General features: G+C 37.0%; 2 protein-coding genes across 2 annotated transcripts; one reads left to right on the top strand and one right to left on the bottom strand.

The window, feature by feature from the left end:
* Window positions 1-1,976: 1,976 nt before the first annotated feature.
* LOC143595867 (uncharacterized) lies at window positions 1,977-3,873 on the bottom strand. The gene is made up of 4 exons (XM_077074785.1): window positions 3,573-3,873; window positions 3,274-3,452; window positions 2,611-3,193; window positions 1,977-2,497 (listed from the first exon to the last, which is right to left on the bottom strand). Exons 1-4 carry the CDS (start codon window positions 3,871-3,873, stop codon window positions 1,977-1,979), a joined length of 1,584 nt encoding a protein of 527 aa, XP_076930900.1.
* Window positions 3,874-46,418: 42,545 nt separating this feature from the next.
* On the top strand, window positions 46,419-49,837 carry LOC143595868 (GDSL esterase/lipase At1g29670-like). Its single transcript, XM_077074786.1, has 4 exons — window positions 46,419-46,817; window positions 47,240-47,485; window positions 47,728-47,962; window positions 49,608-49,837. Exons 1-4 carry the CDS (start codon window positions 46,419-46,421, stop codon window positions 49,835-49,837), a joined length of 1,110 nt encoding a protein of 369 aa, XP_076930901.1.
* Window positions 49,838-72,089: the final 22,252 nt, after the last annotated feature.

Below are 72,089 nucleotides of genomic sequence, written 5' to 3' on the forward strand. Positions count from 1 at the left end.
AAACTAAACAATGAATAAAAATAAATTGGACGGTTAATGAGCATAACATGGCATTTTAACTGTACCAACTAAATAACGAACTAACGAGATAAAAACGAGGCTAGTTGAAGTATCCCGTGAACCACCACGTATGAATCTCCAACAAAAACACAAAACAAATGGAGAAATGGATAGTAGGAGTGCCTATGGGTTCCATGGATTTTTCACCCATAACCATTTAAAATAGGACTATTAGTTTTATTGGTCCCAAGTATTTCATTTTTGCCGACGCTGGTCCCAACTATCACTTTAACTGCCAACGGTCCCAACTTTCACACATGTGTCTGCCACCAGTCCACGACTAACCGAGTACTAACTCCGCTATGTTTTAGATGACGTGTCCATCCTACGTGTTAAAAAACCTTGACGTGGCTGCCTGCGTGTATATTAATAACAAAAAACCCTTCTCCTCCTTGAATATATAATAATATCAGCAGATGACAATTTAATACATATCCCCAAATCGATATCTCCAATCGATCGAGAACCCAATCGATCAAGAACAACCCCAAATTAAAACCCTAATTCAATCATTGAATCGATTTCACTCCTAAGCCCTAATCCTAATCACACTCTACTCGCAATGAGTTCATCATCGTCTTGTACATCTGCTAGTAAGAGAAACCCTAAAATTGTTAAAATTGATTTACAGGGCAATGTCTACTGCCACCACGATTTAATTGCAGTTTCTAGGATTGCTAGTCATAGAAGTTCTCGAAATGGGGATGAATTCTACGGCTGCCGTTTATGGCCTGTAAGTACATTGTCTAGTTTACTGTTTTCAAGTTAAATTTATTACATGAATTCCTTCTTCTTTTGTGGCTAGAATCAAGACTGCAAAATGTTCATGTGGAGAAAAGATTTTGATGTCTTCTTAAAGGAATACAGTTCAAAAAGAGATCAAGAGATAAAAGAGATGCAAATAGAAAATTTAAAGCTAAAGAACATGGTGTTGGAAGAAGAGAACAAGAATTTGAAGCTTCAACTCTCATTGAAAAGGTCCAATTGGAAGAGTAATGTTGTTTTAGGTTTAGCAATTGTTGTCATAGCACTATGGTGGAATGTAAGATGTTTTCTTGGGACCCTTTGGCTATCAATTTCATGTAATTTGTATTAATGTTAATGGATGTTGTTGTTCTCCATATATAGACTTGATTTGTAATGAATGTTGTTGCTATCAAGTACATATAATCTGTAACAATGTGTTGGTAACCAAAATCAAGAAAATGTAACACTTTATGCAACCAAATCAAGAACTGATTGTTAGCATGTTATGTAACATACTGCACAAAATGGTCAAAATTAACTTCACAATATGACCAAAATGACCAAAATTGCATATAAGACTAAACTTGACTTCAAAATTACCATAATGCCCATAACATTTAGCACCTAGAAACTAAAAAGAAAATCTACCATTTAATAAATAGAAACGAAAAAGAAAATCTACCAAAGCAAGCAAACACTGGTTTGTGTGTTTTGTGAGCATATAAAACCCACCATGAGTGCTCATGTCTGCATAACAGATTGTGCATAAAGTCAACTGCATGACCAAAATTGCATATCAGAATATAATATGACCAAAATAACAATATGACCAATACCACAATATGACCAAACTGACCAAAATGACCAAAATATGACCAATACCACAAACTGACCAAAATGACCACAATATGACCAAAATGACCAAAATGCCCAAAATAACAATATCACAATATGACCACAATATGACCAAAATGACCAAAATGCCCATAACAGATTGTGCATAATAACAAATCTGCAACATTAACATTAACATTAACCAGTCTGCAACATTACTTAAACATAAGTTTTTGACATAGCTAACCATTAAAATACTTAAACATTCCAAAATACATTACTTAAACATTAAGAGGTCTGCAACATAATCCTTGTCATATATTAACCATAAACCATCAAGTAGCTTTCCCCTTGCCTTTGGCCTTTGTGTTTCCCTGTGGCCTTTTAGAGCTTGTTGATTGTTGTGTTGGTTGACTTGACTCGTTTGTCATCCTCCGTGGCCTCTTAGAACCTGTTAACTGCTGTGTTGGTTGACTTTCTAGTGTGGCTTGAGTTGACCTTGTTGACCTTCCCCTTGCAACAGTTTCTGATGTGGCTTGATTCTTAGATGTCTTAGGCTTTGTACAAGTTCTAATGTTATGACCACTTTCTTTGCAGTTGCTGCAACTCATTTCTCCTCCATGTTTTGTCAATTTACATGGGTTCTTAGGATCTTCATGGGGATCTTTCTTTCTTTTTGTCTTTGGTCTTCCAGGTTGACTTTTGATGGGAGGAGGGTCCAAAGGATAATCAACTTTTGGCCAATACCATTCACTAGGCAAGGGTGGAATAGTGTATGAATATGATCTTAAATATGTATCCTTAAGATAACAATCACTAACAAACTGTTCAGCATTTCTTCCAAGAAACCCAGCAACTGAACACACATGCTTACATGGTATACCTGTAAATACAATATTTGTTATTCACCTTTGGAAGACCTGTCATAAATAACTTAATTATTGAATTATTGAACGATAGTTAACATACCTGTTAAGTCCCACTTTCTACATGAACATGTCCTGTTATTCAAGTCCACAGCAAGATCATCAGCAAAATCTTTAACTTGGAACACATTATATGCTGATGGGAACACTGCACATTTATGGGCCCACTTTTTTGCTCTATCAAGTTTTTTTTGTATCCTTGGGCACACAACCACATCTTCAGCTAACATTTCAGAATGCTTAGTAATTATCCTAGTCATTGTTGTGAGCCTAATTGATTCTAACATGTCTATAATATGCATAGCTCTTGCCTCAACTATGGTTCCATTAAAAGTCTCAGCCATGTTACTCACTATGACATCACAACATGTATTACCCTTAAGAAAGCACCTTACAAAGCAATTAGGATTCTGTTTCATGAAATCATCCACTGCATCATTTGATATTGCTCTCATCTCTTTGATAGCATCATTGAAGTCAGGCTCATTATAAGCCCTACATGTCTGCCAATAATATGTCTTTAACTCTTTACCCTTAAACTTCTTTTTCCAATTTGCAAAGATGTGCCTTGCACAGTTTCTATGCTCTGCATTTTTCCAAATCAAATACACAGCATTCACTAATCCCTGTCATATAAATATAGAGAAACTTTAGACATCTAGAACTTACAACTTATAACTTAGATATTAACAAAGTAAGGTCATACCTTTTGTTGGTCAGAGATAAGTGTCCAGTCCTTTCCACCATCTTGGACATCTAGGCATTTTCTTAGTTCTTCCATGAACCATTCCCAACTATCAATAGACTCACCTTCAACAACAGCCCATGCCACAGGGTACATTTGATCATTAGCATCTCTCCCAATTGCAACCAACAACATACCACCTAAAAAGGTCTTCAAAAAACAACCATCCAAACACAAAATCTTCATACAACCTTCCAAAAACCCCCTCTTCACCCCATCAAAACACACAAATAATCTAAAAAATGTCTCCAAGTTTGAACCTGGGTCCTGGGTATTAAACCCTGGTGGAGCAGTTACCAAATTAAAGGTTGAAGTTGGATTTATTTGTTTCAAAGCTGCCAAGTAGGACCCAATTTTACTGTAGTGCTCCCTCATTGACCCGTGAAGCATCTTAAATGCACAATGCTTGGCATTGTAAGCCAACCATTTACGTATAAGAACCTTATATTTCTCTTTAACTGCATCCTGGATCTCTTTACCTTTCCATAGAGGTTTAGCTTTGAATAAAGGCAATAAGTCTTTAGCTATAAACTTAGCACTCAATTGTCTATTCTTTACCATGTTTCTCTGACAGTTGTGCTTACTATTAATAATCTTAACCATATAGCAACTCTTGCCCTTGTGAAATGAACAATATAGACTAAATGGACACCCTTCCACACATTTGACACCTACACGTCCCCCTCTACTCTTGTTACTTGTAGCAATGTAAACATTTCTACCATTTGTGACAGCATAATTTGAAACTGCTTCTTTGAAAGCTTCCCTAGTGGGGAACTTTATCCCAACAACCCATTTAACTTAGACCAATTAGTTTCTTCACTTACAACTGGAACATTTTTTTTTTTGTTTCTTCCCTCTTATGTCATCATCTTCACTCTCTCTAGATGTGTCACTATAAGCTTCAGAATCTTCAGCACTACTAGATGCTTCTTTAATTGCATCAGCGGATTGTTTTAGACACTCTTCAGGTAACTTCTTTTTTGTTTTAAGATCTTTCTCATTCACCTCTTGTAACTTAGCAACTGAACCTATCCACTCATCATCATCTTTCTCAGATCCATCATCATCCAAATCATCAAATTTATAAGACTCATCATCAGAATCATCATCTTCTGAACTCTCTAAATCTGACCTACCACTCTCTATTTCATCTTTATTTGTGTCAATTGGTGGTGGTTTAAGTGTGGTGTCTTTAACCTTAACTAGAGATCCAAGTGATAAACTAGTAACCTTAGCTGGTGATTTAAGTGTTGAAGTTAGTGGAACTTGTTTTCTAGCTGTGAGCTTGGAGTACCTCTTAACCTTTGAACTAGGGCTCAAGCAAACTTCTGGTTGGCTAATGGGCTGGGCTTCATATATATTTTGTTGGGCTGGAGAGAAAATGGGCTGGGCTGGAGACTTAATGGGCTGGTCATCAGAGATAATGTGCTGGGCAGGAGAGTTAATTGGCTGGGCTTGAGGGTGACTGATATCGGTTGTCGTTTTCCTTAACTTATCAGCTTGAACATATAAAACCAAACCTTGTGCAGACCTGGAACTAGAACTAATCAAAGACAACATCTCAAATACTTCTTTATCACTAACTAATAGCTTTAAACGACCATCACCAGGAATCTTGGAATACAACCAAAGACCATCTTTCGATTTGTATGAACCAAAATTCTTTGCATAATCCAATAACTCAAAGTATGAAAGTTTGTCAACATCTAACATTAATGAAGTTTTTTTTTTCCACCAACATACCTTAAAATCGGTGGTGCAACTTCAAATGCCCCATTAGTGTGGAAGGAAATACGTACTTGATTATCCATTGTTAAAATTAGGGCTTCTAACCTGTTCGATCGATTGAAGATGATGATTCAAATGCCCCACAACATATTTTGTAACCTGTTCGATCGATTGGGTTCTTGATCGATTGGGTTCTCGATCGATTGGAGATATCGATTTGGGGATTTGTATTAAATTATCATCTGCTGATATTATTATATATTCAAGGAGGAGAAGGGTTTTTTGTTACTAAAATACACGCAGGCAGCCACGTCAAAGTTTTTTAACACGTAGGATGGACACGTCATCTAAAACATAACGGAGTTAGTACTCGGTTAGTCGTGGACTGGTGGCAGACACATGTGTGAAAGTTGGGACCGTTGGCAGTTAAAGTGATAGTTGGGACCAGCGCCGGAAAAAATGAAATACTTGGGACCAATAAAAACCAATAGTCCTTTAAAATAACAAAACACCATAATCGAAAAGGACCGAATTTAGCCACATATCATTGTGAATTCGGTTTAAAAACAACCTAGGGATTTCTTAAGGAATTTCCCAAAATAAAAGACAATCTACTTGATTTAAATTAGTTAAGAAAAGTATTTTGAGGGTAAGGCATAGCCTCGGAGTTGTGTGTGTGTGTGTGTGTGTGTGTGTGAATATAATAATAAAGAAAGATTAAATAATTATCTAAGAAAGATGTAAACAAATAATTTGAACACATAAGGCAAACATATAAGCTAGTATGAGGCTCCTAAGCATGTTACTAAGGCACCCATAACGACCTATCTTAGACCTGGATCTGATACCAATCTGTCACACTCCAACCTAAGGCGGAAATGCCGGGGCGTGAGCTAATTGCTCACAGCTCTCAAGTTACTATCATTGAATAATTTTAATGTGACCATATCTATTTAATTTAATTAAATATTCAAATAAATCAAATACAAAACAAGTAAATAATTCAAAAATAAAGTAATTAACAAGATAATTAATATTTCAAATTAAACTAAGTCTTGATAATATCTCTTCTATCATAGCAATCTTAAACCTTCAATAATTCGTGATAACCAATTCACTCGATGACCTACATATGCGTATAAAATAGAAATAATTTTGTCAACAACACATATTGAGTGAGTAAAACACCAGTAAATTTGAATACAATATAATATATAAAAGAAAACAAATATTGTTCCTGTGAGATAACAACTAAGCTATACAATGTACACAACTCAACAGATAATAAAGAATGGGCTAAATTGTTGCCATGAGAATCGGGCATTGGTTACCAAAAATGAGTTGTCGGTGAAACCATTGTCATGCAATTGGACGCCAGCCACTACAACGGTCGTATGATCATACTATTACAACGATGGATCTCTCCGAATGTAGTAAAATAAATCAAGTAAACATATAGCAAGTTCGGCATTAAACTGATATACACACAAGGATTAAACAGTTGCAATTGAATACTATATAGTAGGTAAATAAATACGTATATTTCCCTAAAAAGGATTAAAAAAATAAGTAAAAAGGGAAGTGAAATACTCACATGATCAAATACGCAAAGTGAGAATGATTCGATATGAAAGCGATAAATCACGTTGTAAGGCCCCGGTCCCGATGCCCTACTTTGGCGTTGGATTACTTATAAACACAGTTCTAAATATCAGAGTTAATTAAAACCTTTCGCGAAATATAAAACTTTCACCATATATTACATAATCATTGAAATCTTTTCATAACAACCAAAATCTTGTCTTTAACATGGTACAAAAAGTCATATTTAAACATCATAACATTCTTCTATAGATGCCAGCTTCTTCAGTCCAATTCCATGTGTCTTCATTCAAGCAAGCTGCCTTAGCCTATTCACCTGCGTGCATACTAAAAGTCAGCTACGCTGAGTGAGTTCTAGTTAATCAGGCAACATACAATACATTCATATATTACATAATTTTCTTGATTTACTTTATTTTGTACATACATAAGTATATACCTTCATTCTTATTTTAATTCTTTCTTTCATTCATACTTTCATATTTTATCTTACTTTACATACAGGCTTATACGTTTAAAGAGCCTTTCGCCCTATAACCTCACAGATATTATTAGGGTCTACCACCCTCCTTCACATATATTCTTAGGGTCTAACACCCCTTCACTGATATTATTCGGGTCTGCCACCCTCCTTCACAAATATTATTAGGGTCTGCCACCCTCATTCACAGATATTATTAGGTTCTACCACCTCCTTCACAGATATTATTAGGGTCTGCCACCCTCATTTCACAGATATTATTAGGGTCTGCCACCCTTTTACCGTCAATTCATACATACCTTCCTTTTCTTTTATATTTATATACTTTCATACGTACTCTTCATCTTTTCCATATCATTCACATATCATACATATATCATACATTCATCATTCATATACATTCATATATCATACATACATCATTCATAAGCATTTACATAACATATACTTACCACTTAAGGTAAGTTTATTAACTAATCACATTGAATATGAACACGGTCCCAAAAACATAACAAGGAAATGGGGCTAGAAACTCACCTATATCCTTTGCTTCTCAGAGTTAACTATGATACCCCTCCTAAGCTGTGCACGGCTAACTGTGTAACAATCATAGTATCAATTATCTACTAATTATATCATACTTCTAAGTTATTGTAACCCCTAGCTACTGGGGTCCGGGGGCAGCGCCCGTGGCAGCAAGGTCTAGGGGAAGCAACCCCTAGCAGGTCCAAGAGTCCCTAGCTGGGGTCGAGCTGCAAGGTCAGCTTGAAAAAATTTTATTTTCATTAACAGTCCTCTCCTAAAAATTCATCAGAAAGTTCTAAGTTTGGACTAATCTAATGAAATTCTTACTTTTCTATTCGAATGACAGATTCCAGTCGAACGGACTTTCTATTCGAATGGCAGATTCTATTCGAATGGACTTTCTATTCGAATGGCAGATTCTATTCAAATGGCAGATTCTATTTGAATGGGAAATTCTATTAGAATGGACTTTCTATTCGAATGTCTGGCTCTATTTGAATGGACTTTCTATTCGAATGGCAGGCTCTATTCGAATGGACTTTTTATTCGAATTGCAGATTCTATTTGAATGGAATTTCTATTCGAATCGAATCACACATTTGATTCGATCACTATTACATTCCTTTGATTCAGGTCTCTTAAGGACCCGATTCGAACATGGTTATATTTTCAACACTTTTCGGCCTTTTCTTTTGACTCGGCTTGCCAGTTTTGCATAAGGAACTAGCCTTGGTCTATAACTACCTTGTTTCCTTGCGTTAACACAGTCCAAATGTCTCCCGTTTGTCCCGTTTCGTTCCAAAACACATCGTTTACATACATCGTAATCCTTTAACGTAGTTTAAATACCGTTTCATCATTTAACCATTACTATTTCATCCCTCAGCCAAGATCTAGCTCGTTTGACACTAAAGTTTAAAACTTTATTGGTTTCCAAACCCGGTTTAGCTAGATCTTCGTTAACGGGTTGAACAAGTCCATATTTAATATCAAGTTTGCATTTGTATTGCATAAAAATGCCCGATTTGCCTTCATATTAAATCCTAGGGCATACCGACCTTAAAACCTAAATCTTTATCTCAAAATCGTACATTTTGGCGTATTGCGGCTACGGGTTAGCTTCAACACGTGACTAGGGACGTTTTTCATGCTTGAATGATGAAGATCTAGAACAAATATTCTTTGTTTGGATTCAAATATGAACCGTAAAGGGGAGGAGTGTTTGTGTGTGTTTATGAGTGTGTTATGGAGGCTAGAAGATAAGAATGAAGGTTTTAGGGAGGTTTAAGAGGTTTATATACCCTTAAGCACATGGACCTAAGGCTCATTACCATCCCCTATTCCATCTTTCTTTATCCAAGCCCACACTTCATTATTTTATTTAACTTAACTAAATATAAACACACCCTTAAGTAAATTAAACTTCTTTTCTTTTATTTATTATTATCAAAAGTAGGGTGTTACACACATTCTTCGGGGAATTAACGAAGAGAAATCCTTATTACAATAATTGCAGAAAATAAATACGAATTGAATAACGAATCTAAAACTAGATAGAGATTTAGAACTTTGATGATCGAGTGTGTTCCCGCGAAAGTTAAGTATTACTTCAATACATCAAGATTATAATACATATATTTCTTATTATAAAATCTTATATTTATAAAATACTTAAATAAATATTTATAATTTTTGAATAAACTATATAGAGAGATTTGTTTTGAATAATTATTTCAAACTAAAAAAATACCTTTAAATTAATATTGTAAATAATGAATAATAGATAATACATAATAATATTTATATAAAATTAAAACCCTTTTATAAATTAAAACCTTTAGCAATTTTTAATAACTAAAATATATATACACACACACATATATATAAGAATATACACATATACACTTTAAATCAAAGTTCGGTGACGTGATCGATTAATATGTCGGTTTTATAAAAATATTAATTATTTAATGATTTTATAATATTTACAATATAAATTTATGATTTAAAAAAGTCTATATAATACAAAAAGAGTTTTAAAAATGAATGCCAAAAATATCGGGCTAGGGGTGGCTGGAACCCGTGCCCCAGCCAAGCCAACCAAAGGCACGCACACACCAGCCACGCGAGCTGGTGTGTTAGTCTGTTGTATCACCGAAACCAAATTATAAAACCACAGACAAAATACCCAGAATTAGTATAAGAACACTAAATCATCAATCGACCAATCCGTTATACGATTGGCCGATTGACCTTTAGTTTAATGACGAGGATGCAACGACGATCCAAGTCATATAATTGATTTACCTTAAACTATGATAACTGTCTCGTTAATTAGAACGATGAACATCCAGCATGAACCCGATGCAAACATCATACTAATATGTAACAAAAACGAGATTAACCATATGGGTATTGTTGGCGAGGCTATAAGGATTGTTTCTGCAGCTTTAAATGTATTATGGTAATCGATATATTGTATTTTGATGAACGTGTTAGGACGGTTTAAACGTATCATTAATCCGTATCATTTATGATTGTTATTGCCTAATTAACTAGTCGGTGAGGCCGATTAAGGTAAGAAGGATAATATTATTGATCTTCCTTGTTTATGATGTAGATTGCGGTCCAAGCTAGTGATTCGGGTATCCGGTGTGCAAAACGGGTCTCGGGTATGGTTAGGGTAAATGGGTTTGATAAGATATTTTAACAGAATTTGCATTTTAGTCCTTGAAGTATGGAGATGGAAACAATAAAGGGTTAACGCTTAGTTAGGGTTGAAATTGTATATGTTTGAAAGTTGATTATATATATATATATATATTAAATAAATAATTAAACAAATAATAATAAAATAATGTTTTGATAAATGTGATATTTTTTCTGTAAAAATTTCCCGAACGTAGAAGCGGGTCGGGTATTGGTTAACAAAATAATAAGTGAAATTTCTGAGTTGTTACATCACTCCATCTATGTCCCTTACTTGGCCATGCGCTATCTATCACTCGCGCAATATGTTCCTTACCTGGCCATGCACTACCCCTCCCGATATATATATATTTCTCTTACCTGGTCATGGCCATGCACCCTGTTTCTTGGCAGAGCCCAACGCATGTGGCTATTATTCAAGGCCTTGTAGTGATAATAATTAAAACACTATTGGTCGTTCGGCCGAGTGTCACTGGCGTCAACGGTGGAGCCAAAGATGATGCAACGAGTAGGGTAAGATTGACACCGTTCACCATGGTTATAATATCGAAAGAAAGTTGGGGTGAGGATAAAGGATTGTTATGACGATGTATTTATAGGTTTTGGAGGGGTGGCGGTTATAGGTGTTTATGGTGGTTATGGGTGAAACGACGCAACAATTAAGCAACTGACAAATCGTTAGGCGCCAAATTGTGTTATATATTTTCTTGAATTATTATTTAACTATTTTTAGAGCCCATGTCACACTGTAAAGCGAATAATTACATAGCGTATATGACAAAATGCATTACGTATATGTTTGTATTTATACTATGTGTACATAAATTGATTTTGTGTATATCACAAAATGATTTTTTTAAATGAACTTAATAAAGAAATGAATGTGCAAAAACGTACTCAAGAATGCTTCTTTCTATTGAAAATTTCATTCTCAATATCATGTATGTATAATAGAAAAATTTTGGCTATGAACCAATTTTGGAAATAAGACTTCTTATACGATACTAGTTCTAACCACTCAGCCTAAATACAGAAGGAGTGTTACCTTTATTGATATATTTATCAATTTACCACCCATCAAAGGAAAGAACATTAATTTATAACGACATATGTTCTTCAAGAACTGTATTTTTCTGAGCTGCACTATGAAAATATATTTGAGAAGTTTTAGGGGTTTCTCGACTTTGTCATACTGGCAAAAATAAAAATAACATTTTAACCCATTTAATTTTGTGAATATTTTGTTTCATTTGAGCATAGTTTTACATGACATGCTTCTCATACAATGTTTGATCACCGTTGAAAGAAAAGTTAATGCTGACATAAATATTTCAAATTTTATAAAAGTTGGAAACATTGATAGGCATGGAGGTGGTATGTCGAAAGTGTTTGTATTTTTTCTTATATTTTAATAGTCGAGGGGAAAACAGTCAAATTGCCAAATCCCGAACATTTTGATTATTTCCAAAAATGCCCTTGAAAATAAATTTGAAACCCGAATCATGTTTATAATTCTAACTTTCACACGTTTGACATTTTCAAGTCAAGACTTTGAACCCATAAAAAATTTGACGATAAATCAATTTGCATTATCAAACTTTTAAAAATACTCAAAATTCTCATTTTTGGCCTGTAACAAATTTTAACCTAAATGTAGTTAACTTGTACCAAACAATCTAGTTACCAACTTTTGACCCATGAAAAACAAATTTAAGTTCCACAAAAAACCGAAACAATCCTTGATTAAAACTAAGAAATTAAGTATAATAAACTTTGTTATGTCTAAAAGTGATTCGTATATACTGTCCTTACATTTTAACTTGGACTGTTCAATGGGTAAGACCCGACATTTACCTAATACCCTACCCGGGCCCTTTACCCTTTTAAGAAGAAACATGGACCTGAGACCCTACCATCTAAACCATCAAAGGGTCGCGTATAAATAAAGGTTTCAAGGGTCCAACCCTTTACCCTTTAAAGCAGTAATCACATCTCCTTTTTCTGGATTTACTACTTGCATCTCTCATATATGACTTTAATATATGGATACTAGAACAATTATACTTTTATTTAATAACATAGTAAAGTCTAACTTCGAAAGTTTATCAACCATTTGAACTGATGCAAATAATATTCACATTAACAAATTACAAGTAGAAAACAATTCAATGATTCCCATATATATGTTTCCAATCAATAGTAAGGCCATTTATTTTTATTTTTCTTAATAGCTGGAAAATTTTTGATGAATCATATATGATATACAAACCACTTAAGGTAAGTGAATTAACTAACCACATTGAGTATGCACATAGCCCCGATGTAACCTCCCGTTTCTCGTTCAGTTAAAAAAAATAAAATATGAGTTATTATGAGTTGGGCTAGTGTTGAGTTAAATAAAAACTGGGTAATGGACTTGGATTAATAAGGAAAAAAGAAAGACCATGGGATTAAGCCCATGACCCACGATATAAATACATTAATTATCCATTAAATCCATTCATTTCACTCATTCTATACACCACCCAAAACACACACTTAAGCTATCTCTCTCTCCCCCTCTCTCTTTCACTCTTTCTCTAACCGAACCCAAGAAGGTAACCGAGCTTTTATCCGAAGTAATGATAGTATGATTTTATATAGATTCAAACCCGCTAGATCTAGTCGCGAAACGAAGAACTAACACCCTAAACCATTAAAGTTACGAGATCCGGGTAAAATCGGGTATAAGCCGATCAAAAGCTAAGCTTAGGGGTCACCCTAGCTCGGATCCGGATCGAACGGGACGAATAAAAGTGAAAAATAGTGGAAAAACGAGTGAGATCTCGCTTTTCCCGCGATGATGGCGCTGGAAAGGCGGCGCCAATGATTAGGGTATGATTGGGGATGTTTGATGTGATGTCTGACAATCTGTCAGAAACCTAACCCATTCGTTACGTAAGACTAACGTATGAACCTTCATTCATTAGGCTCATTCTCTAAGGAAAAGTAATGAATGAGTTGCAATTCGTTATGCCAATTCGTTAAGAAAGAATAACGATTGAGCTTCATTCGTTAAGCAATTCGTTATGATCATTCGTTAAGTCGCTACGGAGAAATAACGAATGAACCCTCATTCGTTAGAAGGTCCATTCGTTATAAAGGTTCAATCGTTATAAAGGTTCATTCGTTATGAGACCCTTTCGTTATGAAATAACGAATGATTACTCCCTTCATTATAGAGCCCCCATTCGTTAAGAAACTGAATCACGAATTAGATATTAAGAACTGGATAAGGAATTACACTTTGAAAGAATGATAGAAAGGTCCCTGGACTTAGAATAAAATGATTTAATTACATAGAAGCCCCTAGACTTTATTAATTAATGAAAGATACTTTAAAGATTAATGAGTAACGATTAACTAACCGGTTAAAAAGATTAATAAAGTAAAATCGACTTCGACGCTTAGGATTAATCAAGCAAACAATTAAGAATAGCTAGAGTGGTATTTAATATTATGTTTATTAAACAGTTAGTTGCGCACAGCTAAAGAAAGGAAGAACCATTACCGGTGAACATAACCGAACTCAGGTGAGCTTCTAGCCCCATTTCCTTGTTATGTTTTCGGGGCTGTGTGCACACTCAATGTGAATGTTAATACACTTAACTTAAGTGGTAAGTGCATGCTATATATGATATATGTGATAGAATGTATGAATGTAATAAATGAATGCTTGTTAGTACGTGAACGATATTCGGATATTGCATGTATCTTCAAGGAGTATGGTTGTTAGATGAAAGATATGAAGAACTCATAGGGTGTTCGTATGTTACGATGTAATTATCGTATATGTGAGGTATGTGTAAGCAGGTACATGAATGGTATGTGAGATCTACGTCCAGCATAGTAAGTTAGGATGGCAAATCCCTCTAAACTTCTATTGGACCTAGACTCGATATGTGATAGCATAAATAAGTACTGTGAACCTTATTAGAGTTCCTTACACGGATATTATATAATTTAGTATGTGTTCCTTCTATGGGGTACCCTCTATGGACAATAAATATGGTTCCTTCTATGGATAAGGTATAGGGCTCCTTTTATGGATAATGTGTAGTGGTCCTTCTATGGAAAATATATAGGGTACCTTTTATGGGTAATGCTTAAGGATCCTTCTATGGACAATATCTAGGGATCCTTTTATGGATAGTTTATATAGATCCTTCTATTGATGATACAAGTTGTTACTTCTATGAACGATAGTAATTGTTCTTCTAATAGATATTATGCGATGGTCATCTTAAGGATAATTATAAAGTGTCAGGAATGAAGTTCGGTTTAAGTATGAATATGTATCTTCGGATACGTATACGTGAATGTTTCAGAATGTATTGTATGTTGCCTGATTAACTAGAACGCACTTAGAGAAGTTGACTTTTAGTATGTACGCATGTAATTATGTTTAATGAGTTGGCATGAGGATGGAACATGGCGTGTATTGAACGGCTGGCATATGAAGATGGAAAAAATGATGTTTTAGATATGATGTTTTATGTTATGTTTTAAAGAAAAGTTTGAATGTTTTGTAACGAATGATCGAAGTTGACGTTTCCACGAAAGTTTCAATTAACTATGATATTTAGAACTGTGTTTATGAGTAAATCCGATGTTCAAAGTAGGGCACCGGGATCGAGGCCTTACAAGTTGGTATCAGAACATAAGTTCGAGAGAATTAAGCATCCTACATGCTTAGACTTGAACAGAGAATGAGACTTAAGTAAGAAAAGAAAGAAGATGCTAGTTCAACAAAGTCATGTGTCGATCAAGCAAGCTCGGCAACGGTTAGTTGCATGATTAAGTTCATGTAAAGATTTTAAAATATATGTATATGCATGTTAAATGAAAGTGGAAGAATGTATGATGTTAGCTTAATTTCTAAAGAAATAATGTTTGTATGCTAAATTAATTGCTAGGGAAAGAATGTGTGTGTGCTAGCTTAATTGCTAGGGATAATAATGTAGGTTATATGTATGTTTACATGATTGTGTGAGAAGTAGGAACTAGCACAAGTGAAATCATAAAGGAAGTACGTAGAACCTGAGGTGTAATGTACATAGTTAATTACACTTGGTCACTTTCATTAACTACTAACCTTATGAATCATGTGCTATATAATTCATATAGTGATAACATTCGTGTTTCCTTATAGATAAGATAGATGACTGATACAAAGGGATAAGCACGAGGAGGTCATACTGGATGCAGTGGCACAACACGTGCCAACCAAACACTTGTTTGAAGAGGGTGTGACAAAACGATATACGAAAGCAGTAGAACTTCGACTTTAGGAAGTAATGAAGAGGGATCACACTTGGAGCTTGTAGTCAACTATTAGTGGAGTTGCTAAATTGTTTCGCACTACAATGCCAACAATATTTGCTGAAACATCAAAGGCAGCCAAACTGATAAATCCAAGTGGAAGAAACTTGAAAGAAACGGAGATAAACCAACAAGAATGAGTCAAGATATGTAGAATGCCTGCAATAGTTAACTCCATAAGGGAACTTGCTGGAATTTTGAGTGATGAAGCGAATGTTGAGAATGTAGAGATGATCAAGAAGTACGGGTGATTGTCAAGGTATCCTAATTGAAAAGGCATGAAGGGGTGAGGGTACATAGTGTAGCGAATATGAAAGGAAGACGCTAAGAATAATGTAGTTGTGGTCCTGATACTTTATGGAAGAGACCACTAGCGATACTTTCGTTACAGTATGGGAATTATTAAGAATTGTAAGGTAGGACTATAGGGACATGAATTCCTTGTTACCCTTATTGTTTGAGCTTAAGAGAGTTCGATGTCGTTTGGGAATAGATTTGTTGTTTATAGCATGTAAGAGTAAGTTGATAAGGTTGAAGTCTTTGGATGTGGTACAGTAACGACATATGATATCAAGGAAAGTTCAAGGCTTAATGTCATATCCATGATAAAATCTTAAGGATTGGTAAGGCGAAGGTGTGGTGCCTACCTGGCGTATGTTGTCAAATCTACGGCCTAGACGAAAGAAGTCAAAGATGTTCCTGTTGTGCGCGACTACCCAGAAGTGTTCCCTGAGGACCTTCCGGGTTTGCCACCAGAGCGGGAGGTAGAATTCCAGATAGGCTTAATACCAGGAGCACAGCCCGTCGTGAAAGCACATTACCGTCTGGCGCCATCCGAGATGAAAGAACAAATGACCCAACTACAAGAAATCCTCGATAAAGATTTTATATGACCGAGTGTTTCCCCGTGCAGCGTACCGGTGTTGTTTGTTAAGAAGAATAATGGGAGTATGAGAATGTGTATAGACTATCGTGAGTTAAACAAACTTACAATGAAGAACGGATATCTGTTGCCACGGATTGATTATTTGTTTGATCAATTACAAGGTTTGAGTTGGTTCTCACAAATAGACATTAGATCAGGCTATCATCAGCTGAAGGTGAAAGAGGCTGACATACCTAAGACAATGTTTCGAACGCGATATGGACACTGCAAGTTCCTCGTGATGTCATTTGGTCTAACAAATTCTCCCGCAACATATATGGCTTTGATGAATAGGGTATGTCGGCCGATGTTAGATAAGTCAGTAATCGTTTTCATTGACGATATATTGATTTATTCTAAGAGTGAATCCGACCATGTTGAACATCTACGAGAGGTATTAGAGAAGCTGAAATAAGAGAAGTTGTATGCTAAGTTTTCGAAGTGCGCATTTTGGTTACGCAAAGTGCACTTTTTAGGTCACGTAATCAATCCTAAAGGGATTATCGTGGACCCAGCTAAGATTAAGGAGATAATTAGATGGAAGACTCCGCAGAACCCGACTGATATACGAAGCTTCTAAGGGTTGGCCGGCTATTATAGGAGATTCATTGAAGGCTTCTCCAAGATAGCCGCACAGTTGACCAGTATGACCCGAAAGTCTGTAGTATTCAGTTGGGGTAAGTTTCAGGAAGAAGCTTTTGAAAAATTGAATAAGAGACTCACGCAGGCTCCAATCCTTTCTTTACTCGATGGTGATGAGGATTTGGTTGTTTGTATCGATGCTTTGCATCGTGGGTTAGGTTGTGTGTCAATGCAATGAGGAAAAGTGATAGCTTATGCTTCCAGACAGTTAAATGTTCATGAGAGTACCTTCCCGACACATGATTTAGAGGTAGCAGCGGTAGTGCATGGTCTCAATATATGGAGACATTATCTTTATGGTACTAAGTGTACCATTTATACGGATCATAAGAGTTTAAAGTACTTCTTCGAGCAGAAAAAGTTGAGCATGAGACAGAGGAGATGGTTAGATCTGATAAAGGACTATGACTGTGATATCAAATACTATCCTGGTAAGGCTAATGTGGTCGCTGACGCACTAAGTCGTAAAAATGAAGAAGTCATTGCGATAGTGAAGTTGTAAAAATTCAGTCTGAAGTGCTTACATATGAAAGGTTAATGAAGAAGGAAAGAATCTTCGGACAACAAGATGAGCTGATGGCTAACACTCATGGTGTGAAGACTAGGTTTGACCGTATGTGGATTCCACGCCATGGAAATCTTAGATGTCGAATCTTAGATGAAGCTCACAAGTCGAGATATTCGATTCATCTGGGGACCACCAAGATGTATCAAGACCTGTAGAGGGATTATTGGAGGCCGGGTATGAAGAATGATGTAGTAGATTATGTCAGTAAGTGCTTACTTGCTTGTAAGTCAAAGCGGAGCACCAGAAGCCCTATGGGAAGGTGAAGCCACTAGAAATACCTGAATGGAAATGGGAACACATCACCATGGATTTCATAACTAAGCTACCCCGTACAGCTAAACATCATGTTACCATTTGTGTGCTTGTGGACAGTTTAACGAAAAAATGCTCTCTTTCCGCCTATACAAGAGGCCATCTCGTCAGAAACGTTAGCAAATGTGTTTATAGAAGAAGTTGTGGCTAAGCATGGAGTGCCATTATCGATAGTTTCTGATAGAGATACTCACTTTACTTCAAGATTCTGGCAGAAGTTCCATGAAGCTATAGGAACCAGACTGAAAATCAGTACGACGTATCATCCTCAAATAGATGGGCAGTCTGAAAGGAAGTTGGGATGATCATCTTCATCTTGCAGGAAGTTGGGATGATCATCTGCATCTTGCATAATTCTCTTACAACAAAAGCTACCATTATAGTATTGGTATGCCGCCATTTGAGATGCTATACGGTAGACGTTGTAGAACCCCTGTATGTTGGGGAGAGATTGGTCAGAAGGAGCTTGGAAGTTTGGAATTTGTGCAAGAAACCTCTTCAAGGTTTGATCAGATCAAGGAAAGAATGAAAGCTGCTCAAGATCGTCAGAAGTTGTATGTTGATAAGCGGCGACAACCAATCGAGTTTAACGTTGGTGACAATGTGATGCTCAAGGTCTCGCCTTGGAAATGAATTATCCGTTTTAGGAAGGTAGGAAAGTTAAGTCCCAGATACATTGGACCGTTTAAGATTGTTGATCGTGTGGGTGAAGTAGCATACAAGCTAGATTTACCCGATGAGTTAGAAGGAATTCATTCTACTTTTCATGTTTCTCATCTGAGAAAATGTCTAGCTGATGACACGTCTCACGTGCCATTAGTAGACATTGAGGTTTATGAAAAGTTAAACTATAACGACCAGCCGGTGGAGATAGTCGACAGCAAGGAAAAGTAGCTTCGACATAAAATTATTCCTTTAGTGAAAGTGATATGGAAGCATAGTAAGGGATCGGATGCCACATGGGAAGTTTAAGAGGAGATGCGCAAGTTTTACCCGGGATTGTTTAAGTATAGTTAGGTTTCGGGGACGAATCCTCTTTAAGGAGGGAAGACTTGTAACATCTCGTTTCCCATTCGGTTAATAAAATAATATATGAGTTATTATGAGTTGAGCTAGTGTTGGGTTAAATAAAAAATGGGTAATGGACTTGGACTAATAAGGAAAGAAAAAAAACCATGGGCTGAAGCCCATGACCCATGATATAAATACATTAATTATTGATTAAATCCATTCATTTCACCCATTCCAAACACCACCCAAAACACACACTTAAGCTCTCTCTCTCTTTCTCTCTTTCTCTAGTCGAACCCAAGAAGGAAACCGAGCTTTTATCTGAAGCAATGATAGTATGATTTTATATAGATTCAAACCCGCTAGATCTAGTCGAGAAAGGACGAACCGACACCTAAACCATTAAAGTTACGAGATCCTGGTAGAGTCGGGTATAAGCCGATCGAAAGACGAGCTTAGGGGTCACCCTAGCTCGGATCCAGATCGAATGGGACAAAAACGGTGAAAACGGTGAAAAACGAGTGAGATATTGCTTTCCGGGCGATGACGGCGCCAGAAAGGTGACGACAATGATTAGGGTATGATTGGGGAATGTTTGATGTGACGCCTAACATTTTGTCAGAACCCTAACCCATTCGTTATGGAAGACTAACGAATCAGCCTTCATTAGTTAGGCTCATTCGCTAAGGAAAAGTAACGAATGAGTTGCAATTCGTTATGCCAATTCGTTAAGAAAAAATAACTAATGAGCTTCATTCGTTAAGGAATTCTTTATGATCATTCGTTAAGTCGCTACGGAGAGATAACGAATGAACCCTCATTCGTTAGAAGGTCCATTCCTTATAAAGGTTTAATCGTTATAGAGGTTCATTCATTATGAGAGCCCATTCGTTACGAGACCCTTTCTTTATGAAATAACGAATGAGTACCCCTTTTTAATAGAGCCCCCAATTCGTTAAGAAACAGAATAACGAATTAGAATTTGAGAACTGGATAATGAATTAGACTTTGAAAGAATGACAGAAAGGTCCCTGGACTTAGAATAAAATGATTTAATTATATAGAAGCCCCTGGACTTTATTAATTAATGAAAGATACTTTAATGATTAATGAGTAACGATTAATTAACCGGTTAAAAAGATTAATGAAGTAAAACCGACTTCGACGCTTAGGATTAATCAAGCAAACAGTTAAGAATAGCTAGAGCGGAATTTAATATTGTTTTTATTAAACAGTTAGTCGCGCACAACTAAAGAAAGGAATAACCATTAACGGTGAACGTAACCGAACTCAGATGAGTTTCTAGCCCCATTTCCTTGTTATGTTTTCGGGGTTGTGTGCATACTCAATGTGAATGTTAATACACTTAACATAAGTGGTAAGTGTATGCTATATATGATATTTGTGATAGAATCTATGAATGTAATAAATGAATTCCTGTTAGTACGTGAACTATATTCGGATATTGTACGTATTGTCAAGGAGTATGGTTATTAGATGAAAGATGTGAAGAAGGCTTAGGGTGTTCGTATGCTACGATGTAATTATCGTATATGTGAGATATGTGTAAGAAGGTACATGAATGGTATGTGAGATCTACATCCAGCATAGTAAGTTTGGATGACAAATCCCTCTAAACTTCTATTGGACCTAGACTCGATATGTGATAGCGTAAATAAGGACTGTGAACCTTATTAGCGTTCCTTATACGGATATTATATAATTGAGTATGTGTTCCTTCTATGGGGTACCTTCTATAGACAATAAATATGGTTCCTTATATGGATCAGGTATAGGGCTCCTTTTATGGATAATGTGTAGTGGTCCTTCTATAGAAAGTATATAGGGTCCATTTTATGTGTAGTGCTTAAGGATCCTTCTATGGACAATATCTAGGGATCCTTTTATGGATAGTTTATATAGATACTTCTATTGATGATACAAGTTGTTACTTCTATGAACGATAGTAATTGTTCTTCTAATAGATATTATGCGATGGTCCTCTTACAGATAATTATAAAGTGTCAGGAATGAATTTCGGTTTAAGTATGAATATGTATCTTCGGATACGTATACGTGAATGTTTGGGAATGTATTGTACGTTTCCTGATTAACTAGAACTCACTCAGCGTAGTTGACTTTTAGTATGCACGCAGATAATTATGTTTAATGAGCTGGCATGAGGATGGCACGTGGCATGGATTGAACGGCTGGCATATGAAGATAGAATAAATGATGTTTTATGTTATGTTTTAAAGAAAAGTTTGAATTTTTTGTAACGAATGATCGAAGTTGAGGTTTCTCGCGAAAGCTTTAATTAACTTTAATATTTACAACTATGTTTATGAGTAAATCCAACGTTAAAAGTAGGGCACCAGGATCGGGGTCTTACACCTGAAAACATAACAAGGAAATGGGGCTATAAACTCACATGTAAGAGATTCCTTTCTAAATTTACGGTTATACTATTCTTGAGCTGTGCGCGGCTAACTGTGTATCATTTAACATGCATCACTTAATTATTCCTAATCATATTATATTTCTAAGTCATTTCCCATTTTAAACGTCACCTTTCATTATTAATTAATTACTATCTTTAGCTCATATACGATGTTTTTCAGAAAATCATTTAAGCTCGTATAATTCCTCCCTGGCGTATAAGTTGCTCCCAACGCATAAGTACATATGGCGAATAAGTTACACATATACGGCATACATACATATACGTGTACATATACATATACGCTGCATATACATATACGTTACATATACATATACGTTGCATATACATACACGCTACATATACATACAAGTTACATATACATATATGTGGTATACATGTATGGCGTACTCATACACGTGCGCTACATACATACATATACGCTGCAACATATACGCCGTATATACTTATACGGATACACACCCTTACACGCTAACATCATATGTGTCCAAAAATATGCACCCATATAATCCGTTTCGTTCCAAACAACTTTTTTATGTTCAAGTTTACATTTTTATCACATAATAAGGTCTGATTTACTATCCCGCCAAGTTTCATGTAAAACCGACTTCGTTTACCCGTCCTTTTCACAAACCAAACAATACTCGTTTTCCCGAAGGGAACCAACTAACTCGTTTGCTATCAAGTTCATCACTTTATCAATAATCATGGCCCGTTCTATCATCCTACCAATTTTTGTGCAAGTCCGTACACGAAAAGTACACCTTTTTAACAAACACGTACATTTGAGGTTTGTGATCGAAATCACTCGAAGAGACCAAAACCATATCAAACGAACTCAGAATTGAGTGATTCAAGCGGCCACGGAACCGTCTCGCCCGATCTACAAACCCATATGCTCTTTGTCGCCAGAAAACGCTGCTACAGTGGCCGGAGGAGCTGAACAGTCGTCGGAATCTTCAATTTTGATCTGCTACGGTTTTGCTGATAAAAACCGGATTTCCCGAAGTCTGATCGAAGATCTGATAAGTGAGAATCTTCATTTATATGCCATGAACACTCAGTTAAAATTTGAGACCGATCCGACGTTATATCTCTGGGAATCGTCATGTCTTTGAGGATATTTTCTCAAAAACGGGAATGGGAGAAGTGTGTATTTTTGAAGGTGTTGACTATGGTGTTGAAATGGATGGAAATGGAATTGATTAGGGTTTAAGGGGTATTTATACTCCCTTAAGCCCATGGACCTTAAGCCCATCTTTCATTTTTGGTCCATATTTAATATCATCTTTGAAGCCTACTTAACCTTCCAACTTTATTATTTTATTATTTCGTCTGTTAACTCGATTAAAGTTTTCCATCATAATTAAATAATATATTAAATATCATTTTATGCCCTTCTTGGGTGCGCGCATATAATGTATATATGTGTGAATCGTCAGGTGGGCTAAAGTGAAATTGCACTAATTTTAACGTTATTTTACTAATCTCGTGAAAATAACGTAAAAGTGGTGGAAGGTTAATCAGGCATCATGTGATAGCGTTGATAGCCGAAAGACAAGAGTACATGCACCAATCGGCCGGTGTCCCAATAGTTGAGTGTTATGTGCCTTATGTCCAAGGCTTGATGCAAAACTACCATCGAGCCTGTGGTCTAACCGGAAGCAGCCTCGCTATTCCTATGGGGTAGAGGTAAGGCTGTCTACATTTTACCCTCCTTAGACCCTACTATTGCTTTGCTATTGGTGAGATATACTGAGTATGATGATGATGATGATGATTAAATAACATTTTTAGAAATTTCGGGATGTTACAAGCTCCGTAAAGTTAATTTGAATGCTTTGCTTGTAAAGACTTTCAATGTTCACGTTCACAGATGATATATATTTTATAGGTTGTTTTTGTTTGTATAAAATTATTAGAAATTTTGATGGATCTGCAATTTTTACATATGAAATGTGTATTTGGTAGGTTTCAAATTGAAAGAGGCTTGAGCTTTGAAGAGGAAGCCTATGATTTGATTTAGAGGCTACACAAAACTGTACGTTTGTTTTATCATTCCCTGATGTTATTCATATGTTTGTTAGCATACTTTAGGTATTTATTACATTGATTTGTGGCATTTACAAATTAATAGTTACACTATATGCATTTATTTGTTAGAAGATTGTGTTATTGAGCTAAAGCAAAATGCTTTTAAATGCATTTATTTAATTATCTAACTATCTGTATAATTGTATATCATAAAATTATAGGTGCCGCTCTTAGGTTGTTCCCCTCAATTTTTTAGAGCCCATTAGATTGCTTGATTTATAAATGGAGGCTCCTCATGCATTTGACCCGAATTCGCGGGTAAGGGTCTCACCAAACCCGGATAGTATTTAAATGGGTTATAACATCTCATTTATTTGTAAAACTATTTCATAATTAAACAATATTTTTCACGGGTCATGGGCCTCACCAAACCCGGATAACCCTTAAACGGGTTATAACATCTAATATATTTGTAAAATAACCTCTTAATCATCAAAGAATAGATTTCACGGGTTATGGGTCTTACCAAACTCTGATAGCCCTCAAATGGGTTATAAGATCTCATCTATTGATAAACACCTTCATCATCAAACCCTAATTTAATTTATCTTCTTCGTTGCTGATCTATCATCTCCATCATCGGTTAACTTCCGATACTACCCACCATCGTCAACTACATCAATGCCGCCTTTTTCATTAGACAAATATTTGTGTTCATGTTTGTACATTTAAAAAAATCAAGATGCTCGTGTTCGTTAATGTTTGTTCGTTAAAAATATAAAAAACCTAAACATCTCAACTAATAAAACCCAAACATTAAAAAATATAATAACAAACTAATATATATGTATAAATTAAAACAAAACTACGTTAAAAAATAAAATATATCATCATAAAATAGCAAAACGATTAAAAACAAGACTTTAAATAAACTCCCGTAACACGGAATGATCAAACTAGTTTTAATGATATATGGGTTGTCCTAAAATCCCTCATACCTATTATTCAACCTACAAGGGCAAGAATAGAAAATTCACAAGGAGTGAGTTAATCATCATCAAGGCTTTAATGAATATGATTGAGTTGCCCCAAAAATAATTTCTCTAATTTTTAACATATTGTCTTGCTTACACACACACACTCTCACACACTCTCTCTCTCTCTATATATATATATATATATATATATATATATATAAAGCCAATAGAAATGACATTGTTTAGGCCAACATAGTGGGCGAAGGTTGGGGACGCTTTGGGGCGAGGAAGGGCGAAAACACCGCCCCCTAGGCGATTTTTGGGTGATATGGGACCGGGGCGAGGTTAACTTGTCGCCGGCGAGAGTTGAATAATAATATTATATAAATATTACCATTACAACGGTCATATTTAAAAACAAAATTTATTTAATTTAAACAATATATATATATAAACATACACCCTTCTTATTCATTTTATATCCATTTATACACAAATCATATCCAAATTCTTACAAAAAAATTAACAAAATGAATCCTAGAAACAACCCAAACCAACCGAACTACCAATTCCCTGGTTTCAGTCAAGCGTATGGTTCGCAATCGAGCCAACCGAACCAACCGAACTACCAATTCCCTGGTTTCGGTCAAACGTATGGTTCGCAATCGAGATAACCGAACCAACCGAACTTACAATAGAACCCGATGAACCCGAACCAACCGAGCTATCTGTAAAAATTTTCCGACCCGAACCTAAACATGTACGCCAACTATTTCAGCCCCCAAAACACAATGCCGTTGTTCGGTTCTACACCACCGAAGTCGGAGCCAGTGACGGTGCCGGAGACGCAAACGTCACGGGGCTCCGGTTCAAGCTAAAAAGCCGACCCGTAAACACAAAAAAAAACAACCAGGGGAGCCGATGGCGCAACATGATCCATACAAGCATTGGAGCTAGGAGGAGGATGTGGCCCTCGCAAGGGCTTGGATAGTCATTTCGGAGGATCCCGACGTCGGTAAGTTTTTTAATATTAAGTATTTATTAAAAATGTATTTACTGTTTATTAAAATGTGTACTAATTGTGACAAATAATTTTAATTTGTAGTGAACTTTCAAGCCACCGGGGTGTTTTGGAATAAAGTCTTTGAAGCTTGGCTCGCAATGACCAATAAACCTGAAGACTACCACGTAAAAGAAGCGGTTCAAGCCCACTGAAAGGGGCTTAACGCTGATTGTCAAAAATTTTCCGGGATAATTAATCGGTTGCAGGGGCCCGGCTGGCGTAGCGGGCATAACGACGACGACATTATAACTCAATCCTTGAGCGACTTTCGAGCTCAGGGCCAAACTTTTGAGCGGCCCGGGAAACCGTTCAAGTATTTGAATTGTTGGAAAAGGCTACGTGGTTACTCGAAATGGAAGGGGGCACCAACCGTTTCGGCCGCCCAACGAGCCGGCTCATCCCGGCCTTTAAAAAGGTCGAAGACATCGTCGTCGACAAATCCGATCACACCAAACACACCCTCCGATGCTCGTAGCTTCTTCCTGGACGACACAGTCAATTTAGCCGACGATGTTGATATACCCGACGAAGAAGAGTTAGAGGAGTTGCCTCGACCACGAAGGAGATCGAGAAAAAATAAGGGGGAAGGTTCGTCGTCAACACGATTCAATACGGATCCCGTTGAAATAAACGAGTTGGTCGGTCGTTTGGAAACAAATGCCACCGTAATAGGAAACGACCTTCGAGCATCCAACAAACAACAAGAAAAGCTGAATCAGACTTTGGAATTACGTCAAATGAAAGACAACTACGAATCGCTCAAAGCGGAGGGGTTTTACGAGGAAGCCGCATTATTTTTCAACGACGACGTGAAAAAATGCGCGAATATTACGGATATTAGTTTCTTTTTTTTTTAGTTATGGTTTTTTTAATTTTTTTCTTTAATAATGTTTTTTTATATTTGTAGTTATTTATTTTTTTTAGTTATGTATTTTTTTGTATTTCTTTTTAATTTTAATGCATTTTTACTTAATTATTTAAATAAATTGGTTTTTTATTTAATTAGTTTAATTATAAAAAGAAAATAATAAAAAAAGACACTGTTGGCCCAACTTGTAGCCCCTACACCATTACACCCCAAAAACAAATTTCCACTCTTTGCTGACTAGGCGCCACGTGTCACAATTCGCCCTCAATTATAGCCCATGGCCGTACAAAGAGTGAACACAAAAGTAGTGAAGAAACGTGGATCGGCTCACTGGTAGACGATCAACTTTCCTCGGGTATGAGTATGCTATTTCACCGATGGTTCTCCGGAGTATGAGTTCTTCCACCTACAAAACGAGCAGCACCGTGAACTTACCCCTCAGAAAGGGACAGAGGGGTCCTCTTTGGGGTAACCCTCCGGTGTGAGAATAAGAGATTGTAGAAGAAGATAATAATAATCTGAGAGTGAGTAAGGAATTGGAATGTATTTTCTTGCTTACCTCCCCTTGTGGAGGTGGTGTGGTATTTATAGTGTTAGGGTTTCCAATGATTGGGCTCAGATCCCATTAGGGCCTTTTTGGCCTCCTCCTATTGCTTTGCGCCATGTGTCCTTAGGACACCTGGTGCTTTTTCATTGATTATTCTCTGACCCAGGCATTTTACCTGACCCATGTGCAATCACGTGGTAGCACATGGGTTTTGCTGAGTTGTCCACCTTTCATTGGCAGCTGTCAACATCAGCATATTCTTATTCCTTAAAGGATACCTTCTGGAAGGTTGTCTGACGAGTACAATCAAGGTTGTCCTTATCCTGATTTGGATAAGGACGAGGTTGATTATGTGCACGTGTGATATGCGCCTATCCTGAGGATGCGCGAAGTCTTCTCTTTATTCTCACGCGCAGATGTTTCATGCGCAGATGTGATATGCGCAAGCATATGTAATATGCGCCACGCGCAGATGTGATATGCGTGAGCATATATGATGCGTGAGCACGCGCAGATGCGCCACGCGCAGATGTGATATGCGTGAGCATATATGGTGCGCGAGCATGTGATACGCGTGAGCATATGTGATGCGTGAGCATATATGATATGCGTGAGCATATGTGATGCGTGAGCATATGTGATATGCGCCGTGCGCATAGGTTTTGGCTTTGTGCCTTCATGATATCTTGATTTCAAGCCTCTTGTCTATATCTTGTGGGTTGACCCGCCCCGCTCGATTTTAAGGCGGGTACATACCTCTTCAAGCCCCCCCAGTCTAATGTGTGTCTTGTCTCGCGCGAGCGAGGTAAGATAGATATTAGACTTAATAGTTCTCTTTTAATAGGGTTTTGTCTTTTCCTTTTTTATTTCTCATCGTTGCGCGAAATTCTATCCTTGTGGTTGAAATGAATCGTCCATGTACGCGGTTGGTTGGTGCTGACATGCGTCAGAGATGGAGACGTGTCAGACTTTTCGTGTGCTAGAGGTGCTACAGTTGCCTTTCATGTCCCCTCACACAGTGTCAGGAACACGTGTCGCGCTCGTGTTGGCCTGCACCTGCGAATGGGGGCGCGTGAACTCTGATCTGTACCTGTTTCGTTCCCTTTCATGTCCCCTCACACAGTCAGGAACACGTGTCGCGCTCGCGTTGGCCTTCACCTGCGAGTGGGGGCGCGTGAACTCTGATCAGTACCTGTTTCTCTCTCTCCTGGGCCTATAAAAGCAAGCCTTTTGAGTTATTATTCTTCATCTTCATTGTTATTTCAGAGCTTTCCTTTCCTTCCATTTTTATTCCGATTTCCGTTCTTGAAGTAACCTCTGTTTGATTTCACAGTTGTATGTCTGATAACCCAGACACCACAATCTCCCCAAGCAAACGCCGTGTAAAATCATCAGTCATGTCCACTTTGAAGAAGACCGACAAGGGAAAACGGGCTGCTGAGGCCTCGTCGGAGGAGGTGGGGAAGGGCAAGACAGTAAAGAGGTGGGATGAGATTCCCTGTAAATTGAGACAATCTGATTTTGACAGTCTCATCGCCTCTCAGGGTTTTCTCCCTGAGTATGGCTGTATGCTTCCGGCGGCCGGGCAAAAGGCGGCAGATCCGCCCACCGGCTATATCTCCTTATATTGCCATTTTTTCACTCACTGCAACCTTCGTCTTCCGATGACAAGGTTTATGGGTGCGCTACTTCAATTTCATGGGATTCACATATCCCAAGTCCATCCTTTTGGACTTGTGTGCATGACTCATTTTGAGTTCATGTGCAAAGCTCAGCGCGAGGAGCCAACCCCTCGGCGCTTTCAATTTTTTTATAAGCCAAAAATCCAAGATTCTTGGTTCTCATTCGTTCCTCGCAGTCAGAAGGTCAAGTGCTGCACTGTTTCCTTCAAGAGCCTTCATGACTGGTCTGAGAAATTTTTCTATATTAAGGCTGGTGTGATTCCCATCCGCATGACAATGCGCGCGATCACTTCTGCGCCCGCGGATGTGAATGTTCTTAAGAACCCAACTGGCGCATGGGTTAATAAGTTGACTGCTGAACCATCCCCCGCCAAGAATATTTGCGAGGAAGCGCTGGTGGGGGTTGGCATGAGCAGGAGGTGGGCCGACAGCGCGACTGAGCCTGTTATCCAAGTTGATGGATTATGTGAGTTATTAGCTCATTGCATTATTTCTGCGTGAATATAATTCGTTTTGCTGATATCATTTGTCTTGTTTTATGCAGTAAGCAAGGAGTACGTCCACGCCGCCTATGATGAGCATATGGAGGGTGGCTCTGTCGCGCTGGGCGCTGGGGAAGTTGGCTTCCCCGATCGCTTCGCTGATATGTTCATCCCTGTTGATTTGGGATTTTGCTTTGACAGCGATGCGCCTGGTAGGCCTTTGTACTTATGCTTACGCCTTTAGAATACCAAATTTGGTTAACATTTATGTTGCACGTATTGTAGATGCGCTTGAGAACTATGAGCTGGAGCTCGCGGAAGAAGAGGTGGAGGAGGAAGCTGAGGTGCCACAACTCAAGCGTAAGGCTAAATGGAAAACTGGCGCTGGGGCCAGTAAAAAACAGAAGAAAAATGATGCCCCTGTTGCTCAGAATCCTCCTGCTCAAGCGAAGGGACTTGAGAAAACCAAGGGGTTTACCTCTAAGTTTTCCTTGTCTTTTTTGCCTCTAGGTGTGGGCAGTCCTCCTGTCCACACGAGGTATGGTGCCGCCACCTCCTCTCTTCGCGCGGCGGAAAAGGGAAGCGGCGCTGCGCCTGCTGTTTCCTCTTCAACAGGTATACTTTGTTTATACTTTATGGTTTTATGAGCGTGATTCCGATAGAGTTATTAATGAATCTTTGCTCACTCAAATGTTTGTAGAGCCGGCGACCTTGGTGGATCAACCTCAGGCGCAACAAGGTACCGAGGCTGCGCCGAAGGTTGCTTTGAAGTCCCCTGTTTTGCCCTCAAAAGGGGGAAAATGGACTTCATGGCGATGTTTAACTCGCGAACGGCGGTGCGCCAAGGTATATATTGCGCTTTTATTTTCTGACTTTTTCCTTTTTAGATCAAGTCCTGAATCATTTCTCTTTGTTGGTTTTTTCATAGGCATTATAGCTGGCACACAAGCTGCTGGCGGCACTGCTGGCGCCGGCGCCAGCGCCGTTGGTTCTGCTCCTGCTCCTGCAAGCACTGAATCTCCCCTCATTGGGATTGCTAAGGAGCAGGAGGCTGTTTTACGCGCTGATCTCGCAGCGTCGAGACCTCCCTCACCTCCTCCTGCGCGTAGCCCTCCTCGCGAGACTGGTTTTGATTTTTCCAGGTCGCAGGAGAAAAGGCCTGTTATAGAGGAAGATGAGGAGGTCCATTTTGAAGACTCCGATGGCGGCCGCGCAAGCCCTGTAGCGCCACGAGATTTCGTGGCGCAGTCTTCTCATGGGGCTGGCGCTGACTTTTCTGCTTGCTCCCCGCAGGTATAAGTTCGTTTTACTCCGCTGCGCAGACTTCCATATTAGTGTTTAGATGACTAGAACGTTGCTTTGTGTTTGCAGGAAGCCGATCACATATACCGCCCGAGATGGAATATTACTGAGGATAGCTCATTTAAAACCATGGGGGTGTGTGAAGACTTCTGGGCTCACTCCGTGCCTCCAGCTGAAAGGACGTTTCAAGAGGAGCCCGCCCGCGTGGACTTGCTCAACGACCATCTTTTCGCTAGGTCAGCGTTCTTTGCTGCCTCCCAAGAGCTTCGCTATGATTATGTAAAGGTGCGTGATGCTCTTCCGGAGGCCAAGCAAGAGGCTAAGGTATCTGCTTGGAATCTTTCTGACGCTCGAGAGAGAGTTGAGAAACTACAAGCAGAACTCAGCGAGAACCGAGCAAGTGCCAACGCTGCCTTCGTGAAGCGCGGGCATGAGCTGCAGGCAGCAGAGGCGGACGTGGCCAAGTATGCGTGGCGAGTGCGCGACTTGGAGCTGGATGCAGAGGCGCGTGACCAAGCGCTTGTGCAGTCTATCACTGACAAATCTTCATTAGAGAGTGAGGTTGCGCGCCTGAAGAAGGAGCTTGAGGCCGCGCGGGCAGAGAAGGATGAAGCCCTGGCGACGGCAGCGTCTAGCCAAGAAGCGCTCGATGCTGCGCGAGCGGAAAGGAAAGAGGCCTTGGCGGCAGCAGCGTCCGACAGAGAGGAGCTGAAACAGACCAAGGAAACTGTTGAGTTGTTAAACTCTCAGATTCTTCCCTCGCGCAGGATCGCCAATGGCTAGTCTCACAGGGTATGACTCATTGCGCTTATGCGATGAAATACTCAGACGAGTTTCAGACCCTTGTGATAGATTGCAACGCTGCCTCGCGCTTGGTGGGTCGAGCTGAAGGGTTTAAGGATGGCTGTGAATATAGCATGCTGAAGAAGAACCCATCCGACTACCCTTATCAGCTCGACGTTGTCTGCGCGGACATGGCCGAGGTGGGGGAGAAGTATTTGAATACTCCCATTCCCATCCTTGAGCAGGTATTTTAACCTTATTGAGTTTACCTTGACTTATTTTCCTAGTCTTTTTGTACTCACACTTTTCCTTATGCTTTGCAGATAGCCTTGCTTGCTGATCAGCCCGATCTCGGCGCTCTAAAGAAATTACTTGACGAGTGTGAAGGGGCTGGTGGCGGCGATGATGGCGCGGGCAATGCTGCCTCTGCTAGCGGCTCTAGCGTGGCCAAAGGACCCACTCCTGACACTATTGTGATAGAAGACGACTCCATTCAAGACGAACAGCTTGACTATGGCAAGTTTGGAGATGACGAGGAGCGGGCTGCGCCAGATGCTGAGGGAGGTAATGATGAGGGCGATGAAAAGGCTGACGTCGACATAGAGACTTGAGAAGCCCTTCATGTTTTTTTTTTTTTATTTGCAGTTTGTATCTCATCATTTTGTAAATTTGTAACCTTCTATGTTTTGGAATGAAATTTTGTTTTTCCCTTATTCGCATCTTGCGCATTCCCCATTCATCTCTTTATATTGCATGTTTGCTTGTTGAATATAAGATATGCTTGCACGTTGAAATAAGAACAAGGTTGTAAGGAAATTATTTTACTTAATCCTTGTCATATTTTAAGTGATTTTGCAATATCCTGACTATGTTGACACGTGCCTTGGCGTTTCATTATTCCTCTTTTGCGCTACGTTATCGCGCATTTATTATAGGGAATTATGAGTTTTTTAGCCTTTACGTGTCAGTATGTGTTACTCTGATATCCATTACAATTCCATGCGCGACCTCGACCTGAGACCTTAACAACTATGTTTTGGCATGTGCTTTGCCTTAGTTGTGCTTAGGTTTTTTTATGGTCTAGCTGCGCAGCATGCAGGATGGATCTTGTGAGTGATTTGAGCTAAGGCTCGTATTATTGGGCTAAGGCCCTGAGCTAAGGCTCATATTATTGGGCTAAGGCCCTGACGTTTTAGAGTTAAAACTCGTTAACGCGTTTGAGCTTGAAGCTCGCGCATGTATGTTTTACTTCGTTTTATTTTTGTTTTGATGTCAATACAATGTTGTCATATTGCTCAAAATTAATAAAGGGAAGTGTGAAACATGTATGCAAAAGGTAATAGAACACACATTAAGAGAAGATAGCGCGTATCATTATTCATAATGGCTTAAAAAGCCTTGATTACAAACTTGACAATTTTTACATGAAACATTTTCTAAGCTGTGCTGCGTTCCATGCGCGCGGGATCTTCTTTCCATTCAAATCTTTTAAAGCGTATGCGCATTTTCCCAATTCTTCCGAGACTTGATAAGGTCCCTCCCAATTTGGGGACATCTTTCCCGGGGTATCGCGCGGCTAGCTTCATTGTTTCGAAGGACAAAATCATTCTTCTTGAAGTGGCATTCTTTCACGCGCTGATTGTAATACTTTTTTAGTTTTTTCTTGTATTTGGCTTCACTGATGATAGCCGCTTCTCTGCGCCCTTCAAGTAAGTTGAGATCCAACCTTCTTTCGCGCTCGTTATCAATCTTACTCATCATGAACACTCTATGGGATGGGCATCCAATTTCTGCTGGAATCATAGCCTCCGTTCCATAGGTTAGGCTGAACGGGGATTCGCCATTGCTGGTTTTGCTTAATGTCCTGTACGCCCACAGGACATTAGGTAGCTCCTCGCGCGCTCCACCTTTTCTTCAGCCCATTTAGCAAGCTTTGGTTTGCGCGCTCCACTTGGCCATTCCCCTGAGGGTGGTATACTGAAGTGAAGATTTGGTTGATGCGCAATTCCTTGAGCCAGCTGGATATCTTCCTGTCGGTGAATTGTTTGCCATTGTCGCTCACAATTTCTATGGGCAGGCCAAAACGGCATATGATGTGGCTCCAGATAAATTGCTTCATCGCCTCGGCTGTGATTTTTGCTAGTGGCTTGGCTTCAACCCATTTTATGAAATAGTCCACTGCCACTACCAAAAATTTTACTCGCCCTTGCGCTTGCGGTAGGGGACCCACAATATCGATTGCCCATTTGTGGAAAGGCCATGCGGAGGTCACCGGAATCAAGTTGTTCTTTGGCCGCATGGTGTTTGGCGCATAGCTCTGACACGCTTTGCATTTTTGGATCTCTTTTAACGCATCCAAGTACATGCCTGGCCAATAGTAACCTGCGCTCATTGCCTTGGCAACCACCATGCGCGAGCCAGCATGTATTCCACAGATTCCTTCGTGTATCTCTCTGATCACATAGCTTGCTTCCTCAGCATCTAGGCATTTCATGAGCGGTCCAAGATAAGAGCGTCGATATAATGTACCATCAAGCAGTTCATAGTTCTGCGACTTGTGTCTTATCTTCCTCGCCTGTGCGCGATCGTCCGGTACCTTTCCCTCCTTCAAGAATTCCATTATTGGAGTTATCCATGATAAAGGGGTTGTATGAATTACAAGGACAAACTTCGCTCCCACCGACGGGTTGCTCATTACTTCTACCCTGACATCTTTGCCAAAGTGATCGAAGCTGGTTGATGCCATCTTACTCAGCGCGTCAGCAGACTTGTTTTCACTGCGCGAAATATGTATGATTCTGAAGAAGTCAAATTGCTCGATGAGTTTTTTCGCCTGCTCTAGATACAGAGGCATGGTGTTCTCCTTGGCATCATAAAGGCCATTGACCTGTGCTGCTACCAAGTATGAATCAACATGGGCCTCTAGCTTTTTAACTCCGAACTTGTGCGCTATGCGCAGACCAGCCAGCAGGGCTTCATACTCAGCTTCATTGTTGGTGCTCTTGAAATCCAACCTGATTGCGTAAGTATACTCATGACTTTCTGGATCCACCAGCTTGAGGCCTGCGCCGGACCCTTCATTGTTTGAAGCTCCATCAGTGAATAATCTCCAAACATTTTCTTCATTATTGGCTCGCGGAGGGTCTACCTCGCGCTGAGCCTCTTCAATTTTTCCTTCAGAGATTTCTGCGATGAAATCAGCCAAGACTTGTCCCTTTATTGCTGGACGGGGCTTATAGGCGATCGTGTGCTCTCCTAATTCCAGCGCCCATTTTTTCAGCCTTCCTGAGAGCGCGGGACGCCGCAAGACTTGCTGGATGTTGTAACCAGTCAGAACTTCAATAGGATGACCATTGAAATATCTATGAAGCTTGCGCGACGCGTGTGTTAGTGACAAAACTAACTTTTCCATGATGGAGTAGCGCGTCTCAGGCACTGTCAGCACCCGACTCACATAATAGATTGGTGTTTGGATTCCCTTGCGATCCACCAACAACACTGCCGATGGCGCGCTCTCCTGCTGACAGGTACAATGTTAGAATTTCGCCAGGAAGTGGAGCTGTGAGCGCAGGCAGATTTATCAGAAATTCTTTTATCTCACTGAAAGCTTGCTCGGCCTCAGGCGTCCACTTGAATTGGCTTTTCTTTAGGCAATTTCTCAATGTGTTAACGAATGGGGTAGATTTGCTTGCATGGTTCGCTAGGAACCTGTTGATTGATACCAATCTACCATTCAACTTTTGAACTTCTTTTATGGTGGATGGTGAGGGCATGTCAAGGATAGCCTCTACCTTCTCTGGGTTCACCTTGAAACCATCCTTGGTGACCATTACACCGAGAAATTTCCCTTCTTCTACGCCAAATGTGCATTTGCTCGGGTTGAGCTTCATGTTTACTTCCTTTAGGCGCCAAAGGGTTTCTTCGATGTCTTTGAGCATTTGTTTTTCCTCCCTGCTTTTGATCACCAAATCATCCACGTAGACTTCTAGGTTTCTTCCAATTTGCTCGTTGAAAACCGCGTCCATGAGTCTTTGGTAGGTGGCTCCCACATTCTTCAAACCAAAGGGCATTTTTGTGTAATAAAAAACATCCTTGTCGGTTCTGAAGGCAGTCTTGTCCTCGTCTTGTGGTGCCATTTGAATTTGGAGATAGCCCTTATAGGCATCCAGAAAACATTTGAGCTTAAATGGCGCCACGGAGTCCACCTTCGCGTCAATGTTTGGGAGGGGGTAACAATCTTTTGGACATGCTTTGTTGAGGTCTTTGAAGTCAATGCACATCCTCCATGACCCGTTGCTCTTCTTTACCATCACAGGATTGGCTACCCATGTCTGGTATCGTATTGGGCGGATGATGTTTGCGCTCAGTAGATCCTCTACTTGCTCATTCATGGCCTTTGCCTTCTCATCCCCCATGATTCTCTTCTTTTGAGCAATTGGCTCTACGGACTTGAACGTGTTGAGAGAATGTTGCGCCAGGTCTCGCGGAACCCCAGTCATATCAGAATGTTGCCACGCGAAGACCGACATATACGTTGTGAGCAATCTTTTCATTCTCAACCTTGTGTCGTCTGATATCGTAGCTCCAATTGTGATTGTTTGCTCTGGGAATTTTGGGTTGAGAATCCATTCCTCTGGCGCGTTGTTTGCCATTGGAAGTTTCATTCTCCCTTCCCGCGGAATACTTGTCACTGCGCACAAATGATCTCGGTATACAAATGTTACACCTGTTGGTGTTGGGAACCCCAACGCGCCGTGCGCTGGCGACGGTATGGCGTTGAATTGGGCAATCGTTCCTCTACCCAAGATCATATTGTGGCATGAAGTGGTGGGCAAGACCAAGAAGTTGACAATTTCAGCTCGCTTGTGTTTCTCATCCCCCATAGTTAGTTCAAATTGTATCTGACCTAAGGGGTGAATGATTTCATTTGAAACACCCGAGATTGGTGCATTCACAATTTCGAGCCTTACTTGGTCTGCTGGATCCAACTTCCTGAAACATTGCTCATACATGATGTCTGATTCACTGCCAGTGTCCACCAGGACTTTTGACACTTCATAATGAGCAATGTGTGTAGTGATGACTAGAGGACTGCTGATAGAAGGGCCTCCCCTGATTCTTGGGAAGATTACTTGTTTCTCGCGCCAATCTCCTTGGACTTGCGCGCTTCTCTTTCTCGATCTTTGCCCTTGCCTTCCTCCCTCGGCTACACAGATTCTTTTGAACTTTTTGCTGGCTGAGGCTCCATCTGGTTGTTCATTCTCTGGTCTTGGGTTTTTCACCAGGTGAGCCAACTTGCCTGATTTCACATCTCTTTCAATCGCATCCTTCAAATGGTGGCATGCATCGGTGTTGTGCCCTGTGGACTTGTGAAACTCACAATACTTGCCACTGTTTGCTGGTCCCTTATAGTGTAGTGGCTTGGGGTTTTTAAACTGGACATTCTCTGTGCTTAACACTTGTGAAGGCGTTTTAGTGAGGGGAGTCCATATTCTTGGTAGAGGTCTGTTAGGCTCTCTGCCCCCCTCCCTCTTGTCACCCTCTCCGCGATTACGACTGTCTTTTTGGGGCTGGGGTGAGCTTGGTTGCGCCTGCTTTTCTGCGGGAGAAAAACTGGTTTGTTGCAACCTGGACCATACAGAGTTTTGTTTGCCCCTCCTTTCGTTGTTGCGCGGTGCTTCTGCTTGGTGCCCTCTTTCTCTTGCTCTATCTTGGGCAATTTGTTTTTCATTTCGCGCGAAGACTCGCGATGCTTCCATTAGCTTGGCCCAAGTGGTTGGCATGCCATCTCTGCTCACGAGAGCTCTACGGAGTTGATCACTGCGTGCACCTTGTATAAAGGCCACGCGCAAGAGTTGCTCAGTGATACCTCCAATTGCAAGAGATTCCTGATTGAAACGAGTTATGTAGTCTTCAATCGTTTCATCATTCCTGCGCACGCAATGCATGATGTCATCAGGGTCGCGCGTGTGTCTGCGCTGCTGTACGAAGTGAGCTTGGAACTTCTCCAATAGCTCTTCGAACCAATCGATTTGCCCAGTCGGCAAGCTTTCGAACCAGACACGCGCCGCGCCCGTGAGGCAGCGAGCAAACATGTGACACCATGTTGGCATCGTCCAGCTTTCTAGGTTTCCAGTGTTATAAAAACCTTGTAAGAAATCGTCTGGATCTGTTGTGCCATCGTACTTGCCCAACCCACTTGGCATCTTAGTTTTGTGTTGAATGGGAGCCTTCGCGATGCTCTCAGTGAATTTTGAATGCTTCACCAAGATGGCTGGCCTGTACGGTGTGGTTACGTCCACTTGCCCTCTCGCTGGTGGCGGTGTGTACAGATCCAGATCGGCTTTGGCTCCAGGCGCCATGTTCATGTGCGCGCGGAGCTGTGAGCCTCCTGCATGAGTATCTCGCGTCTTCCTCATGCTGTGCACTTCTTCATCACTAAAATCAGCGTGTTCAGTGTGAACAGAGTGACCATCTTCCGGCGCGCGCGCCCTTTTTGTTGTTCCTTGAATGGTTTGCTTATCAAACGCGAGCCTTTGTGTTAGGTCGGCTAACTTTTTGTGTTTGACCAGCTCATTGTATTTGTTCATTAAACGCCGTTGTTCGTTTATGAGCCATTCTTTAGGGTCATTTGTTTCATCTTCTGGACCCATTGGTCCTTTTTGTTTCGCGCCGGTCAAATTTTGGAACGTGAGATCGTCTGGAGGAGTTTCAGTCTGGCTATGAGGAGTTGTGATGAAGGGATGGTTATTGGTAGTGCGCGCATAATCACGCGGCACCTCAGAAACTGCTGTCCCTCATTAACATCCTCACGCTCAATATCCTCCAGAACTTGATCGCTGTTTCGAACACCAGAAACCATGGTGAAGTTTTTCAGAGAGAACTGATGAGATTTTGTTGCCGTTGTAACAGGTGATGGCGCCAATGAAGAAACGTGGATCGGCTCACTGGTAGACGATCAACTTTCCTCGGGTATGAGTATGCTATTTCACCGATGGTTCTCCGGAGTATGAGTTCTTCCACCTACAAAACGAGCAGCACCGTGAACTTACCTCTCAGAAAGGGACAGAGGGGTCCTCTTTGGGGTAACCCTCCGGTGTGAGAATAAGAGATTGTAGGAGAAGATAATAATAATCTGAGAGTGAGTAAGGAATTGGAATGTATTTTCTTGCTTACCTCCCCTTGTGGAGGTGGTGTGGTATTTATAGTGTTAGGGTTTCCAATGATTGGGCTCAGATCCCATTAGGGCCTTTTTGGCCTCCTCCTATTGCTTTGCGCCACGTGTCCTTAGGACACCTGGTGCTTTTTCATTGATTATTCTCTGACCCAGGCATTTTACCTGACCCATGTGCAATCACGTGGTAGCACATGGGTTTTGCTGAGTTGTCCACCTTTCATTGGCAGCTGTCAACATCAGCATATTCTTATTCCTTAAAAGATACCTTCTAGAAGGTTGTCTGACGAGCACAATCAAGGTTGTCCTTATCCTGATTTGGATAAGGACGAGGTTGATTATGTGCACGTGTGATATGCGCCTATCCTGAGGATGCGCGAAGTCTTCTCTTTATTCTCACGCGCAGATGTTTCATGCGCAGATGTGATATACGCAAGCATATGTCATATGCGCCACGCGCAGATGTGATATGCGTGAGCATATATGGTGCGCGAGCATGCGATATGCGCCACGCGCAGATGTGATATGCGTGAGCATATATGGTGCGCGAGCATGTGATACGCGTGAGCATATGTGATGCGTGAGCATATATGATATGCGTGAGCATATGTGATATGCGCCGTGCGCATAGGTTTTGGCTTTGTGCCTTCATGATATCTTGATTTCAAGCCTCTTGTCTATATCTTGTGGGTTGACCCGCCCCGCTCGATGTTAAGGCGGGTACATACCTCTTCAAGTAGCATTATCCACAAGCACCCAATCTGATTCAGGGTAATGCAGGAGGATTTTGTCGCACTCTAACTTTACTTTGTTATTTGTTATAGATCCTTTGGAGGTGGGTTCCAAAAGCATTTATAAAGGATTTGTAATGTGTTGAAGGATCATTTTAGAGGCCTCATGAGGGAGCGGAAGCTAGAATTTAAAAAGAAAGTGAGAGAGGGCGGACATATTATTGGGGATAAAGAAGAGAAATTCGAGATAACTTCTAATCCCCCCCCCCCAATTTGGTGCCTCTTGACATTGGTGTCGCTTTTGTTTGTTAAGCGAGTTATTGAATTACTGTTTTTTTTTTCTTATAATTATTGCCCTTTATATATTATACATATATATATTTTTCTCTTTAAAGGGTTGGAGCTTAGAAAAATGGCAAAAGAAGTATGCGAGTGAAAGACGAAACAATCAAAACAAACATATGCAACTTATCTTGATCATTCACATATAATTATTGTATTAACTTTTAGTTCAATAATGATTACATTTTTTGATGAATTTTAGTCATAGTACATGAGGAGTTAGATTGAGTTGTATGGTTCTAACCACAGTAAGACTGAATTTTAGCAGGTGATCGCAATGTGTGGGCGAAGGTGCATGCACAAGGAGATAGTAGGGGCTGGATATTCGGGGATAAGATCTTCGGATCCACATTTTGTTGTGACCAGGACACCATCCATATCTTGTGAGTCTAAATCATATTATGATGCTTGAAGTTTGCAAAAAGAGGTATTGTTATTATTATTATTATTATTGCTGTTTATGGTTATTATTATTCAGCATATATGTTTCTTAAGATAATTTCATTCAGCAACTTTATGATATGAGTATTATAAGGTATTAGATTCATATTAACAGATTACTTTTCTGGATTGAAGCTATGTTAGAGACTACTTTGCAGGTCAATTGGTTACTTTGTAACTAATTTGTAACTAATGCAAAACTGATGTTAGAACATAAAATATCAAAATGTGGCTCTATTATTAAACAATATGACTCATTGATGTGTATAATATAAAATGGCATTACTAATTTAACAAATTTTCAAGTACAAAGTAATTCAACCCCAAATGGAAGAACAATCGGAAAACAAAACGGAAGGCAGTAGATGAAATGGAACAACAAATGAAGTAAATGTAAAATGAGTGTAAGGAAAATCAAGAAGGGACATTTGAAGAATCTGTTAGGAATTTCCACTCTCCTTCAAATTAGTAATTAGGATTTTGCATTTAAACATTCTTAAGATTAGTGTTATACTAGCTTATTAACTCGTGTACGACACAGGTGGAAATATTGATATTTTCGAACAAACACATGTCATTTTAAAGGACAACATAAGTTGTTATATTTTATTCGGGACGAGAACATACTCAAAGTCGTAAATGATATTGGTACGAAAATAAATGATTGTGAAACACAAAGATAAATCCAAATAACATTCAAATTACAATATTTGAAAACATAATCAAAGGTTAAAAATGAAAAATTTATAAGCTAAAAAAAAGACATCCTTATAAACCATATTTATTCTTTATTTGTAATTTTGTCTTCCTTGTTTAATATAAGAATTTTAACACCACTCTTCGCTTTTGATAAATCTACATAGAGTTGTCTATGTGTATACATCGGGTTTTTGAGATATATGTCAACTCTTGCTAGAGATTGACATTCACTTTTGTTAATGTTCATTGCAAAATAGACTACAACTGGAAAAAACTACCTTCTCTTCAATTTAAACTAAAGTTTATTATCTGAAGGTTTTAGACCACAAGGAATTATATAAGTGCGATAACCAGTATTAGTACATGAAATAACTTTTACTTCAACAAAACGCCTAACCAAATTAATTACTCACAATTTAGTTTCATTACACAAACCATTATTCTGATCCATATTGCTTAGTAACATTATTGGCACACCGACTTTTAGAACCAACCTATGAGTCAAAATAATTTCGGTCTTTTTGATTTTATTTAGCATAATGTGTTTATGAAAGTTTTAGTTCAAATTAAAATATAAAAAAATAATTGGTATGATCTTACTTAAAAACCAAAAACTGTTTTTTTATATAGACCACAACTAAATTTGTGAATTTTGTTGCTAAGTATGAAAACAATATAAATTGAGTAATCCAAATATAAGTAAAAATATAATAGAGAAATATCTTTGCGCCTCTAATTAACATAAACTGATTCGTATACACATCGTAATTAAAACACATATTTTAATTGGTTTTTAAGAAAATAAAATAGTATTGGATAACTGAAAATTATGTTTGGTATCATTTCTAAAAAAGAAAATAGAAAAAAGAAGTGTGTAAACATAAATTCAATGTTATTAAAACTTTGTTTATCAAAAAGGTATAATGCAGTTAATAATAAATATATTAAAAATCGTTTAGAGTTTTCTGTTACAAGTGCCTAATTTTTAGTTAATAACATATTAATTTTTATTTACTATATTTTAGTTAATAACAAAATTATATTAATACAATATAGTGTTTTAACACGTTTAAAATAAAACGTTACCGTTCAAAATGCTAATAAGTAGTTCTCTTGGCGTTGAAGCTGCACATTTAAGAAAAAGCATTCTTAAAAAACATTTAAAGAGTAACTAAAAATATAGACTAACTGTTGAATAACTCCTCTTATTAGAAGACGTTGATTGACCCCAAAAATTACGTTTCCTTTAATTTTGAACAAATCTATAATATAATATAAAATGGTTATTATATGAAAACGATGAACAACATAATATAAAAACAAAATTTTATAATGCATGATGTTTCAATTTTGCTGACTTAATGAAGGATTTTAATACATAAAACAGAAAATTAGAAAACTGGGAAACCAAATGCTATTAACTTTAGTGACAATTATAGGTTATTTATATTTGGTGTTCATAAATATATTAAAGACAAATAGGAAACAACAATAACACAACTTACTTTACTGGATATGTAGACTATCGGCTAACTTGAATCGACAAAAATGATCAGAAATTCATTTATGTAAAAGTATCTAACCCACCAATATATTTCTAAAATATTAGCCCGTGTTAGACATGGGTTGAAAACATATAAACAACCATAAAATTTCATAACTAACATCTTAAACCAACACAAATAGTTAACATAAGTTTGTAACCAAAATATTAAGCATTTAACTTGTGTACATAAAAATTAATACTTACACAAACTTACTATACATCTAAATTTAAATGTAATTTTTTTATATCACGAAATAAATAAATGTAAATATTATTATAAAAAACTTTCCATTTTTCTTGAAAATACAATAACTAAACAATATACTATTAATTTTTTTTTAATTATCATAGAATTATTGTCAACACTTTAACATCATTACCTTATTTAACAATATATTAATTAGATAATTCTTTTTTCAATTTTATACATTAATCTTGACATTTATGCCTAATTAAAAAATTGGTTAAATATAAAAGATGAAAAATATTTATTTTCTATTTTGTTTATTAGTTTATTTTTTTAATTTAGCCGGAATAATTTAGACGAATCGATAATTCTTGACATTTATGCCTGATTTAAATTGGTTAAATATAAAAGATGTAAACTTTATTGAGATCGTAGAATATTAAAACTAAAAAATAGTGATCAACTTCGGTTCTTAAAAGCAAAAATAAATTAATGTATAAATGATTGGAATGTATCAGTAAAATTAAAATTAATGAATATTTTAAAATAAATAAGCAATTATAGAAAATATCTAACATTTTTTAAATGTAAATTTGAAATAAGTAATACACCAATATTAAATTTTAATATTTAAATATCTTCGTATGTGAATTAATTGTGGGTTATTGATTAATTTAATTAATTTTTTGAATTATTTAATTGTTAAAAAAATCATAGAAGTGATTGTTATATATGGAAACAATAGAGTTTGTTCAATAAAACTCAATTGTTTTAATATATATATATATATATATATATATATATATATATATATATATAGATTGTGTGATACGATACGTGATTCTCTGTTATTTGAATTTCATATATTAATTAGGTTTATCTATTATTTAGTTTCCTTGTTATATTATAATTAGGCTTCTTTATTGTTTATCTTTTCCTATTTTATGTGTTTTTTTCCTATAAATTGTAATCGTTTAAAGAAGAAAAATAATAAGAAAATTTGTCTCAAGTTTGGTTTCTCTTTTTCTCTCTTGTTTTTGGAGCCTAACCCACTCTACAGGTCTACCGGGAAATTAACCATCTCGAATCGGTCTCTATTATTGTGAGACTTTTTATTAAAGTTGTATTTATGGTTGGTTTGTAAAACAGGTTTTGAATTATATTGATCTTTTTTCTTCGTTATCTTACAAGGATCTTATTTATGGTTTACATTTGGGTTTTCTTTTTGAAATGTGCCGAAAAATTAAATGTAATATTAGATCGATGAGTTGAAATGCATAGAAAATGCAATAAATTAATATAAAAACTAATTGCATGCGTTGGAAATGCGTTAGAAAGAAAAAAACAAAAACTATTTAGACGTGTAAGGCTAAGGGGTATATACCCCTCAACACCATTTCCCTCATTCGTCGCGTCTGCCCCACGTCAGCGTTCCACTGACATTTAACATTACCCTTCAACACCCTTCAACCTAGAGGTATACACTCTTAAACATCATTCTTCATCATTCTCCGTTTCCTATATTTCTTTTTTAAGTAATAAAATATTTATATTCAAAATATATATTTTAAATTATAACATTTATTAAAATAAATTAAAATACATAAATTGAAAATGTGGAAACGATTACATTAATTAAAAAAAATTACAAACCATGCATAAACTAAAAAACAAGAAAAAAAACTAATAAAAAGTAAACATCGGTGTGAAGGGTTGACCTGAATTGGCTTGTCATTGGAGGTACTCGTTACACTTGATCCATTCGTCAAAAGCTAAAACCACACCTTGCGTTACCTCCGGGGTAAAGTTAGGATTCATTTTGGGTTAAAATGTGTTTGAAATTGGTTGAAATATAGAAAAGTAGAATGGTAAAAATATGTTGAAATTGCTTGAAATGATTTGAAATAGGTTAATGTTAAATATATATATATATATATATATATATATATATATATATAAATTACAAGTTTTTTTTATCCGACCATTTGCAACGGTCAGAAAACCAAGAGAAATGGCTGCTAACCATCCTCAATGAGGTCAGGTCATGCGTGACCAAAAATAGGGGCAGTGTTTGCGTGAGAACGATGGGGGGGGGGGGGGTGAATGGTTATGTGGCTGCCATTTAGGACCACTGGGGGTTGCCCACTGATGTATACCCATCAGCCTAAGAAATACATAGGAAAATATAATAAAATTAAGAAAGAAAATAATAAGATTGCGTTAAACATGCATAAGAAAGTATATCAACATTGCGTAACAAAGTGAAAACAAATGATTTAATTATTTGAGTTGGAAACGCGTTGGAAACTTCCAACAACATATTTTGTAGGTAATGTGTTGGAAACGCGTAGACAAAAATTTCCCATAAATCCATTTTTGTTGAAATTGTTTTCAACGCATTTCCATCGAAAAAAGGTGTAGGAAACTGATCAATTTTCTAGTAGTGAAGGTTTGCTGAGGTTTTATTTAGTTAAAAACAGGTGGTTAATTGTGTTCCCTGCATATTTGTGGATAGGCAATTCCATTTTATTTTAATTATTTTTCACTGTCTTTTCTTTTCTTGACCGATTGAGAGTCGTTCTATATAGATTTTTAAGGTCAATTTTTTATGTAGGTTTTTTTTGTAAGAAAATGATTTAACTCAAACTATCATTTAGATTTTAAAGATATTGATTTTCTTATGTGGTTAAGTCATTTTCGAGCATATGTTATTTTATCATCTCCTTTGGCATGATCGTTATGCTACAAGTATATATGCAAAATCCAAAACTTTAACGCACTAAGGTAATTAAATTGTGCATTAAGTTTCACTAGCATTCCCTTAATGTATGCAACTTCCTAATGCCATATCAAATTTTCTATCAATTCTCACTTGCTTTTTATAATAAAATCAAGAAACGAAAGAGAGTTTCCACCATATTCACCAACCGACTTATTCAAATAACTAAGTGCAACAATGTATACAATTGATATAATTTATTATTAACCAAGGGAGAGAGTTTACCTCACTAAGTTGGTGTAGCATGATCCTATTACACTATGCGTTACACTCCACACTTCACCACTCTAAACCACTTAGCTTTTCTTCCATCAGTCACCTATGTTATATATTAATACTGTTCTCAACTATTCCATTTATTTAAATTAAAACAAATCAAAAAAGAAATGACAAAATATGATTGGGTGTGTTGAAGAGTGGTTTACTTGAGCTACCCCATGAATACCACTTCACCAATGGCCATTGGAAGAGGGGCATGGTGCTTCATTGATAGCATATGTGCCACCTTAGGAGCACTGGTAGTGCTTCTTGAGGGTTTACCCCATAACCTTATGTTGTGACATTCTTTCAAACTCTATTTTGGCTATCTCAATAGTCTACAAATTCCGACATAGATAGTGTAGATAAAACTTCTCACGTTTACAACGAGATGATTAAATGAGTTTTTTTTCTAGCAAGTTAAGTTTGAGTTCTAAAACCGTAATCCTACATCTAAAACCGCTTGGGTTCTCCGAAATATGTAATTGAAATCCTCCTAGTGTTTCCGTGAAATAACGTTAATCATATATATCATATATATTACACTGCTTAATGCTAACTTTAATTATTGCAAAAGTCCATTTTTATGGAAATAATGATTAGTTACCAAATAAAATGGTTTCAATCATTAAAATGGTTTCAATCCTCTTTTAACACATACTAATTCGAGCCGAACATAATATTTTAGAAATAGATTTAGGACGTCTATGTGCTTAACATATAAATCATTTTAGTGTATAATTAATGAAACTTCCAGCCATTGAAAAGAAAATTCATAGTTGCCATTGAAAAGAAAGTTCCTGCTTACCATTGAAAAGAAAATTCATACTTACCATTGAAAAATCTTACTACATTCCCACATCTTCCACGTGTCAAACGTAAGATGCATTTTGCATTCAAAATAGATAATAATTGTTCTGTTTGTAGTCCAAGAAACCTGGCTCGAAACCTCATCCTATTATCATCGGCCCTTTTGCTTATAGGGTTGACGCGGGTTGAAACAGCTCTAGTCGGTACTGTCACTGGATCACCACGTGTCCCGTGCTATTTCGTGTTTGGAGACTCATTGGTGGATTGCGGCAACAACAATGATCTTGAGACGTCCGCAAAAGCCAATTACCCCGCCCTATGGGATCGATTTTCCAACAGGTGTCAACGGTCGATTCACCAATGGCCGAACCATTGCGGACCTCATCGGTTTAATTCTTTCTCTACATCTTATCTTATGTTTCACAACTTATCTTTTATGTCGTTTGTTGAAGCTACAAACATATGGTTTCAGGTCAACTTCTTGGTTTTGATCACTTCCTTCCGTCGCATGCATCCGCAACTGACGAAGAGATATGCTGAGGTGTAAACTACGGTAGCGGCAGTGCTGGTATTCGAGAGGAATCTGGAAGTCATTTGGTAATTACCCCTTTAGCGACAATTTTATATATATTGGTTCATGACAAAATCAGCCTGACTCTATGTTCGACCAAAAACACACTAAATGATGAAAATGACTCTTAAGTTATTTGAAAAGACAAACATATTTGTTGTTAGTTGTTTTACGTTGGAATAAAAAATTCGAAAATTTTCCTCGAATTCTTGTTTCGTTTTTCCAATTAATAAACCCTAATTTAAATACAAAAATAACCTTTATATTCACATTAGTCATACTTCGCTGTTTATGCGTAAAATGTTAATTTTTAAACTTAGCAGGGTGATCGGGTGTGCTTAGATAAACAGCTAAAACATCACGAGGCAATAGTTTCACGTATCGCGGACCTGCAACAAAACAAGACACTTACTGATGAGCACTTAAGAAAATGTATTTACATAGTAAATATTGGAAACAATGACTACATCAATAACTACTTGATGCCGGAAAAGTATACCACTAGTCACCAACACAAAATTCCAGAATATGCAGAAGTCCTTGCGCAACAATACACTCAACAACTTAAGGTACACATTCCTGAGTATGGAATGCTTAATATGTCGTGAAACGTTTTAGTTTTTTGTTTGTCTTTGTATATTAAAGAATTGAGACGAAGATCAAAACGATATTGATAAATAATATTTTCTCTGTGTTGGTCTGTTGGAGTAACTGAAAATCAGATTTCTTTCTGTGTGTTATCTCTCTAACATCTTGTATTGAACTTTTAATGAACTGAAAATCCTTACAATTTGCTTGATTTATACCACAGAAACTATATAGCTTGGGAGGGAGGAAGATTGCAGTGTTCGGTTTAGGTATGATAGGGTGCGCTCCGGCTGAGATGGATAGAGTTGATACTAAAGGACATTGCGTGGATTGGATCAACGACGCGGTTATGTTATTTAATGATAGGCTTAAACCTCTTGTTGATGAGCTCAACGGTGTTTTCCCTGACGCAAGATTCACTTTCATTAACCTTACCAACATTCTAGCACCTAAAGGAGGTATGAATGCAAGCAACCTTTTTCATTTATGATGTTTCTATTCGGTTTCAATACCTTTTTATTCGATTCAATACGATCACCTTGGACGACCTAACAGTAGTTATCGGTTATCCTTTGATAATATTTATCAGTAATCCGTCGCAAATGAAAATATCCACAACTATCTTTATGAAGCCCGTTAATTATTGTGTACCAACGGATTGCCATCTAATTATTGGTGATACTTCTTTGTTTTGAAGTAAACTTATTGCCTAATTGTTTAGATTTGTTTTACCCGGGTACATTTCTATAATAACATGGGGTGTCATTCGGGTTGGCGTATTGGCTTGACGGGTTCAGGTTTATGACTTTCGGTTTAATAGTCTTGAATTATTCAACCCTAACCTATCCTGTAAACTTATTCATTTCATGTCGTGTCGGACCCATTAAAAATCATTTTATGTTCGGATTGACCATTTTTATGTTCATTTATAAATATGTGAAATAACTGTACTCATATAAAATCTTCATTTTTTCCTCGTAATTTGTGTCCTTGTAAATTGTGTCCTTTTAACGATTGTTTCTTTATCTGTTATTCCAAATATATATATATAGGGTTTGGATCCAGTACAAATAAAATTAACATGCTAACATGAGAATCAAGTAGAGTAATTATATATACAAGTAGAGTAATTATGTAATTATATCGTAGAGTAACATAGTTACTCTACGATATAATTACATAATTACTCTACTTGTATATATAATTACTCAACTTGATTCTCATGTTTAGCACGTTAATTTCATTTATACGTTAACCTTCCCCTATATATATATATATATATATATATATATAGGGTGGGGTGAATGTAAAAAAACAATATTTTTGTGAGAAGAATAAGAATAGATCTAGGCCTTTGGATCTATGATCTAGTGGTTGAGATTGGTAGTTTCTAAATAGTTGTATTGTTTCATATTTACATTGTATAGTGTCATATTTAGGTGGTTTGTTTTAGCTCTTCTCACACTTTTCACAAAACACTTGTTTTTTATTTGAACTATTTTCTATATATATAGATAATGGTTCAAATAAGAATAAGAAGTTTTTAGAAATTGTACAAACCAATAAATTTTTGACACTTGGCATTACAAATGATGGTGAAAGAACAATTCTAGGAAACTATGTCGGTTATAATGATAAAAGAGTAATTCTAGGAAACTATGTCGGTTATTGGTAATTTTAAATCTCAACCATTGATTAACATGATCCAATAGCTATGATTTATTCTTAGTCTTCCTAGGAAACTACTTATTTTTAGGATAACACTCCCCTATATATATATAATTGTTGGATTTGAAGAGTTGATTAAAAGGCTTAAACGATAGCATTAATTCACTTATATAAGTTTATAATATAATAACAAAAACCCTTAAACGGATTAGGAGGTCAACCTGCATATCAAACGAGTTATATTCAAGTTGACCTGCATCCTAAAGGGTCGTGTCAACTGTCAACAGACCCACCTCCTTTTTTTACGTAATGTTTTTACTAACCTATTCACAATTCTTCGTTGAATGCCCAAGAAAATTTGCAGATTGAACTACTTGTTCAAATTAGAATGATTAAAATACTAACCAAATTTATCAAAATATCTCAATTTTGTAGGTGAACCAATGCCAAATAAACCTTGTTGTCCAGTAATACCTGATGATCAATGTGTTCCAAACGCCCAATGTTGCCCCAGTCGGTCTTTATCCGTCTACCTTGACAGTTTTCATCCCACGGAAATTGCAAACCTAGTGCTTGCAACAAGGGCATACTCATCACAATCTTCTGTGGATGCGTCTCCATACGATATTGGTCAACTTACTAGAGAAATAATTAGTGATTCATGATTTTTAGTTTCTTTGTATTCATGAAAAATAAGAAACACAAATTATCATAATAACAAATTATTATGTGTTTTTGTATACATGTAGAACATGATCCATAGACAAAATATATTGGAAACTAGTATTTGTAATGTTTAGTTACTCCGAAATAGCAGTACAAATGAAAAGTAATATGTTGGAACTGAGGTGAACATTTAAAAATGACAATGGTAGTTAAATTAAATGCAAGTTAGAAACTGCGGGCATGAAATGAAAGACATTTATATATGTTTCAGTGCTTCCATTTTCTTCGACATATGATATATTTGGTAAGAATTTCAAAATTATACGTGTGTACCCCCAACTCAATTTTATGTTTAAAACATAACAATAAGTGGTGTAGTTACAACAAAGTGATTGTTTTTCACTAATGTTCGGGTTTAATTGTCTGGCCAGTTAAATCGTTTGAGTCTAGTCACATAATCAAAACAGCAAAAGACATATTAAAATGCAAAAAAAAAAAAGAAAAAAAGAAAAAAAAAATTAATAATAATATACTTCAATAGATATTAAAGATCACTAATAAAAATTCATTAAAGGGTTTCATTTTTTGAAACCTATCATTTACATCATCTGTAGAAACTTTTCTAAGCAAATCTTTTTCAATAAAACATGTGCCCTCCTAATATCATCTTGTTGATTTGGATAAAAAAAAAAGACTATATTCATGACTTAAACCCTAAAATACATATTAGCACATCAAAAGATAAAAAACCCCAAATCTCCTGGTTTCTACATTGAAAGTGAATAACAGACAATAAACATAATACGTACCTGTTCCAGAGATGCTCGATGTCGATCATTGATGCTTTCACTACCAATTCTGACCGCTAATGCCCAATACTGAGTGTATGTCGATTGCTAATGGTGGAGCACTATCGTACTAGAGTTGTGGAGTCTGTTCATGTTGTGAAAGTGCCAATCCCTTATTACCTTTTAATTAACGAATTAGGTTTTAACGGTTATTGGTTATATTAAATGGTTATGGGCAATGTTAAATGTTTATGGGCTTAAGTTTATAAAATATCTGTTATGGCTTAACAACTCATTAGTTTTAAAGTGAAATGTGAGTTAAGGTTCGTTGTAAAGGTTTACACTGGATTGATGTCGAAATTTCTATGGTGCGATGTTGGAATGCACGAATATATAACACTAAAAAAATTTGTACGGGTTTGGCCAAACAAGTTCTCCTTTACCTACTTACACCCCTGATAATAATTTTGGTAACTAAGTGTAATATATATATAGAAAAGGGTTCAAATAAAAAGAAGTTTCTTAGGAATGGTAAGAATCAACAAAATTTTGACATTTGACATTTGACATTAAAACCTATGGTGAAAGAACAATTGTAGGAAACTATGTCGGTTAAAATGGTGAAAGAGTAATTGTAGGAAACTATGACAGTTTTTTGTAATTTTAAATCTCAACAATTGATTGATATAATCCAATGACTATGCTGTATTCCTAGTCTTCCTAGGAAACTACTTGTTTTTAGGATAACCCTCCCCTATATATATATATATATATATATATATATATATATATATATATATATGAGAGGGTTATTTTGAGAACCATGGTGAGTTTTAAGAACTTTAAGAACTCAATTTTGAACCACACATTTAATTAAATGATATTAAATATGTGGCTGAGATTAAATCTAATTAAAAAATGAAGCATGAGAGAGAATAAGTATTTTTGATAATTACACAAGTTTAAACGTTGGTTACACATGTGTAAAAAGTCGATTCGGTGTGTAAAAAAATACTGTAACTTTTTGTACATTACTTACACTTACATATTATACATGTGTAAAAAGAAATTCGAAAAAAAAAATTGTTACGTTGAGTTCTTTCGAGTTCTTAGAACTCAAAATGGTTCTTAAAAGAAATAAATCATATATATATATATATATATATATATTTGAAAATATGCGTTTCATACCATTTTATGCATTTTTTTAGAACTGTAAACTCGCGCATTCTCTATAAACTATTGGTAAATTTACATCTTTATGTCTACCAAGAAACTTAACACTCGCTACTTGAGAAGGGACACATCTGCCTAACACCATAATACCACCAACCAAAGTCCCTTTGGTACATTTTTATACATCTAAGTTCAAGTAAATCCTATTTTATTAAGCTTTTAAATTAGTCTGCCATTTTATAAATGATTAAGGCATTCCATGATAGCCTCTCTACCGATGATGTTCGAGATCTCCAAGCTACTACTAACGGTCATTCTTGACAAATGAGGAGAATGTGGATTGGCGAAACTTAGAGAGATATGCAATGATTTCTAAGAGACAGACTCAGTCAAAAAAAATAGTGAAAATGGTGAAAATGGTAGTTGTGAAAGCGGTAGGAAGTAAAGGGTCGTATGATAGAATGGAGAGATTGGAAAGGAAGATGGATAAGTTATTTGTTGTGGGCACGAAAGAAAAGAACAAGTCGGGAAAAACATACCCGGTTTGTGAAGGATGTAGTGATTTGGGACATGAGATCACGATTTGTGGAGCCGTATAAGATGGAGAGAATAGGGAAGAGGTCAAGTATGTTCAGGGTGAGAGGAAATACAACAATAATATGAACTCAAAAACCTACCACCCATGCCTTGGAAACCACCCAAATTTTAGATACGGGAATGCAGGTTCTCAATCGAACCCAAACTTTCAAGGAAATTCACAGAATTATAACTCAGGTAATTAACAAATGAGGTCGTATCGACAGGACAACCGGGGTTATAATAACCGATATGAGTATAATCAGGGAAACAAACAAAATGGGTCAAGTTCAGATGATGTGGATACAAAGTTAGACGCATTGATGACATTGGTTCTGGAAAGTTAGAAAGAGTACAAGAAGGATAAGGAGATTGCAAATAAGGAAAATGCATCAAGGGATAAGCAGGTTAGTCATCTAGTTGAAGAAGTGGCAAAGTTAAAAAACAACTCGAGGCGACTCCCAAGTGATACAGTGAAGAACCCTAATCACCATAATATCAGTTCATCAAATGGTAAAAGTGCATATGTCAGTGCCATAACTGTTGAAGATAATGGGGTGAATGACATTGTGGAAGAATATGAAACGGGGGCACCACTTATTCCCATTCAAATTGGATAGTTTAAGACCACTAAGGCATTAGCTGTTTATGGTGCGAGTGTAAGTGTGCTACCGCATAATGTGTATGATCGGCTTGACTTTGGGCCTTTGCAAGAAGTTAACACCACATTGGTGCTAGCTGATTTCACTCGAAGATGGCCTCGGGGTAAGTTAGTTGGTGTTGATGGAAAGGTTGGTGAGTTTTATTATCCGGAAGATTTATCGGTGCTTAATTATGCATCGATAGAGAATGAAGAAGAAACTCGGGTGATATTGGGGAGACCGTTTTTTGTTACTTCAAATGCTCAAATTAACTATCGAGACGGAACAATTTTCATGACCTTTGGTAATCGTAAGTTAATGCTAAGTATATTTTCAAAGTCTTATGATTATTCCTTTGAATATAAAAACTTTGGGTCAGATGGTACTAATAGGTGTATTCCTCTTGTAAGCGAGGAAAATACCAAGGAGAAAAGTGTGGTCTTTGACAGGTCAAAGAGAGAGAAAGAGAAAGAGGAGTTAAATGCGGTAGAGATCCAGATTGGGGAGTTGGCTAGTTCATGTGATGATATGAAGAATGCGATCAAAAGAGTGGTTAATAAGGAGACAGATGGAACAAGTGGGAAGAAACCACCAAAGAAGGAGAAGGTAAAGAAGCCACCGGGATTCGAGAATGAACAAATAAGGTTGCGCGTGTTTTGGGCCAAGGTTGAGTACTATTGATAATTTACAACTTTGTTGGAGAAGTAAGAATAATGAGGTGGAAGAAGATAAGCACTCCATTAGGCCACTATAACCGCAAAATGAGGTAGCGGTCTGGCTAAAGACCTTAACAGAAACTTAGCGTTGACCGGGAGGCAACCTGACCTTTTGTTTTGTTTTGTTTTCTTTTTCTTTGTGCGTGTTACTTTTTGTTTGTGTTTTGTAGTCATAGTAAGCCCTAAGTGTGGGGAATCACATGGTGGTCTAGTCAAGATTTGGTGGAATTATATTGTCATACCATAGTTCAAGAAGTGTGGGTTAAGGTTGCAAAAGTACTTATCAGTAGGACCTGCTTGAGATGAATTACTTGAATGAGGTGCATATCCCTCTTTCCTTTGCTTGTTTGTTAAAATAATTTAATTTCTTGTGTACTACACTCGCTTGTTAAATGAAAATATACATTGGAAACAATGTAAAGCTTAAGTGTGGGGATGTGGGAAAGTATTGGGGAAACACTTTTTGAGAAAAATGTAAAAAATGTCCCGAATTAATTTTTTTTTTTTGCAAAACAATGGATAATGATAGAAAATTTGGGAATTGTTTTTCAAAACTAGTGTAACTTTATAGGAGATAATAAAAAAACAGAATTACACTTAACTTGGGATGTGTCGGTAGGCCCAACCGAAATTGAAAGGCTTATGAAAATGTACTAATATACTTATAATTAAAATCATCATGTCTTGTGGGTTCCCATTGTAGGAAAGAAGAGAAACTGGAATGTCTAAGTTAATGAATAAGCACCACTATAGGTGAAAACCTTGTAAATTTTAGGATATGATCTCACTTAATCGGCACACAAGTGTGGCGCCCCATTAATTTGTCAAAATGAGCATTGAAAGCTAAATAATCGAGAAATATCCAATAATTCAATGTGCCTCCCTTTAGGATAGTGACTTGGAGATGACATCTATAGATGAGGATAGAAAGAAAAAAATTGTGATTAAGATCCAACAACCTATGTGTTTTCCCTTGAGTTGGAATCTTGGCGGATATGGTTCTTGGTGAGGATCAATGAACGTTAATGAATAAAAACCAACAACTTATATGCTTCTTACTGGGCTAGCAACCACGATGTGAACATCCATGGGTAAGGTTTAATATACAATTAAATGCAAATCCTCAAATTAATTATCCATCTATCCATCTGTAGTGGTAGAAAAATATTTTTGATTTCATCTTTGCTTTGACATATTTGAAACAAATTAGATGGATTTGCGATTCTAGGTGTGGGACCCTTAGACGAATTTTATCTTGAACTTAAAAGCTAAGCATGTTTAGCGGTCTGATTTATCGGGGATTGGGTTTAAGTGGATAGCAATACTGGTAATCACAGTTTTTGCGTTAACTGTAATTAATTAAGTAACCTAAATGTTTTGGAAACTAGTTTCCTATTATGATTCTAGTGTAAATCTTTTTCGGGAAAAAAGGAAAAGTGTGGGGATGTGATGTGTGGTAAAAGAATGTGTTTATAGTGTTTAATATTGTGTCTTTAAGTTGTTTGTATGTACAAACAAGGTTACTTTGATTGTTTTTAATGTAGGTGCTCGGAACTTAAATATGAGTTTAGGAAGCTTTTGGATGGAACCGAAGGAGCGGGAGCGCAATACAAGGGAGAAAAATGAAATTTTGTCAAATCAGAGTTCGCGTACCATACGCCAAAATCAACGTATGTCAGAAAGTTTGAAGTATGGCTTTGTCAGAGACAACGTATCATATGTTAGACTTGGCGTACCATACGCGAAATGACGGCCTGATGTGAAAAAATCCGAAAACTTCACTTTAAAAGCCATATGTTTTAGGGTTTCGGGGTAAACCATTTTCCAGCCATTTTTGGGGTTTATAAAGCCAATTCTGGACCTCTCCAATCATCCCAATCACCTCTATAATCATGTTTACTTCAACCAATTCAAGATTTGAAGCTGCTATCTCCATGAGGCAAGGCTAAACCTTTGTGTTCACTTTAGGCTAGGGTTTTGTGTAAACTTAATTTGATCGTATTCTCTATGCTTTAGTGATTAAGAACTTGATTGAGATTGTTATTTGATCTTGTTTTACTTTACCAATTGAGTGTTTAAACCGTTAATGTAACATTCGTTATTTTTCAAACCCGAAACCCGACCCGTTAAAATTTTCTTTCGTTTTATTACCCGATTTTAGTTTCATTTATTTAATAAAATATTAAAACTATTGCGAATGTGCAAAATCCACCCTTAACCATGTTTTATCCTAATATGATCCACCAACTAAAGCCTGGGGACTAAAATGCAAATAATAATCAAAATATTTTCCTTCCTTCTCCTTCCCACTGTCACCGACACCCCCTTTCCTTCTTTGATTTCTTGATCCGCAATTTAGGTCGAAAAGCAAGGGATTGATATCATCAAATCACTAACTGATCAACCACGCGCTAAATCATCAGTTTAATTGATGAAAATAATAACTTTTATTACCCAATTCTATCATAACGAACCGCGGGTGACTCGTACCCAATACCCTATATATACACGATCAGAATGCAATTAAACTCGCCCATACCTTCCTCTCAACATCACGAATCAAAACCCTAACTTAATTTCCCTAAACACCCTTACATTATCGTTGGATTTACTCATAAACACAGTTCTAAATATTAGAGTGAATTAAAACTCTTCGCGGAATAGATAAATGTCAACCATTCATTATTAAGCAATATAAAACATGTCTTTAAGTTCAAACATCGTTAATTAAGTCTTCAGATGCCAGCTTCTTTATTCTTCTGCCATGTGTCCCTCTTTAAGCCAGCTGTATCATCCTACTCACTTGCGTGCATACTAAAATTCAGCTACGCTGAGTGAGTTCTAGTTAATCAGACAACATACATTACATTCACATACTTTCTTATACGTATCTGAAGATACATAATACTTACTTAACCTGTTTATCTTTCTTACGTACATACATAGTATATACTTTCATTCTTACTGTCATATTTTCATACTTTCATATTTATGTTACTTTACATACATACTTATACATTTTAAAGAGCATTACGCCCTACTTCCTCGAGTATTATTAGGGTCCGGTTCCTTTTTGCCTTGGATATTGATGTATAATTATTTATACATCTTTATTGCATCATTTTATACCCGATTCATGTTATTTTAGTGATAATATTATTGAGAATTGGTTCTAATAAGTCTTTATTTGTTTTTATAGGAAAAAATGAGCTTAGAAAACCAAACATGATGAAAAACAAAGAAAATAATCAAGAAAAATGAAAGTATGTCAACTAAGCATGGGCCAAGCCTCAGCCAGGCATGCCCCATGTCCATCTGAAGACATATCAGCTAAGCATGGGTCATTCCTCAGCCAGACGTGCCCCACGCCTCCTCAGAAGATGACAAAATAAAGTACACTGTTGATTGTCCCCGTTTTAGAATACACACAGGGCCATGCCTCACCCAGGCATGCCCCATGCCAATCAAGCTGCCAAGAAAGTACAAATAATATCATGCGCATTTAATGCTTGAGGGACCAGCACAGGCCACACCTCACCCAAACATGCCCCGTGCCTAGAAATATGCCAAAGAGTACAACTAGGGAGCACGTGGTGTACTACATGGGGACCAGCATGGGTCATGCCCCTTCTAAGCATGGGTCATGCCTTGTGCACAAGTGAGCCTATATAAAGACCATGCATGTTGCTCATTTGGTGCACAATTTTGGAGAAAAACACACCCATTTTCACTCTCATAATCCATAGAAGTAAAGAAAGAGAAGCTCTTGAACCTTCATACAACATCAAGAAGAAGTCTTAGCATCATCATAATTATCTAGCTTGGTTAGATTATCTTAATATTAAACATGAATGCTATATTCTTCTATTTTGGTGTATCTTTTATAATTATCATGAGTTAAAACTCTTTATATCACCTTAACTCATGATGAAACTTGACAACTTTTGATGGTTGGAATTAATATATGATAATTTTATGTTATAATATTGACTAGTTCTTGGTTATCTTTTGATGAAATATTGTGTTTAAACAATTGAAAGTAATATACAAGAATTATAAATGGTACATCTTGTTATGTTGAAAAACTCTTGATTTTATCATTTAATTATAAATGTTATTCATGAAACTTTATAACTTTTAATCTAGAAATAGTTAAAATAATTCTTGTATGCTACATGAAAATTGGTTAAACACATATCCTCATGTTTAGATTTGAAAAGATTGAACATTTGTTATGAATTGATATTCTTGTTAAGTAATATTATAAATAATTTGTTAACACAACTATTTTAATATTGCACTTGGGTTGAAAATTCATAAATCAAAGGAATACTTGAACTTAGTCTAATTTAATCAATCATAGGTGGATTATGTGTTGTTCATGTAATCTTTCCGATGGTTGCTAGATTTGAGTTTCGTAATTGAATGATAAACTATATCTTTAAATTTCAACATAAAGGTTCACTTACATTATAGTATGATTTGAGGTGATTAGTATGTATAATTCATACTAAGTTTTCCAAAAAATCATTTGGATGGTTATCCATAACTAGAAATTATTCTTTTTAAAACAAAATAGTGAATTTATCATATATTTAAGTTTACCATCATTAGGAGTCTAGTGGATTCTAAGTTAAGGTGATAGCTTCTTAATTCTTGTTTATCTCCATTATCGTGTTAGTTGCTTTAAATTATTGGTACAAGTTTTTCTAAAAATTAATCTTAAAATTACAAATCAATTAAACTCATTTCTCATGGTTATTATATTTGCAAAGGTTTGATATTAAAATCTACGTCTCCATGGATTGATACCCGGTTCTCGCCGTTACTATATTACCACACGATGGGTACACTTGCCTTTTGTGTGTGTTGTTAAGTCTAGGTGAAAACCATTTTTAAAACCGAGAAAGTGTGATAAATCTTTAATACAAATATATATATCTCACACCACATCAGGTTTTTGGCGCCGTTGCCGGGGACAGTAAAATTTTAATACTAATCTAAGTTTTTTTATTTTAACCGTTGTTTATAATTGTTCAAAAAAAAATTTAAAATTTTGTTCATTTTAGTTTGTTTAGTTTTAGTCTAAAAAAATATATATAGTTTATTTACTTTTAGTCTAAAAAAATCTTAGTTTTCTAAAAAAAAAACAAAAAAAGAGGTTTATTTATTTCCGCTTTACTTGTAGTTCACTTTTACTTGTTTAGTTTCTTTATTAATCTTCTTAAGTAATGAATGTCCACCATGCCCGCACCTGAGCTTGTTTCACCACTTTCGGAACCCGAACGTCAGCTTCACCAAAGGTTACGCAACCGTTCACGTGTAGTAGCTGAGACAATCAAAAACGAGGCGTTTGCGGACGTAATAACCGAAGAAATCGTAACGGAACAAAACATGGCGGAACAAAATGGGCCAGAAAACGAACCTAACATGAACCAATATAGGAAGCGGACCCTCGAAGGTTATGGAAGTGGCGTGGCACCACCAGAAATCACTGTAAACTTCGAAATCAAATCCAGCATCATTCATATGGTGGGAAATTCTGTTCAATTCTATAGGCTTCTCGATGAAGATCCCATGTCTCATATCGCTCGATTCTTACGAATATGCGGAACTTTCAAAATCCAAAACTTATCTGAGGACCAAATCAGGCTCAAGCTTTTTCCATTCTCCCTCCGAGGCCATGCCTTGGATTGGCTAGAGTCACTGCCATCTGGAACCATTACCAATTGGGACCAAATGGTAGAGCATTTCCTCCTGAAATACTTTCCACCAGACAAAACCGCGAAGTACCGAGCCAGTATCACCGGATTTAGAACCGACGAAGATGAGTCACTGCATGCAGCTTGGGAGAGATACAAGGGCTTGCTAAGAAGATGTTCACACCATGGGTTGAACAAATGGCTCCAAGTTCAAACATTCTTCGATGCCCAATCTAGCCAAAACAAGCAGGCAATTGATCAAATCGCTGGTGGAGATCTCGGAACCAAATCTCCCAACGAAGCATTCGAGGTTATAAAAAATGCAGCAAAGAAAAGCATCGCATACAACCCACCACGATCAACCCCATCACACAAGGGTATGCACCATGTTGATTCCAACACTCTTGTCACTGCACAACTCGAAGCACTCTCAAAGAAGTTTGAGCAACTATAAACAAAGTTAGTGAAAGCACAGACTAAGTGCGGCACTTGTGGGGGCGAACACAAAACGAAATATTGCCAGCAAAGCATGATGGTTGAAGATGTTGATTACGTGAGCCGACAAAACAACACCTTCGGGAACACATATAACCCTGGTTGGAGGAATCATCCTAATTTCAGTTGGAAGGATGGATCAAACAATCAAACACCGCCTGGGTTTGACAAATGTCCTTTTAACCAAACTCATCCATCCCAACCAAAACCTCAATACCATAACCAAGGGCCAAGCACCAGTCAACACCCAAACAATGGGGGTACTGTGGAGATTCTTTTAACACTACTCTTAGCCAGTACTGAAACTTCAAAAAAATTGACCGAAGAAGTTCCAGAAGAATGAAGCGGAGTTAAGGAATCAGAAGGCATCTTTACAAAACATCGAAAATCAAGTGGGTCAACTAGCCCAGTTGCTTTCTGAAAGACAACCTGTTGGTCTTCCAAGCAACACAGTAACAAACCCAAATGCTCAGGTTAATGCCATTACATTAAGAAGTGGCAAGACCACTCAAGATGTGGTATCCCCATCACAGCCAGTTGATTATGAAACTGAGATTCCATACAAGGTGCACGATCGGCAAGTCCCATCAAGTACTGCATAAGTCAGAGAACAAGTAAAACCATATGTCCCACCCATTCTTTACCCAAACTATCTTAAGAAATAAAAGATGGAAGCCCAGTATGGAAAATTCCTTGAACTCTTCAAACAATTGCACATCAATCTTCTTTTCATCGAAGCCATCTCACAAATGCCAAAGTATGCAAAGTTCCTGAAAGATGTGTTGACTAACAAGAGAAAGTTACAAGAGTTGTCACATGTAACTCTGAATGAAGAATGCTCCGCTGTCCTTCAAAACAAGCTACCGACAAAGAAAACCGATCCAGGGAGTTTTACCATCCCTTGCTTGATAGGAGATTTATTTGTCAGCAATGCCCTAGCTGATCTCGGGGCTAGCATTAAGTTGATGCCTTATGCGGTTTTTTTCTAAACTAGGACTAGGAGAACCAAAACCAACCAGCATGAGCATCCAGCTAGCCAATCGAACAATGAAGTATCCTAGGGGCATAGTTGAAAACATGTTAGTCAAAATTGATAAATTTTTTTTTCCGGTAGACTTTGTAATCCTCGATATGGACGAGGAAAAATATGTACTTCTCATATTAGGAAGACCATTTCTAGCCACCGCTAGCTCTCTCATTGATGTTTGCACCGGCAAACTCACACTAAGGGTTGAAGATGAGGAGGTAACATTAGATATAGGCAGATCCATGAAACATCCGCAACACACTAATGATTCAGTTTATTAAATTGACGTGTGTGAGTCTATAGTAAGTTGTCACCTTCGCGAAACCATTGAAAAGGAAGCATGCAACACTCAGCTGATTGAGAAAAAGGCATACTCCATCATCCATATGGAGCAATCCACTGAGGATCATGAGGCAAGTAAACATCAAGAGACGTATGAGACCGTTGACCGCAAATTGGAACCAAAGGAAAAACCTTCAGTTGAAGACTCGCCGGTTCTTGAACTTAAGGAACATCCCTCCCATCTCGAGTACGCCTTTCTCTATGGTGAATCTCAATTACCCGTTATCATCTCTTCCTGTTTATCAAATGAGGAAAAGAAAAGATTTCTTGAAGTTCTCAAACTCCACAAGAAAGCAATTGCTTGGAAAATCATGGACATCAAAGGATAATCCATAATTTTGCACTCACAAAATCCTGATGGAAGAGGACTTCAAACCAGTCGTGCAGCATCAAAGACGTCTCAATCCAAACATGCAAGAGGTTGTAAAGAAATAAGTCATTAAGCTGCTCTATGCTGGATTGATATACCCAATCCCCGATTCCCCTCGGGAAAGCCCAGTACGGGTGGTACCCAAAAAGGGTGGTACGACGGTGGTAACAAATGATAAGAATGAATTAATTCCCATGAGAATCGTCACAGGCTGGAGAGTTTGCATTGATTATCACAAACTAAATGACGCCACAAGAAAAGAGAAATTCTAAATGAGTAATTTAATTATATGAAGGTTATCATCTAAGATCAAGAATCCACTTCATTCTTCCTTGAAGATTATTAAGTAAACATGTGATAAACTTGTCCTAATAATATATGATAGAATAGTCCCTAATTTCTAAGTGAACATATTATATGACATAAAAGAAAGTAGCATGCGTATTTTTAAGTCCATCCTATGCTTAATATCATGCTACCACGAGAATGTCAATTTAAGTACACAAGTAGTTTGGTAAAGTAGAATGATTAGGATTGACTTCGATTTCTCAAATACCAATCCTAACAACTTCGAGTGGTTGTAGTTAACTCACATAACCTCAACTTTGTTGATTTGATTAGGTTATAGTTTACACATTCTAGTAACATATGATTTCTTTAACTAGCATGATAATTTAAGCAATCGTGTTAACAATGTTATTTTAGAATTACCAAAACTAGATAAATAGATCATAACTTATATCTCATCATTTCTAAGTACAACATAAGGATCCATGTTTTATCTTGAATAATATATCGAAGTATTCTTTTTACCATTTCTAGTCTCCAAGAACATGAGTGAACATGAATGATTTTTAGTCATCAACCTTGATGTATTGAGTTAAAGTGATAAAACATTTCTTCGTCAAAGGATTATTGAAAAATAACCATGTACTTTACTAAACTAAATCACATGTTAAACATAATCCTCAAGTAAAACAAAGTTTCTTCATATATTTTAGATGATAAATGGAGTTTAGCTCGTAATGAGCATGGTTATGAAGATCAAAAGAGATGAAGATAACAAACACATGATCAAGCTAGAATAATCTAACCAAATGTTGGATGAATCTTCCCTCTCCAATGGTGATGGATGATGATGATGATGATGATGATGATGGATGATGGTAACCTCCAAGCCTTCAAACTCTTCACAAGATCTTTAATATGAGTGTAATGTGAGAGTTTTTATAAGAGAAACTCGTATGGAACTTTTTTTTCAAGCACACTTGATCAATGCAACATGCTCTTCTATTTATAGGCAGTCTTGAGAGGCAGGCACAACCATGTGCTTCATGAGGCACGCCCTCATATCCAGCTATCCTCTCGCATGTAATGCTCTTTCAGATTGTACATGCTGACTCACCACGGGGGCGTGCTTCCAAAGGTACGGCCCCGTGTTTTTTGGTGATCTGTTATGTTTCTTTTGTCTTTTATGAAGGGTGACCACGGCCCCATGCCTTCTGAGGCACGGCCCGTGTTTCTGTATCCAGTATTTTGTCTTTTCTTGTAGATTTTTGTCTTTTCTTGCATCTAATGGCATGGGGGCGTGTCCACAGGGCGTGTTTAGGTGATTTCTTGGGTTTTCTTTCATTTTTCTTCGGCTTTTCGCTTGTTTTTTCGTTTAAGGCTTGGGTTTACCTGAAAATACATTTTAATATAATAAGTAGCCTTTTGAGCTATTTATTTGATAGAAGTTGCAGTTTTTAGAGATTATTTAATGCTAAATAGATGTATAATTTTATATACATCAACTGGTGTAGAGGAATGGTGATCCTTGGAAAGGAACATGATTGCATAAACTATTAGACTCATAGCCAAAGTAATTAAGATCATTTGAATAGTAGGTCCAAAGAACGTATCAAAAAAAATATTCTTGGATAAATCTCACTACTAGCAAGCGGAAATCACTAGTAGAGAACCGAGATCTCGGATCTTTTTGTTGGTTGTTTACCCGGAATTGAAAGGAAGAGGAGGGTAGAGAGAAGTTGGTGAATGGATAAGATAATGGATTTTCAAAAGGTTGGTGCTAGCATGTGCATGCTTCACCTTATATAGGTGAAAGCATGCCATGCTAGACTTAGCATTATAGTTCGCCCAGTGGGCTTTGTTTATAAGGCGTTGGGCCCAAACATACAACAAACGAGACTAAAATCTAACATGATACATCGCAAATGAGACAAACACATACAAAAGACTAATATACAAAACGGGGCTCTACAACAGGCAAACCGATTGTTGGTTTTCGTGCTAGCACGAAGGGTCACGAAAATTTCCATATATTTGATTTCTAAACAACCAAACATATCTCAGTCCATTTCTTTGCGGCGCCCACATCCACTCGTGTCGAAGATGAACCCTCCACAATTTTTTCATTCTTTTTTCTTCCTCTCCCGGGGTCTAGGAAACTCTTGTACATTGGCGTCCCCTAAGTTATCCTCATATTCGTCAACGAGGTGGAAGTCATGAGAATCAAAGGGTGTTGCAAGTGTGCTCATATTTATTAAAAACGGGGGCTTCGACATTTTTGGAGTCCGGGATGATGCTCGAGATGATCCTCCAGATCGTCGAGCGACCAGAACGGTGGGTGTCTCGTTCCATTTCAGGCAAACCTGAAGTTTCTCCCAAGAAGTTAAATACTTAAATGCCTTCCCTTGTCGCTCTTCCTGTCTCCCTTGAGTTTGAAAGTTGGTTAACGCTCGAGCTTGGATGTTGGCGTCGTTTTTGCCACTACTCCAACCGGTTTGCTTCGCTCGGTTGTATATCCTATTATAATTTTGGCAATCTTTGTTTATGACATTCCAATGAGCTTGAACCCCTTCTTTACCCAGGTAATCACCCAGTTTTCCCGTGTGCTTTACCAAACTTCAAATATTTTCTTCCAAATGATTCCAGAGGTTTGAAAGTTTGCTAGAATTAAAATTGTTTTTACAATTAATATTAATTTTAAATAAGTATTAAATAAATTGAAATAAATACTTAATATTAATAACTTAGAAACTTTGGGATCCTCCGAAATAACGATCCAAACTCGTGTGAGAGCTAGTTCCTCCTCCGACGTCCATGGTATGTAGTCACGTGGCGCTTCCAGTGTAACAACTCGAAAAATGGGGCCAGGATGATTTTTTTAGGAAATTATATCTTAGATACCAAGTTTGTTGTTGGTCGAATAGTCGAAGCGAATCGTACATTGACGGGCTTGGCCGAACCATAGAGATTATAGCTAATGGTCTCGACCCAATGATTATGTAGATGCTAATAGATATAGAGATAAGCCCAAAGATAATACCATAATTTATAACATGGACTTGACCCAAATTAATCAAACAAAACCGAGACTGGTTAACCTAAATGAACCTGAACCTGAACCTGATAACTCAAAATTTTAAGAAACATCCCAACACATATTTATTGTTACCGGGTATCCAAACTGTATAACTCAAACATAAAATGACTTCCTACGTTATGTTTGCTCACCGAATCAAATGAACAAAATATGATAAACAAGAATCGTGACGTGTAATATAATCCCAAACAATATACCATGATATTTATATAAAAATCAGCCCCTTGTTAATTATTTAAAACATATTATCTAAGGTTTATAAAAATAATGGGTTTTAAAAATACTAAGTATAATAAAAGATATTATATCTATAATCCTGATCAAATCCAACCCCTGCTCCATTCAGGTTTCAGCAATTTCCTTCTCCAATCAAAACAATTGCATGTCTTCTTCAACAAAGAAAAATCCCTGCAACCACCAGAGTTGTTCTCCTTCTTTTATCTCTGTTACTTAAATTAAACATTAATTTTCACTTTGCTAAACATATTCAAACTCCATGTTCTCTCTTTGTTGATTGCTCTCTGCTGATTGCTGAATGATCCAAACAAGCCCAAGGCCATCAAGAAATCCAGGTAATTCGTTGTTATAACCTCATTCTATTGTGATTATGAGTCATGTTCGATTTTTTCTAATGTTAATTTGACAAAAAAAAAACCACAGCCTCTCTCTCTCTCTCTCTGTTGTTGCTCGTGGACTCAGCCCAAGGAACCAGAAACCAATCCTCTTGTGAAACCCTAACGTGCAAGAGGTACCATAGCCATATTCGTTTCAGTTTATCTAGCATTGTAAACTTTAAACCTGTGTTAATACTAGTGTTTTAAAGCCGTAAATGAACCAACAAATACTAGTGAAAAACCCTCACAAAACTTAATAATGAACATGTTAAAAATCTGGTAAACTAAACCCTCTGAATATGTATTTAAACCAACTAATGGGCCATGAACAAAACTATACCACTTTGTTAAAATGACCAGAATATAAATAAATTATTGATGGGTTGAAACTTCTAAAAATCACCCGATATACAGCCCCAAAACCGTGGCCAAATTAATGGCCATTTAGTAGCTCGTTTAAAGACGAACTAGTTAGAAAACCAAACCGACACGTGAGCATTTAACTTCTGGACACCTAACATTATTTCCACAAGTTAAACGTGTTTATTCAAGCACTTTTGTAACTCATTTAACTCAGAAACGAGCCCTGCAACCTAAATAATATTATGACTTCTTTTTACAACCCTAAACATAATAATTTTGTGGTATATAATCTAACCCTAAACTATTTTATGAGAAATATTGCTTTAAAAACTGAACTAGAGGCCAAACAGACCAAAACCGGTCTCACACTCGTTCGTGCAGTTCTAAAATATTTTTGAAACCTATGAAATGTTGGAACCAACTTGTTTTTATATGCTATTACAGGTCCTAACACACTTGATTGCCAAAAATGAGTTTTGTTAGAAATGTACCATAAAGGTGCTAACGGGCCAAACCGACCTGAAGCCACTGTTTGGATTCCCAAGCGCCCAAATATTAGTATAAAACTTTTAACAAGTCGTTACCATATGTCAAAACATATACAAACATGTTTTGTGATGAAAAATGAGTCTTAGATGAATATTGGTGGCCAAGGGTATTTTTGGAAGTTAACTTGATCCCATATCAAAAAAGTCACAGAACAAAGACTTAAGAACAAAGAAAACTGATATGAACAAGACCATGAACCTCTTAAAATTTCACAATGTGCAGCCCTTAAAATCGAAGCTAACTTGTAGGCGTTCGGTAACTCGTTTAAGTGAAAACTAACTTGAAAACCAACCCGAGATGTGACCTTATTAGCTTCTGAGTATTTAACAACATTTCAAGAAGTTAAGTTTACACATCTGAGGCCTTACACTTGGTAAAGAACAGCCTCAAGAATTAAAATAAATTGAGTACTAAAAATCAACCGAACCGGCATTTTGATGACATGTTAGATAAGAAATAAGCCGTGCAACCAAAGTAATTATATGATATCTTTTTTGCAGCCCCAAATATAATATTGTAATGATATATAATCTGATCCAGAACCATTTTCATGAATCGTTGTTTTTAAAACCGAAGTAAGACCCGAAAGAGCCAAAACCGGGCCCATTAGAGAAATTCAGCCATGAACATATTTTCAAAACCCATGAAATTCCAAAACAATCTATTTTTATGTACTATAGCAGTTCTTAACAAGTTAGATAACCAAAAGTGAGTTGTTGTTAAAATCATTACGAAAGGGCATTTTTGGAAACCGGTTATTTCTTAAAAACTGAAAGTATAAGAATATATTTTTAGATCAGAAATTCATGAGTTTAAATGTTCCAAAATAATTTTAAAAACATTTTAGGATAAGTGGATTTAGAAAAAGGGCCCGTTTACAAGCTTAAAAGTGGTATTTCGTTAAAACCGACGAACGAACCGGCTTCTAAAGAATAGAATGCTTCAAAAATATAATGTGGGTATTTTTCCTGAAGTTAAATGTAAAATCCTTTATCGTAATGATATAAACCATTTTCAATACATACAACACCCTTTTTGTCAAGAATTGGCGTTTAAACGTGACATACGGTAAAACGACATAAACCGAACAAGCATATTGAAAAATATAAAATTATGAGGTTTTTGATTTCTAACAGTAAGTATAAGTTTATAAAACCATAATTTGAGTTTTTACTTATTTTACCAAAGTTAACAAAGTCTTTAACCCGATTTTTGCAGAAACGAACATTAAACGAAAGTGTGGGTAGTAAACCTGTACAACACCAAACTTGCTGAATGATCAGGCCTGGAAATAGAATATCTTTGCATAAAATACGTTTCTGGAAATTTTGAAGTTTTAGTTACAAGAGCATTCATTTAATTAAACTATTCTTTCAAGATATATCGTTAAAAACCGACAACACAAGTTAACCGATATCGTCAACTTTTGCAAACACAAGGCATGGTTGTTTAAATAAGAATAATTAAACTTTTGATATCAATGAAATTTATATAACTTCTATGGTCATACGGTAACCCGAAACCTAACTGAAGACCCAAACTTTCCAAAAATAGAAACTTTATCGAAACCCGAACAAGTAGATTGAGGAAATCGAAACTCTAAGAAGTTGAACTATATACCCAAACACACAACACCAATGTTATAAAACTATTCCAAGTGTAATTTTTCCATAAAAGAAACTTTATTCTCCGGGAATCAAACATTTGGTCGAAACTTAGAACTAACTAGTACATAATACCAATAACGAATTTTATATTGTTGTCCAATAACTTATTGTTGATTAATATATGCTAGGCTTACTTGGTGGTTCATAGCGTAGTTGCAAGCTCATAGATTGTCTTTTATTTACATATATTGCATACACACTGAGGTGAGATTCGTGCTGCCCTTTTTACTAAAACTTTTTGGGCTTAATACATGTTGTGATTTACTTATGGTGTGATGTTTATCAAAAACTGTTTTGCCATGTTTTTGTCCCACTTTAAATTACACAATCATTAACTCAGGGAGTGAGCCTATGACTTATATGGATAGTACTATTTAGGAGTCCCCCACGCATAGTGACCCTATGTTGGGAAAACCACACTGAGGTATGTGGACCGTTGCGGCATATGACCTAAACATTTGATTATTGCTTCGCATGGTAATAATCTAGGGACGGGTGACGTTCGATTGTAAGTCAAGGGGGGACTTATGATCGAAAGTAGGATTTATTGTGGACTTGATAGATGTGCACCATGCTTATTACTTACATAAACGCAAATTTGCGTGCTGTTATGATTAAACTCTTTTATGTGTATGTAAGCTAGACTTACGAACTCAACACTTTTTAGCATGTATTCAGGTACTTGTGGATAACGATTTTGGATTAGCATTGTAATGAGCATGACTAGGTATTAAGGCGTACGCCCAATTGTAGCAATGAAGATTAGATGCCAAGAATATTAGTAGAACCTACCACGGGATTGTAGCAGTGTCAGAGAATAGACAGTTGTGTAGTTATACATTGTCATAAATTCATAGTGCAAACATTGTAACTTATTTTTATCAATAATATCCCGCTGCTTATACTTGGTACCAATTTTTCTGTAAAACGACCAGGCCCATGGCAGGGTGTGACATCCGACTCCCCTAGTTCCTTGTTTTTGTGCTTACGTCCTGCCTTTTGGGTTGAACCGGAGGCCCATGCCGATTGAGTCTCCGACGCCGTCTCTGGATATGCCCGAACACCGGATTGGGGTTTTGGGGGTTGAGCAAGTTGGCGTACATTCTTAAGTTTGGGTTGAGAAAAGGAAATACTTAGTTTAGCTTTGTTTAGTTTCAGGTGTTCGGGAAGTTGGTTTGTTGGTTTTGCGGAGTAGGGTGTTGGCAGAAATGAGTCATGTATAGTTTAGGTTCGGTTGGTTTGGTTGGTTTTGCGGAATATGGTATTGCCCGAACCGAGTAATGGATGGTTAGGGTTGTTTGTAGGATTCATTTTCATAGGTATTTTTGAAGAAGAGATGTGGTATTTTGTTTGGATGATTGAAAATGTTGGAGATCAAGTATGTATTTTTTGGAGAAGAAGAGGCAATATGTATGTGTGTGTGTGTATGCATTATTTTGAATTTTTTTTTATCACCAGGGGGTGAAGGGGTGTTCTCGCCCCCATTTCGTCCAAACAAATCACCCATTACGCATACTAAAACCTTCTTTGATGTTTCTGCATGGAATTCCCATTTGAAAATTCATTGTTATTTTATATCAGATTCTTCATTGTATTTATGACTTTATGCTGAGAGTGACATGACGCCAACCCCTAGAATTCATAACCTATGGACTAATAGCAATCTCTACGCTACATATAATGCATTATAAGTATTTGTTATTTGTTGTTGTGGTGTTCATTACTTTCTTGTCATTCAGACAGTGATTCTTAAAGTGTCTTATTTCCTTAAAATTCCAACAGATTACATTTCGGAGCCTTAAGAGTAACTCTTGCTCCCACTTCCCTAATCCTTCGCTTTATTACCTTCACACAATACCTATCTCTTCCTCTATCTGTCTGTTTACACTACGTCTATTGTACCCATCACCACCTCGTCATTGAAGTAATCCTAACCAACACATGAAAACACCGCCCAAAATTGGGGTTTATCAGATCTATGGCTAGGAGATTATGGGATATTTTGTCGACGGAAAATTGGAGGTTAGTAGACCATCGCTGGAAAATCGGGGTGGTGGCGCTTTTCAGGATTGATTTGAAAGAGACCGAGATCTAAACCTGGTGTGTCGGCTGTCGTGGTCATGGATTTTATACAAGTTCATTTTGAGAATTTAACCTACCAAGGTACCATTTAACTAAATGCCACTTTGGTTCTCTTCGAATTGTCAAAAGGAATTAATGGTTGGGTATAAATCTTGTATAATAGTTCTTTAATTTTGTAGTTTTTATTACTTTTTCGTTAGTACAATGGTACTTCAAGTATGCTTTTGATTTATAGGTTTGTGAGACTAAAAATACTATTTGGAGACATTTACGAGCATGATTTGAAGTCTCGAGAAGATCGGAGCCACTACACAAGTGTTGGAAACGAAAAGAAACAGTTGGTTGAAATTCAGCTCCTAGAGTAAGCTACTCCGGGATCAGAGTAACCTACTCTGGATGCCAAATTTACTCGGAGTAAGGCAGTCAGATTTAGAGTAAGGAAGTCAGATTCAAAGTAAGGGATTTCCACCCACAGTAAGCTATGCCAGGGACAGAGTAGTTTACGCTGATACGCGAAATTCAGACTTAAAGCATGGGCCAAGCTGCTATATAAAGGATAAAACCCTAAATCGCAAGGTATCTCATTCCAAGCGTTTTTTGGATGACTTTTGGCTATTTTTGGAGCTCCATAACACCTCCAATCACTACAAGATCCATGTTTCATCATCCAGAATCAATAATTGAAGATCATATGATGACCATGAGTGGCTAATCTTCTAGATTCATACCCAGGATGTAAAGTTTGTATTATTTCAGTTTTCTCATATGTTAAAAGAACAACTTGATTGTATTTATCTTTGAGTAATCAATGAGTATTGATGTCTAGTATTGCCTTGCATTCAGTCGGTTTAGGTTTATGTCTATCTGAACGATTAGTTTGTTGGTTGCTATGATAAATGCTTATAGGGTTGTTTGACTAGTATGAATATGATAAAGCGTACAGTTGCCCTTAACTGGGTCACACTGGTAGGGATTGTTTGATAACCAGTGCCGTGTGTTAGCGATTGTTGATGCCTAAGGTTTGTCTAGTTAATCAGTCTGTATTGGTCTTTGATAAATAATCTGTTAAATTAATGAGATTACTGTTATATGCTTACTTGAACCCCGGGTGTGATCTGTTTCTTTTAATTGTTTAAGAAATTGTTAATTGCTTGTTTAATCATTAAAACCAATCTTATTTTCTTGTGTGATCATCACTAAAACTTTATTACTTAATAATATCATAATTTGGTTACACGTTGCACTGATCACATACTCCTCGTGGTTCGACACCCTACTTACCCTAGCTTGCTTAGGTTATTAGAGACTTGTTTTAATTGTTTTTGACTAGATAGCGACAGTCTAGCATCAGGAACCTATACTCCTAGTGCAAAAACGTGCTCCATATGACACATTAGTAACTCACATATGTGTACACTTACTGTAAACCTGCCAGTGCAGTACAAATCCTAGTACCAACACTTCATGTGTCGAGTTACCAGTGTGTCCACGTGAAATGCGATTTTGGACAAGTTCATTTTGAAAATTTAAAATTTTGAATAGGCGATATTAATGTGGTAGAAAAATTAAAAGTTTTGGGAATTTTCCCTTTTGTAAAAGTAACAACTCTTTTGTTATTTTTTTTATTTATTTTATACTTATTGTTTTTTAATAAGCTCTTCAACATAAAGAACTAAAAGATAGCCCTAGTGAAAAATCAAGCTTGTGTAATAAGATAAACATTGTTCGCCCCCATAAGTCCATAACAGCTCAAACAAG

Source organism: Bidens hawaiensis, unplaced genomic scaffold, assembly GCF_021521415.1.
Source record: "Bidens hawaiensis isolate Kalapana, Puna unplaced genomic scaffold, B.hawaiensis_p1.1 tig00045596_1, whole genome shotgun sequence".
Classification (NCBI taxonomy): domain Eukaryota; kingdom Viridiplantae; phylum Streptophyta; class Magnoliopsida; order Asterales; family Asteraceae; genus Bidens; species Bidens hawaiensis.

Coding starts and splice junctions, on each gene's coding strand:
- LOC143595867 (XM_077074785.1), bottom strand. CDS start 3,873: ATGGTAAAGAATAGACAATTGAGTGCTAAGTTTATAGCTAAAGACTTA. Junction 3,194..3,273: donor TTATCTCTGACCAACAAAAG/GTATGACCTTAC, acceptor TTTATATGACAG/GGATTAGTGAATGCTGTGTA. Junction 2,498..2,610: donor TAGAAAGTGGGACTTAACAG/GTATGTTAACTA, acceptor ATGTGTGTTCAG/TTGCTGGGTTTCTTGGAAGA.
- LOC143595868 (XM_077074786.1), top strand. CDS start 46,419: ATGCATTTTGCATTCAAAATAGATAATAATTGTTCTGTTTGTAGTCCA. Junction 46,818..47,239: donor CTACAAACATATGGTTTCAG/GTCAACTTCTTG, acceptor TAAACTTAGCAG/GGTGATCGGGTGTGCTTAGA. Junction 47,963..49,607: donor CATTCTAGCACCTAAAGGAG/GTATGAATGCAA, acceptor TCAATTTTGTAG/GTGAACCAATGCCAAATAAA.